The 72,089-nt window shown below is 43.1% G+C and overlaps 1 protein-coding gene across 4 annotated transcripts; it reads right to left on the reverse strand.

The window, feature by feature from the left end:
• Window positions 1-900: 900 nt before the first annotated feature.
• On the reverse strand, window positions 901-25,485 carry MEAK7 (MTOR associated protein, eak-7 homolog). Of its 4 annotated transcripts, none has more exons than XM_005292297.5 (8): window positions 25,214-25,485; window positions 17,232-17,422; window positions 10,162-10,392; window positions 9,233-9,377; window positions 8,070-8,510; window positions 5,277-5,395; window positions 3,913-4,092; window positions 901-2,913 (listed from the first exon to the last, which is right to left on the reverse strand). In XM_005292297.5, the coding sequence occupies exons 2-8, from the start codon at window positions 17,397-17,399 to the stop codon at window positions 2,791-2,793; spliced, it is 1,407 nt and encodes a 468-aa protein (XP_005292354.1). In that variant the 5' UTR covers window positions 17,400-17,422; window positions 25,214-25,485; the 3' UTR covers window positions 901-2,790. The 4 variants fall into 4 exon arrangements, 3 of the variants coding, with proteins under 3 accessions (XP_005292354.1, XP_065423353.1, XP_065423354.1); XM_065567281.1 differs by lacking the exon at window positions 25,214-25,485 and adding an exon at window positions 22,790-22,965; XM_065567282.1 differs by lacking the exon at window positions 25,214-25,485 and adding an exon at window positions 22,752-22,788.
• Between the last annotated feature and the right edge of the window lie 46,604 nt (window positions 25,486-72,089).

Genomic DNA, 72,089 nt, shown 5'->3' on the forward strand with positions numbered 1-72,089 from the left:
ACAAAAGCTATTGCTGAAACACTTCTTGGAACATCACGCCATCTATAAGTTTGCTCTCTTCGTTAAAGTTACACTTGCTGATGTATGAGGCGTTTTTTTTGAACTGCTAAAATATAAAGCAGTTTTCTTTCTCTTTGTTTAAACAGGGTGGAGAGGGCTGGGCTGGGCAAGGTTAGTGTGGCAGAATACAACTTTTGCAATACATAAGCATTCTGTCAGCAATTACAACATCCAAAGTTCCTTATTCACTTACCAGGAAGTGCCTTGTGTCAGCATCGTCTTGCTGGGCAAGTCTGTAAATAGATTCTCCTTCAGAACACTCACTCAGAGCACCACCCTGTTCCATTTCTCTCTCCCCCACCAACCACCTTCACCTTATATGATCTGATCTAAAGATAAAAAGGCCCAGTTCCTCAAAGGTTACAAATCACAGGACTTCAATGCAGTCAAATGCTACGCTGATTTACAGCAGGATGTTGCCCAACATGAATTTCCTGGACAATACCAGCCCTAGTTCCAACAAAGACAAGTCAGCTCTTCAGATATTAAGTTTTTGGTGAAGAGCAGTTTTCTGCAAATCACTTAACAAAATTAAATAAAACCAACCCACCACAATAGCTATTCTTTGGTGACAATAGCCTCCACTTGTTCCTGCTTACCATAAACTATGAACTGGCTCTGGTTTGCTTAAAAACTGCAAAAAAAAAAAAAAAAATCCCATAGATAACTTACCAAACTTCTTCTAAAAGATTCTAAAAATGCAGCAATCTCTGGGGTGGAACCCAGAAGCTATTTTAACAGCGCTCAGTCACACTACACAATCGTCTAGTACAGACAGAGAATAATAGCTAATTGAAATTGCTGGGGAAATTTCAGGAGGCAGGATGTAAAATAAAACTGTTACAGAAAGAACCAAATACATTTATTAATTGATCTTGTACAGCGGTTCTGTTACATATCATTTAAAATGATTATAAAAACATTCAGAGAAGAAAACAATTGTGTAAAAAGTTCAGTATAATTAACATGCTCAAAATTCTGTGTTGAGTAAAGACTCTGGACCCTAACTTGATCATTTAGATAAACACACAATATTAGCTTAGTCTTCCCAACCTATACTGATGAATAGGTACCACATATACGCTAACCATTATTATGGGTAGGGTACAAAATGCATAGATGATTACTAGGGTCTACAGCAGGAGGGATTTGTCCATGTTCCCTTTTCAACAATAATTTTATATATAGTAATCATGAATACCACCAACTTCTCACATTATAAAGTGAAGACATAAATACAAGCTAATTTGAATGTCCTACTTTGGCACCCAATGAAGAAGCATCAGATAGCTAAGGGTACACCAGAAAATACTTTCAGGGTGGCATTAGAGTTGATTGGACCCTGATCATATACACTGTTAAAGTATATTTTATGCACCATGCAGTGTCAACAGTGAACACCTAGACCCTTTATATGACAATGAATCCAGTGTAATACAAAGATGCTTTGATGTGATCTTCTGCTTTACTGGGAGAAAGATTCCTCAGTCATACATATCAATAAAGAGATCAGTACTGATTTTCAATTCCCCATGTCACTTGCTGGGGCGAAAATTCTAGTTCTCAGTAGAAGTGGGTTTGTTTGGCGAGTAAATTACATAGCTGGAGGGTTAGCAATACTCAAAGTACTGAAATACTGATAGCTATGAATGGATTCTAGTAGAAAAAAGCCCTGAATGTGACTGATTGATTGTAGTTACTCACCAGCACAGACGAGTGTTGTAAATAACAGAGAAGGAGCTAAACAGAGGTCAAAATATTTTTTTAAAAATTAGTGATCACTGATTTCATTGTAACAAAATCTGTAATAAGACATTAACTCTAACATTTGTATAGGTTTTTAGTTGTATGGCTCCTTATGACGTAATCGCGCACTCCAGTCTCAAGCGAGACTACCTCTGATGGCATTTTCCAAGAGAATTTCCATCGACATCAATGGGAGTTATGCCTGAGTAAGAACCACAGGACTGGACCCACTGATAGAAGTCTTTGTGGTTGAATCCCTGAATGGCTGTTTTACAAAGGGCCAAATTCTGTGCTGGCTTATTAATTAAGTGAAACTTCACTCAAATGAAGTCTAGCAAAAGTCAGTGCAGAAGTGGATGCAGTCTATCCAGAGTTCTATGTTTCTGTGTACAATCTATATACCATAATTTACTGAAAAGCGGAGCTTAGAAACAGATCCTAATTTGAAGCAGCTTTTACAGCAACAACGCAAATGAAGCACACCCTTTATAAAGACTGAACTGGACTGTTCTACAGATCCCATTTTAAAATGTTAACAACTTGTGCGCTACATAGACATTTAAATAATGAAGCCGATTTCATTGCATGCAAGGAATTATTTTCAGCTGAGATATCAAAAGCTTGTTTGACATCTTTGAAATTCTATATACAGAAAAAGTTAATACTCCATGTGACTAAGCAGCAATAATAATATTTGTACTTAATATCTGCATGCAGAGAGGAAAATGAACCTATTGCAAATGCTATTACATTTATTTCCAGCTACAACCAGGACTTAGACAGCTATCTGAATTCCCACTCTTCCAAAAGAAACCATCTGCAGTCATGACATCTTCCTGGACCTAACTATTACGCTAGTACTCTTTACCCTGTATTTTTGTTTCAGCTAATTATACAAGTGGAAACAGATGACAAAATATCCTGTCCAAGAAATATCAGCACTTGATGGGATCAGGCAGAACAATCCAAGTCACATGGGTCATCTTAGTTGTCACCATCATCTTCAGTCTGCTCTCGCAAACCATCGCTCTGACGACTTTTTCCAGACATTTCTAACAAGGCGTGAGCCTCGGGGTCTGTATCCAGGATGCTCTTCTTACCCTTTATCTTAAACAAAATCGAAAAGGCAATTTAAAATGTCATCACAAATGTCAACAAGGTCAAGTCACAAGTAAATTAAGCTTGAATATCCATAAGCTGCTTGTTCGGCTTTAAAGATTGTTATGATGATTTCCCAGGTGCATGTAAACGGAAAAGATTCACTAGGACATACCAACTACTTTGCGCCGCTCCAGTGACACAAGACAGCTGTAAGGTTGGCTTAGCAGGCCAGTTTACTGTTTATGGTTGCTTTGGGTCACAAACCAGACAGAATATACTGGTTAATCTGACCCAATATTTCAAGTGCAGACGTGAACTTTTAAGTGATTCAACTACAATTTGACAGTCTTCCTAAAAGACTAGTTCTGTTTCTATTTCCAGACGTGTGCGCACTGTATAGCCTCTGGGCATGTTTACAGAATGTGAAAAGAAAATATCAGCTGCGTAAAATAGACAATGTAACACACACACACACCTGAGGAAAATTTACTGTACAAAGACAGATTTCCCAACCTGGCCTCAGGAGCAGAGAAACTTTCATACAAGTTTATTTATGCATGTCTTAGGCAATAAGACCTTCCCCACTTGTTCTTATTGAAACCAAGCCCCACAGAGATTTCCTGCATCCCTGACTGAATTATGGCTCTCTTGATTCCCTTCTCTTTAACACCCGAAATAATCCCAACTCCCTCTTTGATATTTACATGCTTCAAATATATAGCATCATAGAGTTATTTTAAAGGATTACAATAGCACAGCCAATGTTTCATACAGACAGCTGCAGTAGTCGTGGTTTGCTCCATTTATGCCTCTTGTTCCAGTTGGCATATGTACTTTATGTGTTTTAAATTGCAGAAAGTATTTAGCTGCCATAGCAATGGGTGCTAGGACAAAAAAGTCAACATATTTAAAACATCGTAGAAATATGTTAAATATATTCTCTGTTGTATGTTTCTACACATGTAGGTTAATTTTGCCAGCTTTTGAAACACTGTATTCACTTACCACTGCGCTTTTTGGGAGATCTCCCACTGCCCACACCTCCATGGCATCTATTGTAAAGTTTTCATTAGCTGACAGCTGAGGACTGTTATAGGTGGTACAGCTAGGTTTCGCTCTGCTGTGTCCATTCCCATAGTTACTGTCTATCCAGAGCCCAAAGTAATCATGCTGTCCTCCCATGCCCTGTGAAATAAATCATCACATTAAATACTTATTAAACACACATAAACCAGAAACTAGGCCAAGGCTCAGGGGTAGACTGTAAGTTGCTAGTTTCAGTATTTATGGCCAAATTTCCAAAGCTGGTAAAATGGGGCATTTCAAATCAGCTTGTGTTTACATATCCAAATTGAACCTTTGTGTGTGCAAACTATCTGTACAATACCCACCTTGCAGGTCCTACAGGAGCATGACAATTCTGCAGCCACATCAGCTGTACCTTGCTTTGGAAATGTAACCCGCTATGTAGTCTAACAGCTACTGTTTGTTTGACAACATGCCCATTTTAACAAGGCGATACCCATTTTAGCCAAGACTTTCCCATTTAAAGCAACAAGTACAATTTGATGTGACTTTCTTTAAAGCAAGATTTCACTGGGATGCAGTGATTACTGAAGTAACTACTGAGGCAATGCTGACACATTCTGTCTTAAAACATTTGCCTGCTTGTTTAAAATAACTGAAATCCACCATGGTGCTGAGGACTCATGCAAAGTCCTCTCCACCTGTAAGACCCCGAACAGAGAACTTCCGGGGGTAGTCACACAGAGACAGACTGTACAACCCTTGTACATAGTTTTTGATGGGGGTTTCTTTATGCCAGCCATGCATAAACCAGCGTGGAGCGTGGCAGTGAGAAGAGATTAAGGATGAGTCATATGGATCTTCAATTACGCAGGTCTTGGGAATCTAACACCAAGTAAATGGTGTGGACATGTGCCACCAACTCTTCCAGCCAATAGGATGGAGTGGCAGCATCCGGAGGGCTGCATGCCAATGTTGAATGTTGTTCCCAACCTGAGGATGAATTCCACTCCTTAATTCCCCCAGAAACTTCACCTGTGCAAAGCCAAGTTACTTGGGTTAGAAATGCATGAAATGGATTTTACCCTAAACAGTTTACTGTTTAAATATGAACATCAGCTGTAAATAATCAGCTAAACTGGCATCTTTACTCTGAATGAAAACGTATTAAGGTGAGAAATCCTCACAGTAAAAGCGCTGAGCTAATACACAAGGAGAAAACTTCCTTTAAGAATCATAGCACATGAAATATGTCAGCTTAAAAAGGCAGAAACAAATACACAAGACACTTTCAAAGACCAGCCACGAATCTGATTTCCAAACTGTCATTTCTTAGTACTTACGAGTCCATTTGGCATAGTTTGCTGCCCATGATTCAAATACATGTAGTGGTCATTGTATCCAGTGTCCGTGTACACCGCGAGAGAGGGAGAAACGGAAAACAAAAAGCATCTGTTGTCACCTATAAATTGCAGCAGCGTAAAGTGTCGGAGACAAAACAATGGACAAAGTGTGACTTACTTATGAATAGGACAGGAAAGCAAGATCCCAAAAAGCAGCAGCAAAACGGTTCAGAAACAGCGCTGATATGTCAACAGTGCCAGTACTGATGCTTCGTCAAGACACATAGCCAGAGTCTGTTCTCTGTTATAGCTACACAGCACCACAGACATCAATGGGATTGCATGGCTATAAATGAGGGCAGAATCTAGGGATCCTGGGTATGTTTGATTACAATGTAAGGACCGGGCTACCCACAAAACATGCACGGGTTCACCTACATAGTTTTTAAATCCATTTAGTTGGAGCAGTGCAAACCCCTATGTGTGGACACTCTTGGTTCTATCTACAACTGGGATGTATCAATTCAGCTTGATCGACGTAAAAAACACTTTTAGTTAAGCATGATGCAAGTTTTGTATGTAGATTAGGCCTAAGGGTCTGATGCTTCAGCGCCTTGCACCTCTTATTTGCACCTGTATAAGCGAAGTGTAAAATGCCATCTAAGCAGCATGTAGCATATTACCTTTATCTTGCACAGGTGTGTTTACACACAGTACAAGACACTGGCAAATCAGGGCCTACATTTTCACAAATTAGGCCCCAATTCAGCAAAGTATGTGCTTAAGTACTTTGCCAAATCAAGACCTCAGCTAACATTTCCCCTTGAGTTTAAGAAACTCAGAACTAACAATGTGAAACAATATCTTGGATAATGCCCTACTGAACAGTTGGCAAGGGACCCAGACTGAAAGGTTAATTAAAACCATAACTTTTTACAAATGAGTAATATGGAGTAAAATGAGCAAATATGTAATTTAGGGAGTTATATTAATAAATGAGAATGTTCAGCAGGGTAAGCTATCTATTAAGTCAATGCAACAGAGTTTCTACTCTCACAAATCAATTTTCTCTGCAAAATTTCACAAGGATTTTTATCAAATCTCATTTTTCCTGTCTAATTTATCAGGTCAAGGAGTGCTTGATTCAATATCTACAAGTTAAAAAGTGTCCCCTGCAATAAGATGCCACCGGTTTCTGTAACCCGTCTGCCACAACTGTTTTCTAAGGGAGAACATGCGCCTGACGAAGTGGATATTCACCCACGAAAGTTTATGCTCCAATACATCTGTTAGTCTATAAGGTGCCACAGGACTCTCTGTTGCTGTTCTCTAAGAGCAAATGCTAAAGAACTGTTGCAAGAATTCTCACCAGAAAAAAACTGTGATAATGCGCGAGGCAAGCTGCATTTGAAAAGAAAATAACTTGGCCATTTAAAATTCTTCAAATCCTCTCCTCTCAAATTCCAACCAACCCAAAGGCACTCATTAACCCACATGATTAGCAACTGGCCTGGCAATATATTTTGTAAATTAACCTGCTGGAGTGAGAGAAACACAAAAATCATATTCAAATGTTACCTTGCATATATTTTTTCTTCAGTTACTACTTCAAAAGCTAAAGTCCCCTCTGCCCAAGTTTTGTAAAGGGAAAATAAAGGGTTCGGCTAGCATGAGTGAGAGCTTTTAGATCCAAGGGGAACCCCTTGTTGCTGTATTTTAAACAGGAACAGAAATATCCATCTAGTCATATACAGAAATATCCATCTGTTAGATGTAAGACCAATTCTGCTGAGCTTCAGCAATGGCATTCCGGTGACACAGAGCAGAATTTGGCTGTGTGTGTGTGTGTGTGTGTGTGTGTGTGTGTGTGTGTGTGTGTGTGTGTGTGTGTGTGTGTGTGTGTGTGTGTGTGTGGTATTTTTTACTATGTAAAGCAACAGCCAAACAAATGTAAGACCGCCATCTAGTGGACATTTATTTTAATCTATTACATAATGAAGTTTGGTGGGCCACATTCTTCTCTCATTTACACCAATGGAGCTCCATGGGTAGAACTGCAAAGATCATTTGTTCTAGGGTATTTATTCTGTGGTCAGTAAGTCCTGTGGGTTTAACAATTGTCAATGAATAACAGATACAAACTGTAAAGCAACCATCAGTATTGGGTCCGAGTTCACAATAAGGCAGAGGAACTTGCCAGGTTTTTACCAACATACCGAATGATAATTTCATTTTGAATGTAAGGAAGCATTTCCTACATTTTAGAGAAGCATAATATGTGTTATCCCAGTAAAATTCCTGAGTTCGGGAAGTGGATATAGAAAGGTATTCCTGCTAAACAACATGGAATGCAAAAGATACCGATGAGCCACACATCAACGACCAGTGTGGCTACATTCTGCTCTTGTAAGAGCATCAACCTAGCAGGTGAAGAGACATTTTCTAAGGGAATCAATAAATGAAAGAAAAAATGGTTTGATTAAACTGTGTTTTGTAAGGGTTCATCTACTGGATGTTGTCTTACCAATATTATGGGCAACTCTGTATATGAGAAAACAGAAAATAGGGAGTGGAGAAGAACTACAGGGTCAACAAATTATTCTTCCACTGAGACAGATAAGCTTTTGAAATTAAGTCAAAAGATAGCCACATGTTAAAATTTGGAAGAGAACAGATTCAACGGTCTTGCAAGAGTTCCTTCCCCTTCGCTCCCTTGATAAAGTCTTCATTAACACATGCCATGCTGCTACTCTAAGCCATGAGATTTTTGCAGAAAAATAAAGAAATTCTTACCTTGAAATTGTGGTTTAGCATCCCATGATTGTGATGCAAACCCACCAAAGATATATCCATCCGAGTCCTTTAAGACCAATATACAGGGACCCTTGTTTACGATTTGCCCACACAGCTGTGAAAAACTTTCTCCGTGAACCCGAGAAGAAAACAAAAGCCTCCACTTGAGCTGTAGCTCCGAGGGTAGCTGGGAGTTGATGTATATGATGGATGGGATGTCCAGAAAACTAACAAATCTTCTTCCTTTGATGCCCTTGCATTCTGGAACCAAATTGACTAGGTCTTCAGCGTGATCTGGGAGCGAATGCAGGACAAGGAGCCCCTGCCTGACAATAACACTGAGGAAAGTAGAGATCTGTGGAACTTGGAACACCCAGTTCTCAATGGTACTTTGATCACACATGGCATCCATCAGAGGCGGTCCCACGAGTTTCTTCCCATCTACATAATGAACAGGTTAACACAAGGTAGCTTGTACATTTCTCACAAGGAATCTGCAAAGCTGCTTATAGCATCCAAGTCTATATCTTCCCCTAAGTATATAATTACCTGCCTTCTAATTTTTTACAGTGGAAACACTTAGTCACATTTGTTCATTATTTGAATATTAAACTGCATATGGAAGGAGCTAATACTGTCCGCAAGATTCAGTAAACATATGCGTTGGAAAGGGGCATAGCGCTTGGTAACTTGGGACAGCCTCTAGCTGTGTTGGAAAGATGGTTGAGAAATATGATGTCTCAGTTATAACGGATCAGATGGCTTTTAAAAGATGAAAGATCTAATACCGTAGCATAGCAAAGCATGATCTTGTTCATCCAGCAGAAGCAAAGACTGCCATAAATGGATATAAATGCACCAAAATACCGATCAACTGAAAGCCAAGTAATTCTACAATGGTGACGAGGCCTAATGAGATAAAACACATAGCTATAAATCTGCATGACTACAAATTAGATTGAAATCCAAACTGCTCCTGGATTCCATCAGGAAGTGTAGGTGGATAATTAAAATCCCCAGATCTGAATTCAACCCTCTCGTTTTGGTTCTTGATCTGAATTTCTAACTCCGGGTCAGAGAGAGCAAATATCTTACAAGAACAGCTGACTCTGCAAGATTTGCACCATTTTGGCATAAATTATTTCAGTATTTTCACTGCTCACCTTCAAGTTTCAGTTCTGATAACAGCTGAGAAACCAGAGCCTTTACTCCACTGGCAGGATCTTGAGTCTCCTCCAGATTCCAGCCCTTCAGCAGATTCCTGTAGCTCAGTACGTGAACTACAGAGGTGATCAGATCCTCTGTGAACTTAAAGGGCATAACATTGCCATTACAACCTTAATTCCATATTTAAAAGAAAATCGCCAAGAAGACCACAGAGCACCCCACAAGGGCATTAATCGGTGCTTATCGCAGTGGTCTGGGTGATATGGACGTCATTGACGTATGTAAATGTTATGAATAACACCTGTCTGCTATAGTTAAATTTCATAAATAATCATAGTTCGCATTTGTTAAACACCCTTCCCCCAATGATCTCAAGTATAAACCTTAATTCTCAAACATCCTTCCATGGTATAGTAACTATTAAACAACTTTTACCGATGGGTAAACTGAGAAGAAACAGAGGGTCAGGCAGTGTAATTTACAATCTAGCCCACACTGGGGGTGAAGTGGAGCTACACTGCCCCCAGAGGAACTTGCGAGTGCTCGGGCTGCATCATCCCGTTTGTTTGTGAAGCTTGTTCTCCCTTTGGGCTACTCTACACCCCCTTTAGGTGTGTGAACCCTGCGTGTGCCTCGAGGGAGCAGTCTATATGCTCCTCCCAGTGCAGCCACTGACTCTTGAGACAGGTTGACGGGGGGCAGAGAGGAAAAAGCTTACGTACTTCCATCCCCACAGCACACCTGCACTACTGCCATACGCAATCTGGCCCTAAAATGATTTGCCCAAGGTCAGAGTGAGTGAGTGGCTGAGCTAGGAAAAGAGCCCAGGAGTCCTGAATCCCAGCCCGGGGCTCTAACCACTTCCTCCCCAAAACATTTAAGAAAACAAAAAACAAACTACACACAAATGATTTTTTTCCTTTACCTCTTGGATTTGTTTTCCCTTCACAGGCCCTTCGGTACTAGATATCATTCTCATTATTATGCTACTCTTCTCCTCTACGTTGCCTTTTAAAAGGGCTGACATAAAAATTATGAACTGCTCCTTAACAATCTGTTCACTTGACTCAGGTGACTTCCCAGTCAGGTCAATACTTTTCATTCCATTGTATAGCCTAGAGGTCATTTGCTCTGGTAATGCTTCCTGGACATGGGCCTGTCAGAGAAAGAAGAGTTAAGGACAGATTTTTTACTAGGAAGAACAAGACTTCTATACGCAGCTAAAACAGTCCAGCTGATCTGTGCTTAGGTGTACTGGTTAAGAACTGAATATCCCACTATCTAATATATATTAGAGTGAAACCTTCATGGAAGATCACTTCTCAAAGAGGCAGTCCCCATCTTCATCAACTACTTTATAGTATCCCCAAGGTTTCCAGCAGAATTTTGTAAGACCTTTAGTTATTTAGAAATTAATAGGCCAGGGGTTCAAAACAAACAGGAAGTACTTCTTCACACAACACACAGTCAACCCGTGGAACCTGTTGCCAGGGGATGTTGTGAAGGCCAAAGGTATAACCGTGCTAAAAAAAGAATTAGATAAGTTCATGGAGGATAGGTCCATCAATTGCTATTTAGCCAAGATGGTCAGGGATACAACCCCATGCTTTGGGAGTTCCTAAACCTCCAACTGCCAGAAGTTGGGACTGGAAGACAGGGGCTGGATCGCTCAAAAATGCCCTGTTCTGTTCATTCCCTCTGAAGCATCTGGCACAGGCCACTCCCAGAGACAGGATACTGGCCTGGATGGACCACTGGTCTGACCCAGTATGGCCGTTCTTATGTAAAAGACAGGGTCATTTTATAGTAACTATCTTAAGCTAAAACTTGTAAAAAGTTGAAAACATGCAAGTGAAGGATTTCCGTAAGAAAACACCATTTCAAAGATCTGTGGCTCAGTTAGTCAGACCAAAGTTTTGAATGTATTATGTCAATTTTTCTTTTTGGAAATATAGCTCACAAATGCATTTAAAGAAATAAGTAAGTGAAATTTCCCCCCGTCTAATTTTGCCTCTTAGAAACCAAATGCAGACAAGATAATTAACTCTGAAAAGTAACTAGAATGCATGTATAGTAACTACCTTTAGAAGGATTTTTACTCTGCAGAGCAATATTCATTCAATTCAATCATTGGGCCAAATCTAGTTCACCTTACTCATGTAAAGAGTCCACTGACTCTGGACAATAGAAATCAAAGGGACTGATCATGAGAGTAAAATGAGTAAGATTTGGATTACTGTCTAATTTCTATACAGCTTCATACAATATATCATAGACATAGAATATTAAAGGAGATCTCTGGCTCTTGACTTGAGAAGCTTTCACAGTATATAACTAAAATATACAAAATATATTCATACACTAAAACAGAATGTGATTACATAGCATAACACAGAGGTGAGCAAACTATGGCCCGCGGGTCGCTGGCAGCCTGCGGGATCTTTTTATCCAGCCCTTGAGCTCTGGCCGGGGGAGCGGGGCCAAGGGCTTGCTGCGCTCTGCCCGGCACTCCGGCCAGGGAAGCGGGGCCGGGGCCTTGCCACGCTCTGCCCAGCGCTACCAGCCCCCGCCTCAGTGATGAGCAGTTCATTTTGAGCACCATCTTCCGGGAAGATTCTTCTGGCACGCTAAACGCCACATTGCACAGGTATGACTTCACCACCCCTACACAGCAGCGTGCCAAATCCCCTCCCAGTTTCCTATGGCCCCACCCTCGAGAGCCTCGAGTGGAGGGAAACCGCCCAGGGGCCGCAGCTGCTCCCGTCCTAACTCGGGTGCCTCCGCATGTGGCACAGCTGCCTTGGTGTCACACTGCCAGCAGGGCCCCTAGGAGTCCCTGGTACCACCCCGTGGAGCCCCCCGCGCAACACCCCTCATAAGTCCTCTCGCCACACCGCGGTAACATCCCTTACTATATACAAACTTTTAATGAATACAACAGTGCAAACAGAACTCAAAGTACAACAGTAAGAAAATTTTTGGGGGGGAGGCTGGGGCATAAAGTTACAGGTGAATTTACACCTGCCTCTTCTTGTCCACATGGGTTCTGGGATAGAGCGCCATGGCTCAAAATTGTCAGGGGCACTGACGCCCGACAAATCCAGGCTAGAGAGAGGGCCCAGTTTTTTCACAGTGCCTGCCATCTTGTAAAACAGCAGTTTGAAATAAGGGCAGCAGTTAGGATTTTCTTTTCCCTTTCAAAAATGAGCACTGCTAAAAAGAAAAAAAAGAAAGAAAAGTGGACAGTGAGTGTCGGGTTTTCAACAAAGAATGGAACGCAAAATATTTTTTCACAAACGTGAAGTCGAAGGCTGTATGCCTGATGTCAGGAGAGCATTGCGGTATGTAAGGAGTACAATTTGAATCGCCATTTTTCAACGAAACATCCTAATGATGGCAGCAATTTAACAACTGAGGAAAGGGCAAGAAAAGCTGAGAAACTCACCACGAACTTAAAAACTCAGCAAAATATTTATGTGCGACGAGCTGCAGTTCAGGAAGCCACTACAAAGGCAAGTTATATTCTGGCGTTTAAAATAAAATAAGCCTTTTGCTGAAGGGGAGTTTTTGAAAGATGCATGGTTGATGTTGCTGGCATGCTGTGCCCAGAATACCAAAACATGTTTGAGAACATTAGTTTGTCACGAAGAACTGTTACTTGCCGTGTAGAAGTGATTAATGAACATTTGGCTTCTGAGTTGAACAAGAAAGCACAGGGCTTTACGTTGTTTCCGTTAGCTCTCGATGACAGCACTGACATTAAGGACACAGCAGTTACTGATTTTTGTCAGAGGAATTGAGGACAAATTTGAAATCACAGAGGAATTTTGGAATCAATGAAAGGCACAACTAAGGGATCGGATTTATACGAGAGGGTGTCTGGGTGCCTTGGACATCTGAAGCTCCCCTGGAGTAAACTGGCAAACATAACCACAGATGTATCACCAAATTTAACTGGGAAAAATGTAGGACTTTTCAAAAGAATTCAGGACAAAGTAAAAGAAGACGACCCTGATAAAGAGGTGATTTTTCTCTATTGTATTATACATCAGGAGGCCCTCTGCAAAAATGTCCTGGACATTGATCATGTTGTTTGCACAGTAGTGAAAATAGTGAACTACATAAGAGCAAGGGGACTTAATCATCAGCAATTCATTTCCCTTCTTGAAGACAATGACGCCGAACACCCTGACTTACTTTATCATACAAATGTCCACTGGCTTAGCCTAGGAAAGATATTGCAGCAAGTGTGGGAGCTCAGATTCACACTTTTCTGGAGATGCAGAGGAAAGAAAATGATTTCCCTGAATTAAAGAATTCAAACTGGGTGTACGACCTCGCTTTTGGTGTGGCTACCTTGGCACATTTAAATGAACTTAATGTAAACCTGCAAGGAAATAATGTGTTTGTACCCAAATTGTATTCTAGTGTGACAGCTTTCAAAGCTTAGTCTTGTTTTCAAAACAAATTCAGGATAAAGTGTTCGCTTACTTTCCAACAGTGAAATATTTGGGAGTGTCACCAGAGCAGAGAGAAAAGTACAGCAAAATTTTGAGTGACTTGCACAGAGAATTTTCTCATCGACTCTCTGACTTTGAGAAGATAGAGAAGACACTGGAGCTAGTGTCATGCCCACAGTCATTTGACTACAAGAAAGCCCCACAAGAATTACAACTGGAGCTCATTGATCTCCAGTGCGATTCCACTTTGAAGGAAAAGTACAATTCAGAAAAACTGGACGAGTTTTATGCCTCCTTGAGTGAAACAAAGCTCCCAAATATCCGCAAGGTGGCACAGAAAATCCTTGTTTTGTTCGGCTCCACCTATGTGTGAGAACAAACATTTTCCCTGCTGAATTACAACAAATCTCGCTACAGATCCCAGTTAACTGACCAGCATCTCAGCTCAGTATTGTGGATTTCCACAACGAGAATGACACCGGACTCTGATGCCATTTTAAAAAAGGGTGACCAGCTGCATTGTTCACATTAATCAAAGAGGGCGTGGAAAGGGGTTACGTTTAGTTTAATTATTGTAATACATTGTTATGATGGTATATTTATAATAGTAAGTCAAGTTTTATGTTTATTTCCACTAAAATGTATCTTTATTAATTAGAGGTTATTTGAATATCTCTGAATTGCTAATTTCATGAGCATTCATAGCCCGCCATACAATTTCCATACCCAGATGTGGCCCTCAGGCCAAAAAGTTTGCCCTCCCCTGGCATAACACCTACCGGAGAGTATGTAAAGCACTGCACATAATATGTTCAATACCTTCAGCCTAATTCATCTCTCATTTACACTGGTGTAAAACAGCAATAACTTCACCGCAGGCAATGTACTTACACTGGTGTAAAAGCGTCAGAGATCAGAATCAGGTCCCTTCAGTGCAGTGCCCTTCCTAGTCGTCCCTGTGAAATAAATGGCCACACTGCTGTGGACATCAATGAAAGCTGGACCACACGCTATATGTACAGCAAAGCCAATATGTAGGGCTCAATCCCACTCCCACTGACGCCAATGGTAAAACTCCCATTGATTTCAGCCGGAGCAGAACTGGAACCCACAGTCTTAGGGCAGGTATACACTAAGGCTTAAGTACACCCTCCCTCCCCCTCGCGACGCAAGTTACAGCAACCCAAGTGCTGTCCACACTGACACTATGCCAACGGGAAAGCGCTCTCCTGTTGGCGTAGAGCATCTTCACCAGACGCGCTACAGTGGTGCAGCTGCATTGGTGCGCCAGTGTAGAGCTTCTAGGGTAGACCCGCCCTTAGACATTATAGCCTATTATATCAAGAGAGGGACTGACACTTAGGGTACTGGTACGTTCAAGAGGTTTTCTAAAAGTGCCATAGGATCTTGAAGTGAGACAAGTAGCAGGAACTTATGCCATGTCTACACTATCGGTGCTAGAGTGTACAGCTGCAGGGCTGCCGTATACGCGTATACACTACACCTGATTGTACAGCTGCAGGGTTGCCGTATGCCACTCTCTAGCACCAATGGAAGGAGCTTTTCCATCGATATAGGTAATCCACTTCCCCGAGCAGTGGTAACTAGCTCGACAGAAGAATTTTTCCATTGACCTAGCTGTGTCTACACCAGGCGTTGGGGGGGCTTAATTACACCACTCAGGAGTATACATTTTTCCCATCCATGGGTGACGCATCTAGGTTGATGTAAATTTTAAGTGGAGTTCAGGGCTTAGCTAAACATCTTGCCTGAAGGCTGTCGCACCTTCACAGTGCAAAATTATTTGCTTCCCAGCTCCCTTCACCACCATTACTACTGCATTGTTTTGTCACACTGGTAGATATGACATTTATTAGATTTGAATTTTTTTCCAAAAGGATGCCTAATAAACATTTAAAATAAATGTACACCTTTGTTTGTATTTGGAATCCTTTTCTAGAATGGTATGAAGAGAACTAATTACATTAAATTACAAGGGCCATGGATCTCTTGAGAAGACACAAAATAGCAATGTCTGTTGTAACCTTCACCGTGTCCATTCATTATTATTATTTGTACTATGGTAACATCTAAAACTTTATTGTGCTAAGCAGTGTAAAAATGAAAAGTGAATAACAGTTGCTGTCCCGAACAGCTTTGGCACCGATTTTTAAAGGAAGCTAGGTGCTTTTGAAAAATCACACTTGGCATCTATCTACATTTTTAGGTGTTAAATACCTTTAAAAAACTGGCCCTTACAATCTAAGGGTAGATCTACACTTACGGCAGCATGTAGAGTACAGACACTGCATGCTCAGCTAGCATGAGTTTAAAGAGCAGTGTACAGTGCGAGGCACAGCTTAGGCGAGTAGAGTAGAAGCATGCCAGAACCTTAGGGTAGATACCCTACACGGCTCTCTTCATGCCCCAAGCAGTGCATGCCACATCTACACTGCTATTGTTAGCAATGTAGTGTTCCTCTGGCTCCCCTCTGCTATAGCCAATCCCCATCGCAGCGAAGATTCTGGCCACGGGAAGATACTCTGGCAGAGGAGAAGCAGTGGGAAGAGGCTCCAGGAGCTTCCCGCTGCTGGAGACTGTCCCAGCCACCTTCCCCCTGGCAGAGCCTTTCACTGCTGCATGTAGCTACACATTCCCTAAATGTCGCCGCCAGCGTGGACAAGGACTACACTGATAATATAGTCCAAAGGGTAGCTGGGAAAACAGAGGCATAGAGAGGGGATGTTCCTTGCCTAAGTTCACAGCGCAAGTTAGTGTCAGAGCTGGGAAGATAAACTAGGTCTCTTGGCTCCCAGTCCAGTATCCTAGTCACTAAACCGTATGCCCCTTTTCATTGAGCTCTTATTTAACGGATCCTATTCTGTAGTGTATATTAAAATACACTTTTAATATTACTTCAGTTTAGACATTTAACTGCTGTCACACTAAAGTTGTCAAATGCTACAAAAAAAATTTTCCTCCTTTTACTTGATTAGAAAATTAATGCAAAGTTAATCACAGAGTGTAATATATGTTAATTTGCTAAAACAGACAGCCTTGGCTTAATCACGCAAAATTAAATGTTCTCACTTCAGCACAAGGGTGAAGATTAGTGGCTGTGAGTGCAGTCAAGAATGACATAACCAAACATGATCTATTTATGTTACAACTTGCCAAGAAATTCTGTAAATTACAACACACCCATAAATTCTGGATAAGAAAAATATTCTCTCCATTTGTTGGCTTCTGCAAAACACATTCATATTGCTGCTAAGATACATCAGAATCAGACCTGTTGTTTATTCAGTTGGGTGCAACTAAAGAGATATTGAGTACAAATAAACCTCATTTATTAATAATCTTGAACTGTAAGAAAAAAATTAAATATATCCTTCCCCCTCAAAAAAAAAAATTTAATATGCAATTAAAATGCAATAACACCTAAAATTAACTACCCATGAATCTCTATTTCTTCTCTAGAAAACTATTCAATAAATTACATTACAGACATGTTAAGCATGACAGATTTTCTTGCCTTTAACATTGCCAGGGTTACAGCTTTTCTGGTAGCTTTTCCAATCTTTACTCCTCCGGATCTATCTGACCCAGATAAGGTATCAAATACTCCATCTATATCTGTCTTTTCCTCAGGAAGAAACCTTGAAAGGTGGTTCTCGTAGCAACTGCTTTCCACATTTCCCATTTTTTCAAAAAAGTGATGGAATCCTATGATGAAGAAGAAAGGAAAAAAGGATAAAAGCATGGGAAAAACAAGTAATTTGGGGGGGAAAATACCTCAATACTGAATAGAAAAAACTCACATATATGTGCAAGTTTTGTGAAGGGCGGGGGGGGGGGGACAATCAAATTAGTCATAAAATATCGCCATTAGGACTCTATGAAAGCAGAGATTCAACACACTTGAAGAAAAATGTGAACATTAAACATGATTTAAAAAAAACAATATGTAGTGTAAGTTGCACACTGAGCCCACCCTTTCTACCAATACAAACATAATTTAGGGCTTATCAAATGGAAAAAACAATATGATTTAATGATTAAATCAGCTTCAATGGAGTTAATGTAAAACTGTGAGTTGGAATACATCAGTAAATGCAAGAGAACAAGTTGGTTATGGAATCTTTATGACTGATTATGCTATTTCTTTCTGATGGGTTTATGGACTGAAGCCGACTTACCCCGCTGTAGGGACGGCGGCAAAATCGACCTCTGCGGCTTCCCGTCGACGGCGCTTACTTCCACCTCCGCTGGTAGAGTAAGAGCATCGATTCGGGGATCGATTGTCGCGTCCCAACGGGACACAATAAATCGATCCCAAGAGGTCGATTTCTACCCACCGATTCAGGCGGGTAGTGTAGACCCAGCCAGAATCTCATTTCCAAAAGGCACCAGACAGAGGGTCTGACCAGGAAGTGTGTCAGAGATCCACAGATGGTGGCTAGAGTCTACCCAGTGACCAGGAGGAGCTCAAAAGCACACAGGCCCAGCATGTGGGAACAAATACAGCAGCCAGGTGTGTATCCAGTAGGGGGAACTTTACCAGGGCTCTGACACCTATCAAGGGATTCATTTTCACCCTGCATGCCCATTAAAGCTAATGGTGTGTACATAAAAATATCAAGGTGGCAGACTCTGAAACATTCAGTCATCTAATCCCATCAACCTGAAATGACAAAAATAATGATTAAAAAACAAAAACAAAACAAAAAAAACCCCAGACCAAATGTTAGTCTACATCCCCTAGACCAGTTTCTGATCTCAGTTATTCAAGAATATACTTGGAGTGAATCTACTCATCTCGGAGCCTCCAGATTTACATCAGCGTCACCGAATTCAAAGCCTAGTCTAAATTTCATTAAAGATGTGTTTTATTCATTTTTAAGCATTTCATTAACCTTCTTTAAGACAAAATGAAATGTATGCAAGGATCAATAACCACACAGAAGTGCCTGCACCCAACACATCCCAGTACTATTCACTGATTTGTGTTAAAATGCTCAGCCACATCCTCTACTGGTGGTATAAATGTGTTTTTAAACCAACAGCAAAACATCAATTCTTTTTATCAAGCGAGGTCTCCTGATGGAAATACTAATTCATGACCAGCGTATGAAAACGATGAATTAGGTCAAGACATTACTACAGAGTGCAGGTCTCTTAAGACAGCCTAAGAGAAGGTATCAAGAGTGACAGAAATAGGACATCTTTGATGTAAAAGACCTAAAAATCTATTCCTCTTGGGGTATATACTGCAGACCGAATTCTCCATTCCCCTACAAGCTCTGGATGCTGCTCCGGAGGTGTAAAAGAATCATAAAAGGTACTGGATCTGCCCACTGGGAAAGAACTTTACATAGAGGTTTCCTTGGCTAACATATAGCCGACATAACCAGCTCTTTGCCATCTTCCTTCACAGCCACCATCATAAGCAACATGCTGGAAGTAGGGGGTTAATCTAAGGGCTGCTTTGCTCCAGCTACCCTCAGTTGCCTCAACAGCCACTAAGGGGCCACAGCCACTAAGGGGCACAGTCACGAGGCTGTCCTAAGTAGGTTGTGAGTGGGATGCCTCACAGTATAAAGAGAAACACAGTGGGTGAGGAAATATCTTCTCTTAGTCCACTACAAGATACTACCTTACCCACATTGGCTCTCCAATATCCTGGGACCAACATGGCTACAACAATCATGGTCTGGAGAGGTGAAAAGGCAGCTTAAAGCTACCTTTCCTGTACCTCCATTCTGTTTCTCTGTTGAGCATAGTTCAGCCAGGACACTCAATTGGGCTCTGCATATTTTACAAGATTTGCTAACGTCCATTTAGTTTTTAAAAAGGTATTGGGTATTCTATCTGGAAATCCTGGACGCCCCATCATCTCAGGCATTGGCACCCTGACAGCAGGATTGTCTGGCCATGTAGACTCCCTCCTCAGGCCCTACGCTACCAGCACTCCTAGCTATCTTCGAGACACCACTGACTTCCTGAGGAAACTACAATCCATTAGAGATCTTCCTGAAAACACCATCCTAGCCACTATGGATGTAGAAGCCCTCTACACCAATATTCCACACAAAGATGGACTACAAGCCGTCAGGAACAGTATCCCTGATAATGTCACAGCAAACCTGGTGGCTGAACTTTGTACCTTTTGTCCTCACCCATAACTATTTCACATTTGGGGACAATGTGTACCTTCAAATCAGCGGCACTGCTCTGGGTACCTGCATGGCCCCACAGTATGCCAACATTTTTATGGTTGACTTAGAACAACGCTTCCTCAGCTCTTGTCCCCTAACGCCCCTACTCTACTTGCGCTACATTGATGACATCTTCTTCATCTGGACCCATGGAAAAGAAGCCCTTGAGGAATTCCATCATGATTTCAACAATTTCCACCCCACCATCAACCTCAGTCTGGACCAGTCCACACAAGAGATCCACTTCCTGGACACTACAGTACTAATAAACGATGGCCACATAAACACCACCCTATACCAGAAACCTATTGACTGCTATACTTACCTACATGCCTCCAGCTTTCATCCAGACCACACCACTTGATCCATTGTCTACAGCCAAGCTCTACAATAGAATCGCATTTGCTCCAACCCCTCAGACAGAGACAAACACCTATAAGATCTCTATCAAGCATTCTTACAAATACAATACCCAACTGTTGAAGTGAAAAAACAGATTGACAGAGCCAGAAGAGTACCCAGAAGTCACCTACTACAGGACAGGGCCAACAAAGAAAGTAACAGAACGGCACTAGCCATCACCTTCAGCCCCCAACTAAAACCTCTCCAGCGCACCATCAAGGATCTACAACCTATCCTGAAGGACGATCCATCACTCTCACAGATGGGAGACAGGCCAGTCCTTGCTTACAGACAGCCCACAAACCTGAAGCAAATACTCACCAGCAACCACACAACAAAAACACTAACCCAGGAACCTATCCTTGCAACAAAGCCCACTGCCAACTCTGTCCACATATCTATTCAGGGGATACCATCATAGGACCTAATCACATCAGCAACATTATCAGAGGCTCGTTCACCTGCATATCTACCAATATGTGATATATGCCATCATGTGCCAGCAATGCCCCTCTGCTATGTACATTGGCCAAACCGGACAATCTCTACGTAAAAGAATAAATGGACACAAATCAGACATCAAGAATTATAACATTCAAAAACTAGTTGGAGAACACTTCAATCTCCCTGGCCACTTGATTACAGACCTAAAAGTCGCAATATTACAAAAAAAACCCTTCAAAAACAGAGTCCAACGAGAGACTGATGAATTGGAATTAATTTACAAATTGGATACCATTAAATTAGGCTTGAATAAAGACTGGGAATGGATGGGCCATTACACAAAGTAAAACTATTTCCCCATGCTTATTTCCCCCCCACCCCCACCCCACACACAGTTCCTCATATCTCCTTGTCAATTGCCGGAAATGGACCATTTTCATTACCACTACAAACAATTATTTTTCTCTCCTGCTGATAAAAGCTCACCTTAACTGATCACTCCCCTTATAGTGTGTATGGTAACACCCACTGTTTCATGTTCTCTCTGTGTATATATATATATATATTCATACTGTATTTTCCACTACATGCATCCGATGAAGTGGGCTGTAGCCCACGAAAGCTTATGCTCAAATAAATTTGTTAGTCTCTAAGGTGCCACAAGTACTCCTGTTCTTTAAGGCTGCCAACAAACCTTCTTCACCCATGCTAATTTAGATATGTTTTTTCAAAGTTTACAAACCCTTCTTGGCTTCTCTAGAATCAAAACTCACCCTCCCGGCTGCCACCACCACCCTTTTCACCCTTCTTATTGGAGAACTCTGCAATCTAAGAAGTCATCTATCTACAATGCGGTGGAATCAACAAACTACCAAAGCTTTACCTGTACATTCCCCCTCCCCAAGCTACCTTTCCATACAAACACACAAAGTTAAATATCAACAACTTCTAGCAGACAAGCCACAGGGAGATAGTAAAGGAAGGAAATTCAACTTGAGATGATTTCCCAGGCCTAATTTCTAGTGCTGCTGAATTCATTGTGAGGTGGTGTTAGCTAGATATTTGAGGCAAAATTGAAAATATGCTGTGACGGGATCCCCGGGGTGCAGCCTGGGATTGTGGGACCACTGTGCCCCCTTATCTCTCTCCAGCCTCGGCTGTCTCTCATAATGCCTTGCTCGTGACCAGCACCAAACCCCTCCAGGTGCTGTTAACACTCAGCACAACCACATGTGGAGACCCAACACCCAGCTAGATTGCATGAATGCTCCCAGAGCCACTCATGAATCACACAGAAAAAGAGCCAAATCTCCCCAGCTCCCAACACTGTACCTCAGGAATATACCATCTTGCACTGCTCAAGACGAGCAATGCAGATTTATTAATTGGTTCACCACTTCATCAATGGAAAGTGGATATACACAAGCCTTTGCAAAACCTGAGCAGATTTGCCACACACTTCATACAAAATCACTGGTAAAAATAAACAGTAAAACAAATGTATTGACTGCAAAAGAGAGATTTTAAGTGAAATTAAGCGATAGGCAAAAAGTCAGAGTTAGTTACCCAAAGAAATCAAATATAAGCACACAGTCTAAACCAGGGGTCGGCAACGTTTGGCACACGGCTCGTCAGGGTAAGCACCCTAGTGGGCCGGGCTAGTTTATTTACCTGCTGACGCGGCAGGTTCGGCCGATCGCGGCCCCCACTGGCCGCGGTTCACCGTCCCGGGCCAATGGGGGTGGCGGGAAGCCGCGGCCAGCACATCCCTCGCCCGCGCTGCTTCCCGCCGCCCCCATTGGCCCTGGAGGGCGAACCGCAGCCAGTGGGGCCCGCGATCGGCCGAACCTGCCGCGTCAGCAGGTAAATAAACTGGCCTGGCCCGCTAGGGTGCTTACCCTGGCGAGCAGCGTGCCAAACGTTGCCGTCCCCTGGTCTAAACTCTCAATCTAATTAGACTGGGCAACATCTAGATTAAGCAGTTTTCTCACCCCACTGGATATTGCAGTTCATTGTACACAGATTTTACCCTTGAAATCTGAGCCAGTCTCCTCAGTTGGAGTCTTCAGAGTGTCCTTGTTGCTTGCAGCATAGGTGGGTGAAGGAGAAAGGCCAAGCATGGGCCCCCTGTGTTTGGTTTTATACCCTCAGTCCATGCGCTTAGAAAACCCAAGTCCAGACATGTCTGGGTGGGCATTGCTTAGTCTCCAGGCAAGGTTGAGCAATTCCCCTGGTGTGGCCTCATGCACATGAGTCACTACATTGTAGCTCCCTTACTGGACAATGGTTGTTGATAGGTTGTTTGACACCCTGCCCCAGTGTTGGTTACTTTTCTTATTGTTGCCTCTGGGGAGCTAATATCTGGCTGATTCCCCAACTTACAGAATGTTTTAGTGACAACCATACAACACAATTCTCATAACTTCATATACATTAATGATATACATATATGTAGAGTTACCAGATAGCATCTGTGAAAAAACGGGACAGGGGATGGGAGATAATAGGCGTCTATATAAGAAAAAGTCCCAAAAAATGGGACTGTCCCTTTAAAAATTGGACATCTGGTCACCCTACATATATGGATACAGAAATGACTTTCAGCAGATCATAACCTTTCCCGATACATATAAGGTAAGGTAAGAGCACGATTATATAAAAATGAGGAATATGGGGGTTCCAGGACACTCCCCCATGGTACAGAATATCACAAACGCACACTAGAAAACAAATCCTGGCCCCACTCCTTCCATGGCTGCAGCAGAACTGATGAAGTTCTACTTTACGGAGAGCAGAAGAGCGGTAGGACCACACATGGGGGTTTGCATTCCCCATATGCTGTAGAACTGAATTCTGGATGGGCTCCCTGTACGCCACAGTGCAAGGGTTCATGTGGGAGGGGTAAAGAGACTCATGTCCATAAGAAGATGCTGGGTGGACAGGGGTGGGATGGACTGGAGATGGGCTGCTGCCCTGTGTGCTGGGGCAGTTCAGCCTGCACCCAAGCAAACTCAAGGCTTTTCAGAAAATCCAACAAACTGCAGGCTAGCAGCTGTTGGGACAAGGATCCTTAAGCAGATCCACTAGCCACTCCTGCCTGGGCTACTGAGCCTGGAGGAGGATTCCCTGCCCACCGCCCCCATCCCCTGCAGATCTCCCTGTGCACTGCCTGGTCACTCAAATTCTGAGCAAGGGCTGAGACTCGGCCCTATGGAAGCACTCAAGAATTTCAAACAGATTTACTGTCCTGTCCTAACAGCTGCTGGGCAGGGGCTTCCTGAAAGGTCTCACACTGAGGCCACCCTTGGGTGCAGGCTGCACAACCCCAGCCAAGGGCAGCACCTGCCACTGCCCAGCTAGCACCTTCCAATGGACATGAGTAGGCCTGGAAGAATCAGAATGTTATCGGGAAACGTTGATTTCACTGGGCAAACAGCCAATAAACATTCCCCTGGATGATGATCAAAATGAACAGATGGGCAAAGCCATCTGCTTTGAGAACGCTGCTTGGGAACGTCTTAGAGCTTTATGTAAGGATATTTATTTTATGTATTCTGACGTTGACAATGTGTGTTTTAATGGTTCAAAAGCTTTGACTTTGTGACTCTCAATACTGCTGTCATTAACGAGTTACGGCCTGTGCCCGCCCCCCATCTCACACCTGTGAACATTTGAAATCGATTAAAAAAAAAAATGCTTAAAAATAAGCATCACTGTTATAAAAAAAAAACAACAGTGATGTTTTGCCAGGTCTAAAGCATCACCTCCGAGCCCCAGGCCAATAATCCCTGCGCCCTAGCAACAGGAACATGAACCACTCCTCATTCATGCCATGAACTCTCCCCTCCTCATTAGCTAGTTAGGGTATTGCTAAGGCACGGGCCACCAATGCAGCCAGGGGCTAGCATCTAGGGCCCCCATCATGAATATGCTTTGTATTACTGGGCCAATCCCTGTGTTGTACCCTTATACTGCCAGGCCAGTCCATGTTTCATAGGCCCTGTACTGCCGGGCCAGTCCATGTTTCATAGGCCCTGTACTGCCGGGCCAGTCCATGTTTCATAGGCCCTGTACTGCGGAGTCAGCCCGTGTGTCATAGGCCCCGTACTGCGGAGTCAGCCCGTGTGTCATAGGCCCCGTACTGAGCCAATCTCAGTCATATTAATAATTAGCCCTGGTTCTACACGCCAACTAATTAATATGCACAGGTCGGCTTACGAATATACGTGAGCCATCCCTCGTTAATAGGCGCGCCCTCTACCCAGGGTCACGCTATGCAGCGTATCCCCTGATCCGCATTAACGGACACCAGATGTCATTAACGTTCATGACCGTTAGGAATAGTTACGAGGGCTCCTAATTCATAATATGATCCCGTCGTAATTATTATTCATGACCACGCCCCTTCATTAATATTCACAGACCCCCTCGTCCCCGATTCTCCTCCCCTCACCTGGCCGCGGCTGCGCTGGACCGCTCTCGGTCGCTCCCCGGCGTCTCTCCGCAGCGGCCGCCTCACTCCCGGTCCCGAACGGCAGCGAATGACGTGCTCGCCCCTCTGCCTAGACTGAGCGTGAGGGGGGCGGGCCCGAGGCCTGACAGATGGGTCGTTCCGCTAATAGGAGGGCGGCTCAGGGTAGGGTCCCAGTATCAGGCAACAACGAATCCTCCGTGGGGTGGGATTTGCGGCTTTGCGGGCTGAAGCGTGACGTCAGGCGGGTGGGCGGGTCGCTACGGCAGGGTTTATCCCAAGATGGCCGCTCCCGGCCACGCCCCTTTACGTCATCGCTAAAGTCCGCAGTGATTTGAGATGGGGGAGTCTGGTGCTGACTAGGAGAGGGAGGCCCACCACCCCCTGCCGGGCCAGCCATGTGTCATAGGCCCTCTACTGCCGGGCCAGCCATGTCTCATAGCCCTGTACTGCGGGGTCAAGCCGTGTGTCATAGGCCCTGTACTGCCGAGCCAGCCATGTCTCATAGCCCTGTACTGCAGAGTCAGCCCGTGTGTCATAGGCCCTGTACTGCCAGGCCAGCCATGTCTCATAGCCCTGTACTGCGGGGTCAGCCCGTGTGTCATAGGCCCTGTACTGCCAGGCCAGCCATGTGTCATAGCCCTGTACTGCGGAGTCAGCCCGTGTGTCATAGGCCCTGTACTGCCAGGCCAGCCATGTGTCATAGCCCTGTACTGCGGAGTCAGCCCGTGTGTCATAGGCCCTGTACTGCTGGGCCAGCCATGTGTCATAGCCCTGTACTGCGGGGTCAGCCCATGTGTCATAGCTTTGTATTACTAGGCCAGTCCCTGTGTTGTAGCCCTATACTGCCAGGACAACCCATGTTTCATAGGCCCTGTACTGCGGGGCCAGCCCATATGTGATAGGCCATGTACTGCGGAGTCAGCCCGCATGTCATAGCCCTGTACTGTGGGGACAGTTCCTGTGTCATAGCCCTATACTGCCGGGCCACCCCATGTCTCATAGTCATAGCCCCTGTACTGTGGAGTAAGCCCATGTCTCATAGCCCTGTACTGCCAGGCCAGTCTCTGTGTTGTAGCCCTGTACGGTGGGGCCAGCCCATGTGTCATGGGTTCTGTACTGCCGGGACCAGCCCATGTGTCATAGGCCCTGTACTGTGGAGCCATCCCATGTGTCATAGTCCCTGTACTGTGAGGCCAGACCATTTCTCATAGGCCCTGTACTGCAGGGCCAGCCCGTGTGTCATAGCCCTGTAATGTGGGGCCAGCTCATGTGTCTTAGCCCTGTATCATAGCCCTGTACTGCAGGGCCAGCCGGTTGTCATAGGCACTATAGTGCTGAGTCAGCCCATGTCTCATAGGCCCTCTACTGTGGGGTCAGCTCCTGTGCCATAGCCTTGTACTGCCGGGGCCAGCCTATCTCATAGGCCCTGTACTGTGGAACCAGCCTCTGTGTCATAAGCCTGTACTGCCAGGACCAGCCTGTGTGTCAAAGGCCCTGTGCTGCAAGACCAGCCTGTGTGTCATAGGCCCTATAGTGCCAGCCCAGCCACTGTGTCATAGACCCTGAACTGCGGGTCCCTTAGGGAGAATCCCATACTGCTCTAATGCTGGGACCAGCCTGTGTATCATGGGCAGAAGGAGCCAGCAGTACAGAGCCTAAGGTGGGGTCAGCCTATGCTACAGGCCGTGTGCTGCTGGCCTTTCAGAGAGAGTCTCCCTCTACAGTGCTGTGAGGGGTCTGCCCTGGGGCAGGAGGATGTAGGCTTTCTTTCCCGCTTGCCTCTGTTGTTGCCATGACATTCTGTATGTCCCCACTGTGCACCTCAGGGACAGCCATGACGTAGGTAGCCGTGGATTCGTGACAGTATCACTTGGATTTCAGCCTCTCCTTTACCGCATGATTTACATGATGAATAGCACAAGGAGAGGCTGCTGTGAATCAAGTTTTGTAAATAAGCTGTGTGTTGTCCTGAAGGTTAAGTTTACAGGGGCCTCAGATCCAATGATCATGTCTTCTGGCTTGAAAAGCTGAGTGTGGGTATGTAGAACACAGGGATAATAGACTTTAACAAGATTGGTGTAAAAATATGATGATGCATTTAAGGAAATTGGTTGGAGCTGCTGGGAAATCAAAAGTGGAAAACTAGGACGAATTTCAGATACTGTTCAGGAGCAGAGCACACAGTCAGGGCCAGACTTACAATAAGGCATATAAAGAAATTCTAGTGCAACCCATGATTTGGACACTAATATATACTCGCATATATCAGGACTTGCACACACATCAGTGTCTGCATGTAATCAAGTTGAATGCTTGCAAGAGGTCAGACTGTTTTAAAAGTTTGACCCAAAAGGTCAGTAACAGCTGGGTAAAAGGGGAAGTGAAATTTGTAGAGATGAAACAGGGAATATTTAAGAAACACAAGAACTGGGAAGTTCTAATAGGGACAGAATAATAAAATAAGATTGTGAACTGCAAAAAACCATCCCTTTTCAAAGAATGAATAAAAGAACCTCCTGAGCTATTTAAATTCAGGGCTGTTCATCTGGAAATAGGATAGGAAGTGGTAAATACATTTTTTGCTTTCCTCTGTACATAAGAAAAGACTGGAGTTCTGCCCAGGTCAGGTAAGAGGAAGGATAAAGAAAATGATATAAGATATAAAAAAAGAATAAGATTGGAAGTCCCCGGTCCTGGAAGAAACTTATGATCCTTCCTTATTTATGAAAAGTTTCAGAGTAGCAGCCGTGTTAGTCTGAAGAAGTGGGCTGTAGTCCACGAAAGCTTATGCTCTAATAAATTTGTTAGTCTCTAAGGTGCCACAAGTCCTCCTGTTCTTCTTTTTTCCTTATTTATGTTGATTCATAATTCTGGGGTCCTGGCTGACCCCCAAAGGATTAACCATGAATTGAGGATTAACCATTTCTTAAAGGTCTGCAGTTAGACTGCTATGGAGCACTGTTGCAGGAGGAGGGAGAATTTCTCCTCACTAGGAGGCAGAGTCAAGTTGTGACTTGACTGCAGTGATTGTTGACTGGCCTCACCTTGCAGTAGTGCCAACGTTATGCAGTTAACAGCCAGCAGGCAGTGATTCAGCAGGAAGCTTGCAAGAGCAGCTAACCAGGGCTCGGGGGTAGCTAGATGTGGGGGACTGTGGAAACAGCTTTTTTGCGAGACGTAGGAAGGGCTAACGACATAGCTGGGAGAGACTAGGGACAAGAAGGTGGGGTATGAGAGTACAGCAGAGTTTTCTTGGCATCTCCTTGAGGTTAAAACCCTTAGAGGAAAATATACAAAAAAACTCAGGTTCTAAGAGTTAAGCTGCAGTCCTGCTGTTGGAAAAATGATTAGTGTTATGCCGGTTTGCTGACTGCAAAATAAAGGCTATAAATAATGTGCTGAGAGTAGAAAGCAAGGTTACAGGGACAGTGCTGGGCATGGGGCATTCTTTGAATCTGAAATATAAACATTTACGAGACTATTATTACCTGACTAAGCTGAGGTTGATGCATAGTTGTTCACAGAACTTGCCATTTTCAAATCAATAATTGTTTCAAGGATTTCTTTTGACTTCAGGGAAAGTAAACTTCAACAGAGATATGCTGCTTAAATTGCCCTTATTTACCCCTGTCTAGTTCACTTTTTTGGTCTCCCATCAAACTTCAGTGCTGAGGCTTAGGCTTGAGAGGAAGATGAGCAACTTCCTTCAAAGCCATTGGCCCCATTTCATAAATCAGATGCTAGACAGGGGACTGGTTAGCAGCTTCATCATTTAACATTCAATAACAGTCATGATTCAGCCTCTTCTACACCCAACCATGTCACTTTTTCCACACAAAGCAAATTAGAGACAAATCTATTGTAATCTTCGAAGCAGATTCTTCATTACTTTTCTTTTTAAACCTTTAACGTGGAGTCTGAGTCCTGCAGAAATACTAGCGCTGAATGCATCCTGTTAAAACTGGAGGGTTTGACCTCAGGACTTGGACTCCGGAGACTGTGGGTTCTATTCCCAATTCTGCCACTGGCCTGTTGGGTGACTTTGGCAAGTCTCTCCATGCTGAGGATATTGACCTCCTTAGTAAAGTGCTTTGAGATCTACTTATAAAAAAGATTGCTTTCTCTTTGTATAATAACAATACCTCACTCTGGTATTAAATCAATAGAAATTTTTTTTTTTTTCATTACTGTCACTAATAGAGTTAAAAGTTATTTGATGGCACCATAATCCTTAGAGCAGGGATTGGCAACCTTTGGCACGCGGCTCGCCAGGGTAAGCCCCCTGGCGGGCCAGGCCGGTTTGTTTACCTGCCGCGTCCGCAGGTTCGGCCGATCGCTGCTCCCGCGGTTCACCATTCCAGGCCAATGGGGGCTGTGGGAAGCGGGGGCCAGCACATTCCTCGCCCGGGCTGCTTCCCGCCGCCCCCATTGGCCCGGGACGGCGAACCGCGGCCAGTGGGGGCCGCGATCAGCTGAACCTGCCACATCAGCAGGTAAATAAACTGGCCCGGCCCAACAGGGTGCTTACCCTAGCGAGCCACGTGCCAAATGTTGCCGACCCCTGGTCTAGGGGCTATTAGGGCAATAATAAGATTTCATGAGATGTTGGAGATGAGTCGAACTATACACTCATGCTTCAAGCGTGTTCCTGTTTACAGCATATTTTTAACAAGTCAAAAGAGGTAACTCAAATATGAACTTTTAAAATAAATGATTTTGTTTATAAACATTAGCTCAAGAGCAGAGCAGGTCTGTGCCTAACAAACACATGTAACATATTTATCCTTTCTTTCCTTCATTCTGTGCCTACATGTTTGTATATTTTGTTATGGCTTAATAGTGTAAATGACCTGTAGGCACCTGGTCATTTGTCTCTGCCATCAGCTGCTGAGGAGACTAACACTTACCTATTTCCTTCAGCTATCCAATGAACCATTATTTGAAAATCCTTAGTAGACTTAAAATTGCAATCCCGACCACTTGTAACTGCTGAAAATCCCATGGTACTTTTTCTAAAACACAAGGGTGTTATCTTATTCTAATGTGATTAATTACATTTTGCCTACCTTAAAGGAAATAATTCCTCTTGTCGCTTCAATGATGTACATAATTCTTTCCACTTCCATTGGTATTGTAAAAACTATGATGTAGTGTTAGGATGAAAAAGTATGTGTGCCAAACTGACATTACTGTAAGATAACATGAAAATAATAATGAAACTTTACTGAATAAATTTAAGCATTGTAAAAGGCATCATATATTGCTGTGACGAGTGCCCTAAAAATTAATAGAAAGTTGGTATAATAAAAGTAAAAACGTATAGAAGTTAGTGGCTTGTTTATAGAGTTTCCAAATTCCTTACACAAATTGGTCCTACATCCACAAGGTGGCAATAGTGTGCTTACAACAGAAAATTAGACAGTAAAAATTATTTTAAATTTACCCTGATTGTGACATCAGACTTGGCAGTGATAGGAACAATTACAAATTCACACTCAGTAGGATTATAACTGTAGGTGTGGAATAAGCAATAGAAGCAGATGGTGTCCAGAAATTAAGACTGTTGCATGCAAAAGAAAAATGCCTTTTTAATAAAGAAACACAAGAAGTTACTTAATAAAGAGAAATACATCAGTCCTAATTTTCAAATCTGTATGCCTTCATAGAGCCCACATCTGAGTGCTCAAATCTGTGCTCAGGTGCATAGATGCACATTTTATATGTCTTTAAGCAGAATTTTTCCCATGATCTCTAAAGACAACATGTAAAATGTAGGCCAGACTCCATCCTTGGTTTGACTCTCTCAGGAAGCTACATGAAATTTTTTTGAAATAAATGTACAGTATAATTAAAATACCTTTGATGCTAGATAACATGGGTGTTGTGTAGCTGACAAACCACCATTAGGTATTCCAGTGACAACTCTTCAAGCTAAAATTCTAACTAGATTTACAAAGAGATTTTTTTTTTGCTCAAATTTAGAAACATTTAGTGGCACTATATGGGGATGCTATAGGGTACTCATTTTTGCTATTGCAAAATACATTTTGGGGATTGAGTAGAGGATTGTTAAGATCCTGTTAATTCCAGACTTTCATGAGTTAAATTTTAACTTCCCCCTGAATCTGTATATGGATTTCCCATTAATGTAAATGAGAAAAAAATATGCAAATAGGATAAGGGAAGACCAAGCCTCTTAATCTGAATTAGGTTTTTCTTCCACCTTTAATTAGCCCTTGAAGGTCAATAACTCTGAATGTATGGTTTTACGCATTCTTGTTTTTCTGTTGCATTGATTTTCTTAACTTTTTTATGGATTAATCATATAAACTGGAGGTCAGGTACTCTAATCCTTCTGAGGTTTGTTTGGCCCAGGAGCTCCATGGGCGGGAGAAAAGGTGGCCTTTGCAAATCCCTAGTCCTATGGTCAATTTGGCTTCTAATTCAACTTAGAATGGCCAGTCTCAAGAGACCATTCCAGACCAGTAGACAGAGATTGCTAGAAAGCCCCTTTTCTTTAGTCACATCCCCTCTGCTACAGGCCTACAAAGAGGGTGACTTTGAGCCTCTGTTCACTGGCTTGCTGCCACTTAGATTTCCACCCAACACTTGGCGAATCTCCAGAGAGACAGGCGGTTAAGAAGCTTTATGGACCCTTTACAACATGAGCCCATACAAACAGCAAATACAGTAGCAGGGCTGAGAACCTGGTTAATAACTAGACCAGGGCTCGGCAACGTTTGGCACGTGGCTCGCCAGGGTAAGTACCCTGGCGGGCTGGGCCAGTTTATTTACCTGCTGACGCAGCAGGTTTGGCCGATCGTGGCCCCCACTGGCCGCGGTTCGCCGTCCCGGGCCAATGGGGGTGGCGGGAAGCCGTGGCCAGCACATCCCTCGGCTCGCGCCGCTTCCCGCCGCCCCCATTGGCCCGGGACGGCGAACCGCAGCGAGTGGGGGCCGCGATCGGCCGAACCTGCCGCGTCAGCAGATAAATAAACTAGCCTGGTCCGCTAGGGTGCTTACCCTGGTGAGCCACGTGCCGAACGTTGCCGACCCTTGAACTAGACCATCCCCCTTGCAAATGAAGGAGCATTCCCTTCAGAGTATTTTTTAGTGCTCTGTCCATTCTAGTTTAAATATCTCAAGTGATGGGGCCCAACTGAGAAATGGAGAGTACATATAAAATAGCCATTTAAGGAAACTGGAGCAAATGCTGGAAAATTAAGAAAGAAAGAAGTAAGAAAAAGAAAACCACAAAGCCCAGGAAGCATTTGTGGCCAGCACTGTAAGCTAGAGATAAATGTGTATTGGTTTGCAAAGCCAAAGTTTTTTACAAAACTGTAGTTAGTCACTGTAAACAAAACAGAATAAAGACCCAACCACCACCACCAAAAAACAAATGATAGAATATTCAAAGAGGTAGCTCAGGGTTTATTTTTTATTCCTTTACCAAGGCTACAGAAAACCTACATTTCAGGAATGAAAGACTTTGGTTGCAGCTGGATAACTATTCTAGATAATGCTTCATCAAAAGTAGTCAGTGTCTTGAAAAGGAAATCTCAGGTTTTAATTCCAGTGTAATAAATTGCTTCCAAAAGCTACTGTTAAGTGTCACTTAAGGCAGAGCCTTTTCTCAGACCGATAACTTAACCTAGAATTTAAATGATACATTTAGCAGTCTATGCATTTTTATCCAGCAGAATTAGCTACCTAAATTTTAATATTTCTTTGAAGCCAATTTTTTTTTTTGTCTTCTTGAGTCAGAGGCTATATCTGAATTGTTTCTTCGTCATCGGACTCACACTGGCCTAATATATATATCAAAGGGGTTATCACCCTCTGGGGCAATGAAACAGGATAGAGAACTTTTAATTTACCTTCATCATAGATCTCCTGCACCTTCCCTTGTGTCAGCATTGACATATGTATCTGGAGGCACACTAGCCCTCTCAGAGATTGCCGTCATTAGAGAGAGTCTGTGTCACCAAAGGCAGTGTCAGTTCAGTTGCATTTTCATCACCCTATCATCCCAAGTACCCCTGGATAGCCTGGAACCTCGATTTATCAGGCTGTAGTACAGTGCAGTTGCGGTCGGGTCATCAGGCTTTGGTTATGGAATTTACTTCCTAGCATTATTCAAAATAATCCATCTTTCTTATCATTTAAAACCAAATGGAAGAAATATGTGTCTGCTGCCTTTAGCTTCTGAATATTCATCATTTTAATTGTTGTATTGCAAAACTCTGTCTTGTGATAGGGCCAAATTCATCCCTTGAACACAGTGCAATTAAACCATGGATGAATTTGGTCCAGGTTGTCGCTAGAACTATCCTGGGTCAGACCAAAGGTCCATCTAGCTCAGGATCTTGTCTTCCGACAGTGGCAATGCCCACATGTTTCAGAGGGAATGAACAGAGCAGGCCCGTCGCCCATTTCCAGCTAGGTCTCATGAAACTGCACAGAGTCATTATATTATACCTGTAATTCGTGTCATTGAGTTCTGGCTCTTACCGTGACTTTATGTGGCTTTTCAGAATGCACATATATACTTACAGCATTGCTGGAGTGTTGTTAAAATGCTGAGTAATACAGAACTGCCACAGGCCCAGACCACTGATTCCCTGTGTAATCTGACCTTTTCATAGTAGAACGGCACCAGAGCCTTACCATAAAAGGTATAAATGATCTAAGCCTACATGCTGCTGCTGTCATGCATGTATCATTAAGCTCTGCATTTAGCCATCTCCTGTGGTTTTCTCTGTGATGTCCTCGATTTTTACCTGATTTGCTTTTCTTTTAAGGGATTGCCATATATGGCTAAAAAAAAGAGAGGCTTGCTGTGAATCAGAAGTGTGTCCTTAGGTAGTCACAAAGGAAGTTCTGGGTTTTGCAAGAGGCTTTGCACTCCTCTCTGCAAAATACTTTGCCTGCAGGCAGCCAACTCCCTTTTACAGAAGTAGAAAATACTTAATTTGCAACTAGTCTCAAAGAAAACCTGGACACTCTTGACATTATCTTGAGTTAAAGCGGGGGCGGGAGGATGCACGACTATGCAATAACTCAGAGCACTAGGTTTCTAGTGGAGTGAAAATCTCATGCCATAATCCATAAAGCAAGAAGTGTTTTGTCACCAAGTGTAGAAGTAGCAGCCTCTTACAGCAACAGCAACAAATTTCAATGCTAGTCTAGTGTACTAAAATGAAATTGTATTATATTGCATGTTATGTATCTACGGAGGCCATTCAAAACCACCGGCTGAATTCTGGCGAGTGCACATGTTGTAACCCACACACCTCCTGGGTGTGATGTTCTGTCTCATCTAGTGGCACCGAGATCAGAGAGAGAGATTAATGAGTTTGCTCTACAGCCTTAGCTAACAGGCAAAGTTGGCTTTTAGCTCATGTGGGGAGAGGCTCATGCACTAAGCTCCAGACGTCCCAGGTTCGATCCCGCCCACTGACGACTGGGGTCTGTCGGCGTTACAAGTGGTGGCTCATCCACGATTTCAACTGGGAGGTTTCTGAAGCTCGGGACGCGTTTCCTCAGCTAGGGGAATTATGTAACACACACACCTCCTCAGTGTGGTGTTCTGCCGCATCTAGTGGCACCAAGACCACTTAGAGAGATTAATGAGTTTGCTCTACAGCCTTAGCTAACAGCCAGTTGGCTTTTAACTCAGGCGGTGGAGGCTAATGCACTAAGCTCCAGAGGTCCCTGGTTCGATCCCGCCCGCCGACGGCAGGGTCTGTCAGTGTTGCGCACGAGAGAAAAACCCTGGGTAGCAGAGTATGTTTGTAAGTAGTTGTCCAGCATCACTCTGAATCTCCCTACCTCCAAACATCATGGAAAGTCTTTCATTAGAGGAGCCATGGAGGGGTTTTACAGGGCATGGCCAAGCAGTCAAAAAATGGACTTTATCTATTTAAATTCATAGGTTTCGTGACTTCTGTGCACATTCCCAGCAGATTTTTTTAAGACAATGCAGTACATTTGTATTTAACATTAGCAGAGATCTCAACGTGCAAATAAAGGCATGTTGGCTGTGCTCTTTTTTTAACTGCCATTATCCATTAAGAATAACCTTGGTTTTACCAAAAACAATGAGGAGTACTTGTGGCACCTTAGAGACTAACAGAGTACAAGTACTCCTTTTTGGTTTTACTGATACAGTCTAACACGGCTACCACTCTGAAACTTGATTTTACCAACACTTTGAAGAATGGGTGAAGGACAGGATTAAAAGAAATGAAACACAGTTTGATAGAACCAATGTGCTGTCCCATCAGCTGAAATGGTGAAAAATCCCCTGACAGGAGGAAGAAGTGATATTTGTGGTGCTTCCACTCTGAAGTAATCCAGAGAAATGGCTATTACTTTTTATTGGCTCCTCTTTATAAAACACTCTCATTAGATATTTTGTTTAACAAAACAAAAGCCGTGAACAAGGAGCAACTATAATATTTTCAAAAGCAAATTCTACATGAGGGTACAATATCATTTAAAATGCAGGCCCATTGCTATATACTATATGGAAACTACATCAGAGTGATATTTTGGCCCAGATGTTCAGTATTTCACAAAATATCCAAATGTTCACAAGTGTGTATCATTACCTGTGCCGCCAGTGCATGTGTGCACACAGTTGTGGTAATTGTTCATCCAAGTTGGATGCACAACCGTGCATTGAACTGGGGGAAATAGTTAATTTACTTGAAACTGAAGCAGGAATTTAGTTGGCAGAGATGTAATGTGGCCAGCACACAAGAATGAAGTCCCCAACTCCTCTGAAAAGTGCCAGGGCATTTTTAATGTCTGTAGGTTCTCAGATTCTCTCTTTTTACATATCATCCAAAAGTATAAATGTTGAAAGCGTGGAAGAGACAGTTATCAGAGTTTTTTGTCCTGCCTGATGGCTGTCTGGGCTGAATTATTCTAGCCTGATTTCACTTCACGCTGACTGCAGTCTGCCCCTCTTGCTTAAGTTAATGTGTCATGTTCTCAAACAGATGCTGCTGTGAAAAGGAAATGAGTGTTCCAACCACTCCTTTTTAAAGCGTGCTCATCACATTTTGTCACTTTCAGTTATAGAAAATTATTGTTAGGGAAGGAAATAAAGTTAAATGATGCATATTAGCTGTTGAGGAGAGATTCCCTTTAAAATGCATTTCCATTATATTTTATGCTTCTTTTTTTCAGTGTAGAAACCGTAAAGGTTTTTATTCTTTTGTAAGGGTCTCAGAGAATCTTTCATGGTGCAGTAACAACATTTGCATTTTGATAGCACCTTCTATCTGAGGATATTAAAGTAGTATTCAACTCTTAATTAAGGCTCACACCACCCTGTGAGGTGGTAGAAATTCTCATTTTACCTGGGGAAACAAAGACACAGAAGTTAAGTAACTTGCCCAAGTTTACAAGGAAAGTTTGTGAAAGGGTTGGTAACTGAAGCCTTATCTCTTGACTCCCAGTTTTGTGCTCTAACCACAAACTATTCTTCCTCCTGGTAGCAGAGGTAATAAAACTTGGTCTTGTGTGATGTTGCAAAAGCAATGTTTTCATTCTGTTTCAGATAAACCATAACGTTAGTCCACATTTACAATATTTACAGTTGTTATATACCATTGAAAAATCAATGGAGTTAATGCCAAATATAATTATGGCCCTAACTATGTTGTCTTGGGCAGGTAATTTAAGCTTCCGTCGTCTCAGTTGCTTACTTTCCTCTCAAGAATTTTGAGCGGATTAACTGGTGTTTGTTCAGCAATATGATGTTATAAAAGTGCTATGTAGCAGGGGTGGCCAACCTGAGCCTGAGAAGGAGCCAGAATTTACCAATGGACATTGCCAAAGAGCCACAGTAATACGTCAGCAGCCCCCCATCAGCTCCCCCATCCTGCTCCCAGCACCTCCCACCCATCGTCAGCCTCGCCGATCAGCGCCTTCCCCTCCTTCCCCGCACCTCCTGATCAGATGTTTTGTGGCATGCAGGAAGCTCTGGGGCAGGGATGGGGAGGAGTGAGAGCATGGTGGCTCGGGGAGGGGGCTAGAAGGGGTGGAGTGAGGGGCAGGCCTGTGGGAGAGCCAGGGGTTGAGCAGTGAGCACCCCCCGGCACATTGGAAAGTTGGCACCTGTAGCTCCAGTCTCGGAGTTGGTGCCTATACAAGGAGCCGCATATTAACTTCTGACGAGCCGCATGTGGCTCCGGAGCTACAGGTTGGCCACCCCTGCTATATAGTCTTACTTATTATAGTGGAAGTTCTGATCAAATAAATAATCATGACGTATTCTTGCAAGAATATTTAGGTACATAACAGCGGTGATGTTTACTTTATTTCACTATAAACCTTCTGTTTAAGCAGTCTCACATTCAGAAGCAGTATTTTAATACAGACTTTCTTGGCTTTTGCTATGGTTAATGCTATGCACCTGATCCTACAGACTGGCAAGGTTGGGCTCAGCCTAAGTCTATGGGAGGGGGCAAACATGACAAGCCACTGCTACAGCCCTCTGAACCCAGCATTGGCAAGCGTCTCTAGGCTGCTCTGGGTTATGCCACTTTTTGAGCCACCGGGGATCAGCTGGACACGATGGTGTCCTGACTAAGCTCTAATGCCTCCGTACTGGGTTGGGACACTGGAAGAATGGTGGTATTAGGAGCTATGGTGGTGGCCCTGTGCAGCCAGAGCAGTGCATACCAGCCTTAGGAAGGCTGAGTATCTGGTTAATCATTCATCGAATATACACTAACTACAGGCCGGGTAGTTCTCACACACATATAATCCCACTTTAGTCACACAGCTAAATGTATCCTTGGTGTAAGTCCATTGGAGACATTGAACTGTGAGCTTGGGGAGGCGAGCCCGCAGCTGGCCAGCCCCTTCTGCCTGGGGCCCTGCCCCTCTCGCCCCCCCTTCCTCCACCGGAGCCCAGAGGCTCCCTCCCAACCCCAGAGTGCCCCCACCCCAGAGCGCTGAGTGGGCAGGCAGCACGGCCCCCAGCCCAGGGCAGGTGGAGGGACCCAGGCTCCAATAGAATAAAAACCAGCAGGATCTTATTAAGAGGGATAAGGCAAAGATGCCACATTTATTGTAAATATACTGATAAAGCAAAAGATAAAAGTAAACAACGTTGTTTGACTACTTATTTCTTATACACACACACATACATATATATATATAGAGAGAGAGAGAGAGAGAGATTCATTCACACAATCATTCATTCAAGTTCTGTATAGGTGTTTTAGTTACCAGCCTAGAAGTTGCTCATGCCAAGTTACTGGCCAGGTATCTTGGCCATGAGGATGGAGCCGAGTCTGTGTTAGGTGCACCTGATGCTCCTGGAGGCTGGCAGCAGAACCAGAGACTCAAAGTCATCAGTCTTTAGAGTCCATTCTTATAGGAATTAGTTCCTATGTTAGTCTATGGGAGCTGTTTCATCCTGCTGTTGCTGACTCAATCAGCAGATGGCACATTCCTGTCCAAAGTGGCACATTCCTGGTGGCTCCACACTGTCCAAAGTTTGTGTTTCTCATCCTTCCAGGTGATGGGGTGGATCCCAGTTTACCCACAGGGGGTTGTCTGGTGGTCCTACTCGACACATTCTTCGGCCAATGGATACTCCTTTTCTAGGCTGGCACCTCCTTAACCATTCATGTATATCAAGCATTCATCAACATACATTTCATATCTTAACCATATTTTAATTTACTGTCTCCACCACTTTCGGGGTGTGTGCTAATTCATTTGAAACTCCCGGCCCTTTAATCACAGAGGGTGGGGGTCTGTCCTAAAAGTCAGTTAACTTGTTTGTAAGTTTTACATAGTAGTAAAGTATCTTTCACAGGATAGATATAATCAATGGTTTCTACAGACAGTAGCTTACAAGTTTTAACAGAAGACCCAAAAGATTTTTGTACTTGGTGAAACAATTTTAAAGTGTGGGGGACAAATTATGAGGGGGTCACTGTCACTTGGGGGAATCACTGTTAGTACCTTCTTTTATATCCCTACACCCACAACTGCCCATACAGCTCTCACCAACCCGGCTCCGGCCAGGAGGGTGGAGGGACCTCGGAGCTGCAGCCCGGCCATGATAAGAGCCAGGAGGGAAGCTGTAGGGAGCCATGGCAGACCCTCCAGCCCACCTCCCTGGCTGGGCTCCACGTTGGTCTGGCTGGGGGATGGGGTGGTGGCCAGGGCCTTCGGGGGGAAAAAGAGGGAAGGGGGCGGAGTCTGCCATGGCAAAAAGTGGGAGGGATATGGCCCCTTGCCTCCCCCCGGTTCCAGCACCACTGCCCCAGGACTTGGCCACATGGGAAAGAAGAGCTGTGAAAGGAAGCAGGATGGAGGGGGCCACTCAAGCAGTTTGGGTAGACTGTGCGTTCCCCTGTCTTTGATACCCACCACTCATGATGCAAATATGAAAATCATGACCCAATTCATCCCTAAAATAAATCGTTGTTGTTCAGTTAAAATCTTTCACTTATGCCTGGTCTGAATTTGACTTAATACCTTGAAAGCTCTGTTCATGCCACATTAATCATGTCCAAAGAAATTTACTCAGTTTATAGATGAAGAAAGATCTGTCCAAGAGTCAGAATATGAGTTCCTGCCAGGCACAGACAACCTTAGTTCTGGCCATTCCTAATTTTTGAGAGCTTGACTTAGCAACCTTAACACTCCTTTAATGTAGAGTTTTGGATACAATAGATATCTATAACTCATTTGTGATTTAAATGAATCCATAATGTCAGCTGTAAAGAAGACAGGGTCAACTGAGTATAAGAAATTATCTGCTGCAAACTTAGTATAAGTAGACATACATTTGATAAGACAATTCACCCTTTCACAAGGGTAACATTTCCCATTAAAATACTCTGATTGGGGCTTATAAATTATATATAAACACTATACAGTCAAATCGGCGTATATTTTCTGGATGTTTTTTGCTTATCACAAATCTGGTTTGATTCAAATATCCCAGTTACTACATTGCTTAATCAGTTTGCCTCATTATTTGCAAATATCTGTAACAGGCGTTCAGTGGGATCTGTAAGAAGGACAAAGCCGGGTAAGGCATTGGGAGGGGAGGGGGAGACTCTATCTTTATGTGAATATAAACAGTTTTAGCAAAATGAGGCTTGTTGGTCCTTGAAGGCTTTCTAGAATTTAGGGCAAAAATCTCATCAATGAGGTTTTCCCTAGTGGCCTACAATTCAGAACCTTATATATTTCCTCCAACAGTATTTCACTTCCAAAATCAGAGGATGCTCCTGCCCCCGATGGGAAAGGGAGGTCTAATTTTCTCAGAACACAGCCTAGATTTTGTCTATTTCAGTTTTTGGTATAGAAAGTGTCATGCACAGTAACATCATGGGCCAGATTTTTAAAACGGGGCATGCACATATCTAGTTTTGGTGTGCAATGATCATGATAGTGCCCGCATATGGCTAGTTAGCTGTCTGACTGAAATTGTGCACACAGCTCCAAAAATCTGGGCCTGTGTTAATAATGAAGAAGGCAATGTGGTGGAAAGGCAGTAAGGAGTATAACAATTATAGATGGTTGTATCCAGAAACAAGAAGGGTGTGAGTGGGAGGAGAGGGAATCTGGTGTAAAATTCCTGAACCCAGTCTCACCCTGGTTCACTTCTGTCACACACACACACACACACACACACACACACACACACACTCATTCTCCAAGCAGTGGGGGAAAAAACCCATACAAACATTTTAGACTTGTGGTTACAAGTAAAGGAAATCTTTCAGCAGGACAGCTGTGATCCTTGGCACAGTGTAGTATTTACATCCATCATGCAACAAGAAACTAGTGTTTTGCTGTATGTTGAATGAGGAACTCTTGGGCTTTGAAAACAAACTACAGTCCCAAATGACAGAAATGTGATCAGGTAAACCTGTAAATTGTAGAGTTTCCTGGCAACTAATACTGCAGACCTGAAATAGTCACTTGCTGTAATTTCTTTTCTATCTTCTATACTCCAAATTTTGCGTGCTTTTATATTCTCACGTTCAATGCCGTTTATTTTCCAGGGTACTTAATCTTTCTTTTCAACTACTTTACACATTTTTCCATATGAATAAACATGAAGTATATATGTCTATCAGAGACCCATGAATAGTTAGGGTATTTTGGCCACCTAACCTTTCATTGAACAAGTAGTTGCCAACATGTTGAGTGGTATTGTTACCCCCACTTTTGACTTGAGCAATTAGCCAAAAGTAGAGACTCTGTGGGTTGTTTCAGGAAAAATTTATTATAGAGTCAGGTATCTCTGATGCAATTCTCTTTAATTACAAAGAATGAATAAAGTCCTGTTTTCCTGGACACAGGAGGAATCAAAGAGAAGACAGTTTCTTTGCTCACAGTTCCAAGCCTCTTTCATCCAGCAGTCAGCCCCAAAAGCTCTCCATCTAGTTTTTTTCCCAAGGCCAGGCTCCCCATGCTTGTTCAGGATGGGTGCTTGACTTTCTGCTCCTTCCCTGTCTGTTTCTCTCTCTCTCTCTTTTATCAAAGCAATACCCAGCAAAAAACCCTTGAATGTGCCTTTGTTTTGATGGTGATGTGCTTGTGTTCTGGGTGGAGACTCCTACTGTTTCAGCTACCTAGTTCCATAAAGGAGCTAAATGTTGTTGTTTTTTATAACTATCTTAAATAAAAGGGTGATAGTTACATCCAACCCATAACAGTAGCCAAAGTATTACTTCCAAAAGTAAGAGGGATAGCGCAGTGGTTTGAGCATTGGCCTGCTAAACCCACGGTTGTGAGCTCAATCCTTGAGCGGCCATTTGGGGATTTAGTTGGGGATTGGTCCTGCTTTGAGCAGGGGGTTGGACTAGATGACCTTCTGAGGTCCCTAAGATTGATTCTACTTCTGGGAAGATCTGGGAGCATCCAATTGTCATTGACTGGCAAATACTGTGATCTCTACTCCAGAAGTTGAATCACTTTCTAGAGTATGAGAATAAAATGTTCAAAGATGCCATCTTCCCCTAGTTCAAAGTAAACAATGAAGAGATTAATTTGCTGATACTTCAGTTTCTTCAGTAACTTCAGCATTGCCACTTAGGAACATGTCTGATTTCAACCATATCACAGCGCTCACGCTCCTCTCTGGTCATTTCTCCTGGCTCTACTAATTCTGCTCCTGCTGAGAGGTGACATCTCTCTCCATAACTTAATCAGTAAAGAAATCTACCACCATGTTACTGGAGGGAAAAAAATAGGACTTCATCTGAAGCTTGGGAAAGCCTTATAGTACAGTTTCATAAACCAGCCTTAGTTATGCAGCAGATCTCAGCGTCTACTAGCGGCTTTCTAGAGCAGTAACCATGTGTACTCTCTTTATTTCCTGTTTTCAAGTACACTGACCTGCTCTATTAAGGTGAAAATGTCCTTATTACTGATGCTCTTGAACTTAAAACTTTGAATCCAAGTGTGACGGGGAGCACTCAGCTTTCGTGAGTGCCTCCTGTTAGTTGAGTGCAAGTCTGCACTCTTTCTTTCTCTCTCTCTCTCCTCCCAGCGTCCCTTGTTGGTTGTTAATCTCGTCAGGTGGGCCTTGAGTGGCTTGACTTTCCAGCCAGGTCACACACAGTCAATACGTGAATAAACAAACAAACCCCGTCCGGGGTAAAAGGTCCACCAGACCCTATCACTGTGCCCTTGTTGGTATCTGAAGCCCTGTTCTGGGTTCAGTTCTCAGACCCTTCTGGGCAAACATTAAGTCCGTGCTTGCCCTGGGATGGAGCAGTGACCCCAGGGCTTTCTCCCTAGAGACTCTTTGTCTTATCAGTTCTTCTCACCCCAGCTCTCCAGCCAGGTTCACTCCTTCAAATTCGTCCCCTTCCCGGGGTAACAGTTCAACAAATGGGTAGCCCTCTGCAGGGTCTTCAGCCTTGTCCCAGAGCCCTTTCAATTCCAGCTCTATGCTTTAGCTTCTACACAAAGCTTGTCCCCCTTCTCGGGGCTTTGGCCACTCTGCCATGGCTGGTGGGGGGACCTGTGCCTGTCCACTGCTCCAGGTCCCAACCGAGGGACCCTATAAATAGAAGCTACGTGCTGCTTCCTTTAACTCCGTTGCTGCTGATATTCCCTGGGCTGCTTCCCATGTAACCCCTTCCTCTTCATCCTTACCTCAGGACTGACATTCTCTGTCTTTTCCCTGCTTGAGCAGGGTCTCTTCCAGGTCTTTTCTCCTGGACAGCTTCACAGACTTCCAGTTCTTCCTCCTTCTGGTCCCAGCCAGCAACTGATCTGCTCTGGCCCTGCACCTCCTTTTACCTGAGCCTCCTTCACTCTGATTGGCCACATCCTTGCAGCCTCTCTAGACAGGCTTGGAGGACCCACCTTCACTGTTCCTTTCCTGGAGCAGGGTGTGGTAGGACCGTGAGGCCTCCAGCAGGAGACCTCATAAGGCCTGGCACACCGTCAGACTAAGCATTCCTTATCTTAAGGGTGTTGGAAGACCAGGACTGAGTTTTGCATCTTGGGCCCGCTATGTGTTCCATACACAATGGACAAAACATCCGCTTTCAATCTAGAGGGCATATATTTTAAATCAAGGAAGTAACAAAGAAAGGAGGACAACACATTTTTGTGATTATTTTTTTGTTGATTTTCATAAAGGAACGGACAATGAAAAGTACAAAAAGGTAAATGACTTACAGCATGTATATGTTTCCAAATACTGCATGCTTCAGGAGATCTCCAATACAATTAAGCAATTATGCAATTTTACAACTTGTCAAAGCTTCAAGGTCAAAAAGTACAAAATTAGACAATACCACATAGACAACATTTTACAGTGGGGGTACAATAATAAAATAGGAGAGACATATGTGAATAGGGAGAGGAGAGAAGGAGGGGACTGGGGGAAGGGGAAAGGGAAAGAAAAGGGCTTAGGTGGCCTTGAGGTCTGGTATTCTTTGACCCCTCTCAACACTTTTTATCCAAATGTATCTAGAATCGGGGTCCAAATTTCTTCAAATCATATAATTGCTCTCTACAGCCATAAGTTGTTCTTTCTGGCTACTAACTTAGACAGGGCTAAATACCATTGCTGTATTCTGGGCATAGGCCTACTCTTCCAAGGGGGACAAGAGTTAAACTCGTGCTTGGCTTCAGCAGCCAAACCTCAGCTGAAAATTACATCCTAAATTATTTGCCTACTAACCTGGGTTTAATTCCAATGACTTGGGTTCTTGAGGACTGCAGTGATCACCAACGCAAGAAGAGAACACATCTCTATGAGAGAGAATACCGTGTGTGTAATTTACTTGGTGACAGCAGCCATCTTGAACTAATATGGAGTGTGCCTTCCTGCAAAAATGGACTCACTTTGCAGTTAAGGGTGAAAGGCAATGTGGTTTAGTAGAATGGGCACTGAATTATGTCTCTGGAGACCTGGAGTCTATTCCTGTTCTACTACTGACTTGCTGTGTGACCTTGGGCAAGTCAGTTCCTCTCTTTCCCCTTTCACTCTTTGGGGAAGGGATTGTCTCCTAAGTGTTGTACAGTGCCTAGCAAAATGGGACCCTGATTTCAGTTGAGGCCTCTAAGCGCTACTGTAATATAAATAGCAACATCACAAGAAGCAGTTTGCAGCACACAGTTACATCCACCACTGAATCCATCGTTACCTTGTATTCAACCTAATAATATCCCTGTTCCCTTTTCTTGTGTGCATGTCAGAATCCTTCCATACTATTATGTATAATACACCTAAAAAGTGGAGTAGTCACGTAAAAGGAGACACCCCCTAATCCAGCAGAGTAAAGCATATCACCAAAAAACAGGACAAATAGTTTTTATCGGTGAGAGTGAGGTCACTTGCAATATTGTCCTTTACACAATACTTTATGATTGGAAGGAAGTATGATCAGGAAATATGATCTGTTTCTATGACAACCATTCTCTCTCTCTCTCTCTCTCTCAATGACATACACAAAAGTACCATTTACTCCATTGTATTACAGAAAATAATTGCTCACCTGGTGCCCTACACTACATTTTGGTGAGTGACTGGGTTCAAATGTTTGACCATCCCAGAAGTGCATTTTCCACTCAAGGATATATGTTTAACTGGGATGTTCATAGGGATGGAAGGGATGTTTCTCAATGCACATCTCTGATTTATGAGTACATCTGTGTAGGCCTTCAAGACTATTCTGGTTTCTATGACAACATTCTTGATTTTGAGATTAATATTGCCTCATCTATGTCACAATGCTTGGGGAATCAGAATAATTGTCTTAAAGGAAAGTATGCAAAGATAAACCTATACAAGTTGACAAATCTTTTGGAACATGCTTGAGTCACACGCGAAGTCCCTGACCCTTCAAACACATTCTTCAGTCTTGGGATTTTTTATGTGCAGAAAGTCAAGCATCTGTTTAAGTGCAGGACAGGGACCATTGATATTATATATTATTGTAAATACCGCTCAGTGACACACTTCCAAAATTATACTGCACAGCTACAGCTACACAGGACAAAAAACCAAGCAGGTAGGAGCCAGCCAGTCCTTACAGATCTCATATCTAGCCATACACTGCACAGCATTCACAGACTTTGAGGTAGGATCTCATTGCTCTTTGCATGTTTTGGAATGGATCCCGTTTTCAGACATGAGTTTTTAGGAGCTCAGAAATTCAGCTGCAAAGTAGTGTGACCAGATGTCAAACCCAGTTAGGTATCACCACAAGGAATTGAAAATACTCAGCTACTGAGTGATGTGATTTACATAAATGAAGTTAATACATTAAATAATTAGATTAAATAGACGTTTGCAAATATCAAAACCACTGTAGATGTAGTATTATAATTTTACCTTTGATTTTTTTTTTAAATGTGCCCAGTTTGATTAAAGAGTCAGTAATATGACAATCTTATTTCTTCCTAGTTTTTCTCACTCTGAATTGATAAGGAAGTTTCTTTCATGTGGTTTACTTTTGCTCAGGGATTTTGATCGAAAGGAAAGAGACACAGAAAATGGCTGCCTCACAGAGGTCATGATAATCTGCTTGGCAGCTGGCTTCCTTTCCCTGCGGAGGCGAATTGACCAGCAGTAGACATGTACCATAACATGCTTTCAAAATCACGGGTGCTGCTAAAGGTACAGTGGTTGGCACTAGAGAGGAGAGAGTGGTGCTGTGTCTCTTCTCTTTTATACCAATGTAATTATTTTGTCTAACGTGGAGTTCCTCCCGATTTACACCAGGGTAGAGTAGTGGAGAATCAGCCCCAGTCCCTTTAACAGCCGACCAATAGGTTTATATTTCCAGGCTGTGTGGGAAGAGGTCATTGTATGATGCATAGTCTAGTATATGGAGCATCAAAATTCTACAAATTAGAAATGGAAAGACTTGTCAGGCCGTTTAGTCCATCCGCCAAGATGGTTCCAAGTGTTTAGGTTATTTAAACACTGGAGCATCCATTACTCTTTTGGGGATGCTACTTCCTAGTCCTGTATAGTATTGTTTCTGAAACTAAAAAAAGACGTTCTCATAACTGTGCTACTGTGGCCCATGTAGAGAGGGAGCTAAACCTTAACTTGTTTTACGGATAACCTGAGAGTCCTGTTGTGATCATTGGGCCTACAGATTTGCTGAGCTCAACGGTGAAAAGTAATTGACAGTTCATAAGATGTCACAATAACCTACAATAACAAATATTGAAGGGAAAAGGTGCAAAGCGGAGACAGAAAGATTGAATTAGTCTAAACAAAAAGGCCTACGAATATAAAAGGCCTGTGTTAAAATCATGCCTGGTAAACAAAAAGAGTGTGGGATTGGCAATCAATGAACCAAAATTGGTGTGTAGGCCTTATTGGTGAACAAAATAATGAGATGATGGACTATTTTGTCCATCACTCCCTTTTGAGGTCCTCAAAAAGCCTTTGGCAGATGGACAAATACAAACACTGACTGCCTGAAAGACAAGAGAAGGGGAAGACGCAAGCTTCACCATGATGACTGTCACCCCCACCATCTCCGGGAGCTCGGGATCAAGAATGACATCATTGTTCCTGAGAGATGTCCTGACCGAACTGGGCAGAGAAAGGGGTGCAGTGGGCACCCCCATCTCCACCAGCTCTGGCTAAATTCCAAACATCTGGGATGTGAGACTTTGTCTCCTCTCCCCCTGTGTGATCTTTTCCTTCCCTACCTTATTTCTTCCTTCTCCTAATTCTCTCCTTTTTTCCTTCTATTTAATAACAGTCTGGCTTAGCTGGCCAAACCTGCATATTTTGCAGCACTGCTGTAAGCCTGTGATCAGAAAGGCAGCTAAATACAGTGCCCTAAACAGCCTGATGCTGCTGTCAAGTTTGCCAGATCTTGCAGTGGCTGATAAAACCGTGGGCTGTGCCTGTGTTTTTCCAGCAACAAGGTTGCAAGTGAGAGTCAACACCAGAGAAAGAAGCAGCATTTTCTGTCTTTCTTGTTCTTTTCTCCCCCATTTGTGTGTGTTTGTCTTCTAGGAAACAGGATCGGACTTTAACAACAACAGCAACAATGACAACTCCTGACCATCTTAACTAGCTTGTTCTCTTTTCCCCAAAAGGGAAGTTATTCGCCTCTTTACTACTATCTAAGAGTCTGTCAAACAAGGGGAGGTTCCTTCTAAAAAGTCTCTTCAGCTAATGAGGAAGGAAATAAGGGGTGTTGTTAAAATGAAAACCTCCTTTAATGCTTTACATTTCAAAAACTTTAACTTCCCTGCACACACACACCTCCTGTGTCGACCAGTGCCTGGTGTGGGTCACAGCTGAGAATGCCAAATGCAGGACAGACTGATAAAGATAGAGCAGACGCACCCCAAACTGGTGGTTATTCTAACATTAGATTAATCAGACCAGTAACAACTGGTTAACAACAACCACACTGGTTAACAAGAAGCCAAAATACAGTCCCCTTAGGCAATCCAACCCTTATCACCACCCAGACATCTGGCCTTTATGATGAGAGGTTACTGAAAAGCAGATTCATTATGTAAAAGTTCTTCCAATCCCAAAGGATCAGCCACTTTTCCAGGTCAATATATAACTCAGATCTTACCCCAAAACCACACTTGTAGCCAATCCTTTAGTAACTAAAAACTAAAGGATTAATTATATGAAAAGAAGAGAATATTAAATGGTTAAGGAATCATATTTCAATTGATTTTCACAGTTTGCAGGTCAGGACAATAACAGTGATGTTAAATCTGCTAGCTTGTAATAATTCTCTCTGGTTTACCCAAGCAGGTTGGGTGGGTCATTCAGTCCCTTGTTCAGTCCCTTAGAAAACCACAATCCAGAGATGAGAAGCAGGAATGAAGACAAAGCAGTGATGTCACAGCTTGCAATTTATAGCTCAGCTCCTGTGCATGGAAAGTTATGGCCAATATGGAGTCCAGGGTCACGAGCATGGAAAGTTACTGGTAAAAGATGGAGTCTTAGATCACATGTCCTCATATCATGTCCTCACATGCTTTGCTGAATCATAGAGGTATTCATTAAGTACCTGCTCCTTGAGGAGTTTTCGGGAAGGTCTGTGGTATAGTTCAGTGCTTCTCAAAGGCAGTCCGCCGCTTGTTCAGGGAAAGCCCCTGGCGGTCCAGGCTGGTTTGTTTACCTGCCGCATCCGCAAGTTCGGCCGATTGCGGCTCCCACTGGCCGCGGTTTGCCACTCCAGGCCAATGGGGGCAGCGGGAAGGGCGGCCAGCACATCCCTCAGCCCATGCCGCTTCCCGCAGCCTCCATTGGCATGGAGTGGCGAACCGCGGCCAGTGGGAGCCACGATCGGCCGAACCTTCGGACACGACAGGTAAACAAACCGGCCCGGACCACCAGGGGCTTTCCCTGAACAAGCGGCGGACCGGCTTTGAGAAGCACTGGTATAGTTGATTGTCCTTAATGGACCATCAAGCAGGCTGGCTTGCCTTGATGCAAATCTGTCTAGGGAGGTGTTACCCAGGAACACAACACATGTTTGAGATACAAATACATATAAAATATTCATAACTTCAGATACAAAGATGATACATGTGTGTAAACAGGATTGTCATACTTGGCAATTCCATTCCATTGATACCATACTTTGTATCAGATGTAGTGCACTTGTGCAACAGTGGTAGCAACAATGATACAAATGGTCATCTTCCTTTTCATGCAGCATCACACCCTGTATCTTTAATAAAAGGTTAAAAGGATTTTCAGCTGTGTGTTTGCCATGCTACTAAGCAGGCTGAGGTCTCTGAATGCCAAACCCCAGTCCTTGTCTAAAACTTTAATTTGGGACATTTACAGGGTCATGTTAACACTTTTGACTCTTTGGGACCATTTATTCCAACTAAATCAGTGGTTCTTAACCTTTGCTGCAGCCTGCACCCCTTTGGTTCTCAAAATATGTTCTCGCACCCCTTATCAAAAATCATTGAAGTAGGTCAGTTCTTTAAACTAGATATATTTTTGTTTGTATATTACAGTAATCGTTAAAAATGTATAATTTAAATAAATACATAGGTTTCATGTACAAAGTAGTTGTATTTATGTGAGTGTGCTTAATTTGTATTTTCGATGATTTACCTTCTAAAAAAATCTGGCGTGTCTCGCACCCCCAGAAAGGGCATCTCGCACCCCCAGGGGGTGTGTGCACCCCAGGTTAAGAACCACTGATCTAAATTAATACAGTTGTCCCCAACACAGAATACTTTGTCTATAAACTATAAACCAACCTATAGTGTTCCTCATGGCTGGATTAAATTGCTTATTACACGTAAGGGTCATTTAAAGCCAAGCACGATTACGAGTGAATCAATATCAGACACAACACAAAAAGCAATGGAGGCAATTGCCTTAAATAACCATGCATGTTTTTTTCCCCTTTGTTATGACTAAAACATGATGATCTGTCTGCAGTAGCAGCAAGTCGCTCAGTGGGAATGAAGTCACAGCTGTACAATCTCTAGCCAACCAGCCGAGTGGAAACAATGGAAAGCAATTTGTGCGGCATGCTCTACCAAGTTATTGTGATCAAATGGCTTTAAAAAAGTGACCCTTCCCTGAAATTATACCAAGCCCATGGCATGAGGATAAGTTTTAGGAAAAATCCTACATCCTGTAAAAAGCTGATTATAAAAGCACCATGAGAAGTTTTGCTTTGTTTAAATCAAGGGGAGAAAAAAAAATAAAAGACACAGAAGGTTCATTGAACCTAATGCAGCTTTGCAGTTGGAGTTTGAATGTTCAGTTTTTTAGATAATTTGATTTTTTTAAACACAACCCTAGCAAGAAAAAAGAAGAACAGGAGTACTTGTGGCACCTTAGAGACTAACAAATTTATTAGAGCATAAGCTTTCATGGACTACAGCCCACTTCTTCGGATGCATATAGAATGGAACATATATTGAGGAGATATATATACACACATACAGAGAGCATAAACAGGTGGGAGTTGTCTTACCAACCTCGTAAGAAAGTTTTCATGCAGTTTTGTAGCCTGTAGAAATGGAAAAGATATAATTTCAAAACGCTTCTTGTTACGGTTTCCTGTATCTCACTGAGATGGGCGTATCTCACGCTGAGAGAGTGGTATGGATGGACTGAGTGCAAGCTTTCTAAGCTTTTCTTGTTTCTTTTCTAGCTGGAAATTATTGGAAATGATTGTCTGTTTGCTATTTTCCAGTTCCCAAAGGATAGTTTTAAGAGACTAATAGGACGTAATGAGGAGTTAGTCACTTTTAAACTAATAATTATGAAGGAATAGAACCATGCGGTGATTGGATGCTTACAACAAGGTACTGCAATGCTGCCTTCAGTAAAACATTTCTCGTGACATGGGATAGATTTATGAGCTGTCCTTTGTTTTCTCAGTGGGAGTGCTGATTCTACAGATTGTAAAATACCAAATTTTCTTCCAAACAGTAAGATTCTGTCTTGGTACATAAAAGGCCACATAAATAGGATGCCTGGGTAGAAACTACAAGGATGGAACTCTGCAGTCCTTCCATGTTTCTGTGACAGGCACTTTTGTGACAGAGGACAACTTTAATCTGAAAAAGAATAGGCATGTAATCAAAGAATGACTGAGATTCGAAAGGACTAAGTACTCTACATCACCTGGCCCAGCCCCCTACCTTTTTGCAGGCCTCTGATATACCATCTGCTACTATTGTTGGTCAACCAGTAAACTGTCCTGTTTCAGAATCAGAAATCAGGTCTATTCTCTAGTTGATCACACAGTTATTTTTATTCTAATATTTACATTGGATGTTACTCATTTTCATTCAAATCCATTATTTCTACACCTAATGAGGACAGTTCCTCCCCCTCTAAATTGTAGCACTCCTTATATACCAACATTATTTTCCTTATACCTTCAGTTCTTCTCATTTCCCTTAATCCTTCTTGCTAGTGCATTCCCTCCCAATCCTTTTTCATCTTGATTATCATCCATCAAGTGTTAACAGTACTGCCCCATTGATACTTAAATGTCAGTGAAGCCCTGGGAAATGTCACATAATGAAGGACGACATTATAGGTTATGTTCACAAAACTCTGATCACTGTAAGATCTGCTTGATAGGCTACATAGTTATGAGGGCCCCCCTCAATGGAAATAGAAATCCTACTAAGAGAAATAGAGATTTCCATTAAGGTTTTTTGGTGCTGAAACTTAATACTGAATTCTGCAGGGTCACATGTGAATGCAGAACCCGTGATAAATTGGTCATTTGGAACCATCAGCTGGTCTCATCTATTATTCATATTAACACATGGTGGAAGTGATTTGTAGATTTCATTCACTGGAAGTGCTGATGTGTTGAAAGGTAATTTAAAGAGCACATGATTATCAATTTGAAAAATAGATACAATATATAAATCGAGAGGGGTAAGTTACCAAGAACAAAGGTTCAAGAGACAGCTTAGGCCTGGGTGGAGGAATAGCACGACATTCTGTTTTATACTCATGTCCACAATCTTAATGTTAAATTAAAAAGGAAAAGCCTAAAGAAGTGCATGAGCTTCTCATGAGTGCTAAAGTAATTTGCTGTATTCAGTGCTGTGATGAATAGTAAATATGCATTTAACTAGTGCTGGCTACAGCAAAGTCTTAAAAATGCTCACAATACTTGGTGGGAGGTATGGTAAAGAGGGTATGATCTAGGCACGTTCATAGGGCACTACATTCCACAGAGGACTAAATGATACAACACTCATCCATCCATCTAGTTAGCTCCCCTGTGTGATTATATAAGTATATGATTAAGGAAAAATTATAGCTCTTGAGGCTGTGGAAGGCTCATCATACTGTGGGATATAAAGGGAAACCACCAAAACAAGTGAACAATAGTTGAAGGAGGCATTTTGTACAGTCTACATAAGGGCCCAGTGACGATAGGGAATGTACTGGGCACCTAGCTGCTGTTGAAAAGGTGTAGTACATTTCTTCTCCACAACTGCCCTCTCGAGATGGGGGAATGGGGTCTGGCTACTCTCCAGCTCTTTTAAATGCACCCTATTGGAGGTGTACAGCACTGCCAGTAGCATTGTGATGACAACCCCATGAGCTCACATTGTTCCAGCACTCACAAAATGGCTGCCTCTTGCAGAAGCGTGCTGGGAGGGGATGGAGCTCTGTGATAAGGTACATCAACCCCACGAAGAGACAGCCAGGGCTAAGGAGCTGCTGTGGACCCACTCAGCCTCACCCCGCTACACCTGCACTCGCTGTCTAGTAATGAGGGAGCAGTTAAAAAGGGAAGAGGAGAGGTCAGGAGCTGGCTGACCAGGGAGGAGGACAGATCTGCTAGCCTTTGCTTACTGGGGAAAGGACCAGCCAAAACCTCTGCAGAGACTGCTGACTGCTAGAGCCCTCCAGAGGAAGGCAGGTCTGGCACAGGACTACTGAGTTTATTTTCTCCATGGGATTATTTCTTTGCTTTGCTACCTAAAGACTACTGTGCTGTCTGGGACAGGCCTGTGGGGCCTAAAAGATTGTTGCAAGGAAAGCCTGCCCAGGAGTGGGTGTGGCAAACTGCATCAATAAACTCTCGGAACCACGGCAACCTCCTTGATTCTGTCTTCTCATTTGTCTAGGACCCTGAACAATGCAATCACATGCTCTGTGCACCCTCTACTCACCATCTCCCTAAAGGGGCTTATTGAAGACTGCACTGACGGGCTTTGAGGACAATAGCAGTAAAATGTTGCTTTTGTGTAAAAATAGTTCCTGAGGCAGACTTTGTGGTCTGTTGCGTAAAGCTCTTGCTAGCAGCTGCTTTCCTTCCACTACCCAGTGGCACCTTTCCCTCCTGGCCACCACAGACACCACTGATTAGGCCCGATGAGGTACATTTTGCATTCAAATACCACTTACAGCAGCTCTGTGTCTTCCATAATCCTCCACCCAATTTATTTAATGCCAATCAAACACATTTGAGCCCATTGGATTGCAGGAAAAAACATCCCGAAGGTTTACAAGTAAACACAAACATATTGAAGGAAAGAATGAAACAGGAAATAGCTTTTCAGTGGTTGGTCTGGATTACTGATACTTCCTTCTGTCTGATTTTCTGTCTTTCCCACAATCTTCTTAGCGCACGCGCAACGTGACTTAGGTGGCACATGACCAGGATTCAGCACCGAATTTGGTCCACTAGTTGGATCATTAGCTTCCCCAGCCCAGGCCTGGTACTGACAATGCAAAATACTAAATAGCTCAGTTGCATACATTCCAGCATCTAAGGGGTGTACTTAGTCCACATTGTGAACATCACCTTGAATGATCGGTCCATCAGCCCTCACAGAGAGAGCACTGATCACAACATGTCGTTCGTATTATTCTAGCCAGTCCTTCAACCACCCGCTGGCTAGGCTGTCAGTGGCAGTCCACATTGTATCTCCTATTATATACACAATCACAAGGAAACATACATGTAACTTTTATAGAAATAGCATTTTATCTTTACAGTGGCTTATGGTACTTAAGCCGTCGAATGGGACTTCAAAAGGAAAGGCAACAGAAATTCTGACAGAAGCGTTATCTGATATAGAGAGATGTGCTCCTGCAATTTTAGTCTCCCAAATTTAGGGTGCTGCTGCTGAAAATACTTTGACGAATCCCTGTCCATCTGGAATTTCTGTTTCCATAATCCATTACAGATTGCCAATTAATTGTATATGTAATTCTCTGTAATAAGTGTAGATAATAGGCTATATTCATTCCTACTGTAATTCCACTGATTACATCATAATATCAAATAATGTGTTTGCACCTAGAGGTCCCAAGCAGGTATTGAAGCCCATTTTGCTAGCTACTGTACACGTAATAGACAGTCCCTAACCCCAAAACTTTACAATGCTAAGGCCCTGATCAAGCAACGCACTTAATCACTTACTTAACTTCTGTTGAAATAAATGAACCTATGCCAGCTCACATAGCCTGACCTCAATAAAAATGGGAAATGTGCTTTTACATTATGGCAGCTCCGCTCTAAATCCTATTTCAAGGTGGAGAAGAGATTGCAAGTTGCCAACATCACCCAGTTCAGGTCAAAATGAGGCTGATGCAGCACAGTCAGGAATCTGTCAGCAATACGATGGCTGCAATATTTAGACATTTGTGTGCGCAAGGAGATCTTCTGTTTAGTTCATTGCTATTTTATGGGGAATCTATTTTATGGGGAATCTTTGTCACCCAATTTGTATTTCGATTAAACTTCCTGCTCAATAAGCCAGTTATTTATTGAGAAAATTTGTATTTTAGTTTATTTGAATTAATCATATTTGTCCCTGCTCCAATGAACATAATGAAAGTGATGACCTTTTCCAACGTCAAGGCTTCCAGTTGCTTTAATGTTTTACTGCAGTAATTCGGGGGAGGGGGAAGAGGGGGGGAGCTGCAATAAATAGCTATTGATCTTCTTAAGAATTGAAAGGAAAAACATCTGTATTTCTAAATTCAATTCAAATTGATACATTTTCCTCAGCTGTTGACAATTCTCTGTATCTTGACATTTTATTCTCATTTGGGGCATGTTAAATTGCTCCCACACACTTAGGATACCTTTAGGAAAATGGTGTCACTTTTTACTTAATGTATTTGTCTAGCTTCTTCAGTTTCGGGAGTGTTATTAAAAACTACAGGGAGCCAACTTATGATGGTGTAAATCCAGAATTACATCAGTGAAGTCAGTGTTATAGTGTAACTCAGAGTCATATTGGCCCTGTGACTGAGTTTTAACCTTACTAGACTCCTGGAAAAGGTTTGAGATTATTTTTAAATGTTTGTTCTCCATGTGCCATCTCCTGGACATCCTTGAGGTAGCTTCACAGAATGGGGGAAAGGACCTTTATTAGCGCAAAAATTGCAACATTGTCGCCTTTTGAACGTCTGATGAAAGATGTTATGCCTTCTTTTAAGAGGGAAGACTTTCAGAAAGTAGGAGGCTAGTTATTTGGAAAGGGAAGTTTGTTGCTGTAAATGAAATAAATTCCTTCTTTGCTTCCTTCCTTCTTTCGATTGAGCTTGTTGTGTGAGTGATTAGGCAAAAATACCACCATAAACGGCAAAGTGCATGACAAGCTGGATCAGAAGGCAAAGGCTGCACCTTTCTGGCCTCTCATGTATTATGCATTTGAAACTCATGATAATTTCATAAGGTTCTAGTCTCCAACAATAGCCTCTCCATGACCCTAAGCCTCTGTGGCTTCCTAGCTGCAGGAACAGAGATAAATTAAGCATTCCTCTCCATCCCCACTTTGAGCTCAGGAGTAAGCCTATCCTGGTCCTCATAAGTACCAGTCCTGCCTTTGCTAATGACATCCTCAAGACCCTTCATTTATTGTCCCTGGTAGCATGAAGTAGTTGCCTCTGGTGAGAGAGCCACCAGGTTCTAAGCCTATCACAAGCAATCATCAAAAGACTAGTCTACACCGGCAACGTTAAAGCGCTGCCAAACGTGGTTTGTGTAGTCACGGCGCAGCTCTGGGAGAGCTCTCCCAGTGCTCTAAAAAAACCACCTCCACGAGGGGTGTAGCTCCCAGTGCTGGGAGTGCGGCTCCCAGTGCTGGTGCACTGTCTACATTGGCGCTTTACAGCGCTGAAACTTGCTGCACTCAGGGGGGTGTTTTTTCGCACCCCTGAGCAAGAAAGGTGCAGCGCTGTAAAGTGCCGGTGTAGACAAGCCCAAAGAGAAGCTCTTTTTATTATCTTAGTGCAATTTGGCTTTTCTAATCAACACCTATAATGAGCTCAGTGCATCACATCTTGCTTTTCAGAAGTTAGTTCACATATGAGCTGGTGTGTTTGCCCCTTACTTATGGGGTTTCAGTTGTAAGGATCAGAGCAGAAATTATTTCTTGGCTATTTTCATAGGCCCCCAAAGACCAAAAGTGGCAATTTTGGTGCCACTTATCCACAGTCAAAGAGTGTAACAGCTTGTGGAAATGCTAACCAGAACCAAATCATCTGGATTGGAATTCACTCCTGTAATGCGAGATGACGATATAGCTTCTCTGCATATGTCTGATTTCAGAAAGTCCGTTGTTCCTCATACCTATTGTGAAAGTGAAATGAATTATATTAAAGAAATAGAATGAATTAAAGAATGCTGTATGTACCTTTAAGTAGAAATGAGAAATGCTGCAATCCATGTGGCAGGAAAGCAGACATTAACTGCTTAATGAATTGCCCCACTTAAGGGCAATTGGTGAAGCATTAACCTTAGATCAATAAAAGTTAATAAGGAAGCAGGATATGCATATTGTGCCCCATGCAAATTTTACAATTTTGCTCTCTCTGTCCCTTTGTTTAGTTCGCACCCTTTTATCTGTATAAATAAGAATCTTGCATGGGGGCTCACATTATCTGAATGTATTAGCAGAGTGCTGTGCTAATAAAACAGAGTGGTCTGACAAACTAGGAGTCCTGAGTCTAACTTTGACACTATCTGTGGAAGTCCCTCAGACATAATAATCAACAGGAAAAGTACTTCTCCTCAATCCTTGTAACAAAATTCCACTCAAGAGGCTTGCGTCTCACACAATGTCTCTGACAGATTGGAAGGATTGTTCATAGCTAGAAAAAGCAGCTTGTGAATAAAAAAAAAAAGGATTTTCTCTAACTGTAGCATAACAATAAAATATCTGTCTAAATATGGTGACGCGGCAGAAGATTGCCATTCTCACTTTGAGGTGCAAAATATGTTGGTATCATTTCACTGATGACCTACTACCATAGGACAATATGTACACTTTATAGAAATACTGCTATAAAATGCCTATACATCAATAACAAGTACATGGATAAGATGCTGGAGGTATTTTTTTATTGTTATAACCTGGGGTTAATCAATCTACTCTCCCTGGCTATGTTTCTTCTGTGCAGCACCTCACTCTTCTTTATCTTTGTCTTTTGTCCTTCTTCTCTGATCTTGATCTCCTTATTCCTCACTAGCTTCTCAGTTTTGTCTTAGACATGATGGTTCAGATCCTAAGCTTAAGCAAATGGATGAAGGTCTACTGAATATGTGGACCTATGTTCCCCAAACTACATAACCAGCTGTTTTCATTTCTGACGTGACTTTCTAGAAATGTATTTTTCTGATGTCACTTTCATCATATGGTGCCTGGCTGAGAGGTAACAAGAATTGGCAATTCCCTTTTATGTATTTATATCAATTATTTACTTACTGAACAATACCCACCCTTGTAAAGCTATCACAGCGTATTCAAGACACTTCATTTAAAGTGGTTTCATTTTACTGTAATTGCCAAATCATGTGAACAAATGCTAAACAATTGCCTGTGCAACAATAGAGATGAAATAAAGATAGCCACTAATTAATCCCATCTAAGTTGTAATTAATTTTGACTGAGTTGACCAGGACAATATCCCTAAGACCTGCAGACTTGTGGCTTCCATGAAGAGGACTGATCACCAGCTGCTGCTCTGTGACTTTTAAAGCAGATGGAGCCACTTTCGATTACAGCTTAAAACAAAATGATGCGGGTGAGAGGAGGAAGTGATTGATTGCTTTCACATAGGCCCTGGGGTAAAATCACTATAAAGGATTGTCTGAAACTGGCGTACAGACAAACTAGTGTGTGGCAAAGTCTTAAAATGACTGAGAATTGAAATATTTAATTGTTATGTGCTTTTAAATTAATCAGATTGCATAGACAATTGGGAACCATTTTTATACAGTGATGGTAAAATGTATTCCTGTGCCATGCCAGAAGTTTTATAGCAAGTATTCCTTATCAGCTTCAGGTGGGTGGCAGTGTTAAGTGTTGCAGAGCATGGTATATAAGCCATACCTTCATCATCGTCAATGATTCATAGCCACCAAAGATGGAAAAGACCTATTCGGTCATAATCTACATTCTATGTATCAGTGCAGAATTGTTCTTTCCATACAGTAGACTTTGGTGAATAATTCATAACAAATCTATTCAACAAATTCTTCCACTTTTCCTATTTGCAGACAAACTGCAAAATTCTCAGATGCATTTGTTGTGAGAAATTATTCATAAATCTTCCAGCAAACAATTCTCAGCATGCAGACTCATTGAGAATGCTGGCTATTTGAAATTCATGATGTGCTCATTAGTTACATAAATAACATGGTATTGTTGGCTAGTCACTCAATCGGGAAACTAAAAAAAACAGGACGAGTTTTGTATTGTGGGGTTGAGTGTGAAATGTGCAATTCAAGCTTGAATGGCTTTCTGGGACTAATTGGTTAGAATATTTGCAGAAAGTAAGCACAAAAGAAGCATAAAACCTTCTTAAAGTATTTTTTTTAAAAGAAATAACTATTAATGATAAAAATGTTTGGGTATTTGCCCAGATGTATTATATACTATGCATGGAGGGGCTGGTCTAATTTTAAATTACTCATATGTTGGCAGCTCCATCATTTATCTTAGACAGACCATAGCATTATCTTCAATCTTCTCAGTAAGAAAGTTTCCTTAATAGTCACTCTAAATTTTCTTTTTCTCAATTTCGTTTTGTTATTCCTTGTTATAACCTCTTTCTCCACCTCCAATTACTCCTGTCCTTGCTGTTTGACACCTTAAATCATTCCTTTCCCTGCTTAGTGGTTTATACTCTTCTAATACTTAACAACCTGATCCTACAGTCCTTTTGCAGGCAAAATTCCTACTGAAGCCAAAGAAAAAGGCTAAATTTTTTTAACCTAAGCTTTATACAAAGGTATCTGACTTTGTATACGGTGAGTGTGCCAAGTTAACCTGTCCCTTATGCACAATACACAGCACAAGTCGAAATCTGTTTTTATGTGCTGTTTATTTAGTCTGAAGAAAGATAAATACTTAAATGTGTCTATTTCAGGAAGAGCATCAAACCACTGGAGGCAGCATGGTCATCTGTTTGTGTTACTCTGACTATACTGTTGTTTTATTGCAAACCCTTTTGTGGTGCTTTTGTTCTTTCAGAAAGACAATGTGACAATTAGCAATCCGCCCCTCCTCCTCCCCCCCCCCAGTTTACAATCTAATAGACAAGACACAAAAGGTGGGATAGAATAAGCATTACCACACCTTGCAGATGGGGAAATCGGGCACAGAAGTTGAAATCCGGGAGCCATTGAAGTCAATGGAAATTTTGCTATGGATTTTCCCTAGAGAGATTAAGTGACTTGCCAAGGGTCACGGAAGAAATTTGAGCAGAGCAATTGAATCCAGATCTCCTGAATTCCTCTCCAGTGCCTTAACAGCTAGATTATCCTTTGCCATTTATCTTACCCTTCACAGATTCTTAGGTCCAAAAGGACCATTATAATCATCTAGTCTGACCTCCTGCATGACACAGGCCACAAAATTTCACCCCATAATTCTTGAAACAAGGTCCAAGGATCATCTGCCTGGTATACACTTTCCTATATCTGACCAGTCCTTCTGCTTTAGTCTCACTCTGATGTCCTTAAACCAGGAGATGTACTTTTTTATAGGTATTTAAGAGATCTGGGGAAAATATATTGGACCTAAATTAAGTTTCATGTGAATGTTGCATAATGAATTTAGGTTAATCTGGACCAAAAATATTCCAAGATGATGCTGAAGTCAGAGACAGTAATTGAGTCCCCTGTCATTCTGAATAGCCGAAGAAGCCAATGAAGAAATGGACGTCATGGCTGCTGTAGAACTACAATATTTAGTGACAAGACGCCAACTGATTTCAGGCCTTCTGAGATTCAGGAAGGAATCAGATTTCGACATCAACATACTCTATTAATGTTTGATCCCCTTTTAAGGAAAGTGGAAATGGTTGCTACCGTCTCTTTCTGTGACTTGTTTGTCTGATTCACTCTAAGACCTTTTCAGCAGTTTGGTGCCTTCATTAATTCCAGTTTTATGGACTCTAAAGCATTAGAACTGCAACGCTCTTGTTGGATCCAGCAATTTTCAGTCAGCTAAGAAATCATGCAAAAACTATCAAGATGCCAGCTAAAAATTGAGAAAAAAAAGGATCAAGTTATTTTATTGACTAGTATCTTTCTCCAGTACACTGGTATGAGCATATCCAGTATTCACTTCACCTGAGAGTTTTAAATTAATCATGTTTCCTTCTGTGAGACAAGGTGGGTATGATCGTATGTTTTATTGGACCAGCTTCTGTTACTGAGAGAGACAAGCTGTCTTTCTCACCAACAGAAGTTGGGCCAATAAAAGATATGACCTCACCCACCTTGTCTCGCTAATATCCTGGGCCCGACATGGCTACAACAACACTGCATACAACATGTTTCTCTCTGTCCACCCTGTACTTTTCTTTTCAAAGGGGGTTAGGGTGACCAAACAGCAAATGTGAAAAATCGGGACATGGGGTGGGAGGTAATAGGAGCCTATATAAGAAAAAGACCCAAAAATCGGGACTGTCCCTATAAAATCGGGTCATCTGGTCACCCTAAAGGGGGTTCTGGATTATCAACATTTCATGTGGGATGTACTAACATTTTCCAGAAACAGACCCCAACCTACTGATCTATAATACCACAGATTGAGGGAATTCCTCTGTTTTGACAGCTCTGAGTTGTCTGCTTCAAGTTTGTTCTGTCATGTTGTTAAATTAGCCATCATCCCTAATTATCAACTCAAGGGCTGCATGAGAGCAGCAGAACTCCCTCTCTGCACCGCAGCCAACTTTTCAGTGCAAGCAGGCACTGTCCTTTTCTGGGATTTCTAAGATCTTTCCTGCTTACATTTTTAAGGTGGAAGATTGCACGGGGATGGGAGGAGGAAGGGGGGAGAAGCCTCTGAAATATCTACCTGCTAGCTAACTTTGGAACTTTAACAATCCAAAGTAATTATGCATCAGGCCGTGACACACAAAGCTTATTGGGGAGGTTTTGATTTTTAAGATGTCCTGTACCTTTCACACATCAAGAGAATACAGGATCAGAGTGCTCAGTGCACGTATTTCACTCAGTGGCATGTTCGTGGTCTTGGCTGCGTTATTAGAAAATGAACAGGAAAAGCCACCCCAGTGATTTGAAAAGCACATAAATATGTCAAGGCTTAACATGAACTGGGTCAACAGGGTGACAAACCCAGGCAAGAAGAAGCAGAGTTCGGAGGTGGGTCTTAGAGGGATCAGTTGCTGGGAAAGTGCAAGCCATGTACAAAGAAGTGATTTCCGCTTGGCGAAAAGAGAGTGCATATAAACCAGCCGTGCCTGCCTTACTTTTCTGTAACCTGCCCACTCTTGTCAGGATGTAATGCTACATGTATTGGTACAATGCAATTGTGGGTTGCTGGGGCACATGTGCTGGGAACATGGTATTTCCTCTTGGAAATAAATCTCATGCATTTATTGTGGTTTTACTTTTGAGTTTCAGTCGCCTTTGGTTGGGCAGTTTTCCATCAAGCACTTAGAGAATATCAGATCAGATTCTGCTGCTTTGGGGGGATCTGACTTATCCCATTCTCAGCTGGCCTGTTAGTAGACTCACGCAATGCAGACCATCTCACCTTGGTTTAAGTTCTGATGCCACTATCTAGCATTGAAACACTGACCCACTCCCTCAAAGCAAGCATTGCATTGTAAATGTATTTAAACAAGCTGTCCTGTGAAGGAATGAAATCCCATTATTGGTCAATGATAAACACCCAGCAATTCTTTGAGACCAATTTCTGCCCAGAGTACGTGGTTTAAGGTATGTACTTTATCAGATAGGAATCTCTCTCATCTCATCCTCAATACAATTGCCTGAGCCTGTTGGTTCATGCAAGTCTACCATTTGTAAGGTGTCATGTGATATGATGAACCTCTTCTCTGTTTGTTACATACAATAGAAGGTGGCAAAATGGTAGACAAAGACGTCATGACTCATGCTGCAAAGTTTCACACATCCCTCCTTCCTAACAGAGCTAGGAAACATTCACTGCAAATGCAAAGGGCTTGATTCAAATCTTTGTTCACACCAGGGTAACACCTTGATTTCATCCGAAGAAGTGGGCTGTAGTCCACGAAAGCTTATGCTCTAATAAATTTGTTAGTCTCTAAGGTGCCACAAGTCCTCCTGTTCTTCTTTTTGCGGATACAGACTAACACGGCTGCTACTCTGAAACCTTGATTTCAGTGAATTTACTCATGATTTACATCAGCACAAGAGAGATCAAAATCTGTTCCAGAGACTTGTTATAATGCCACAGTGTCAGAGATCAGGAATGCTGTAAGGTGTGGGTCCCAGCACACATAGGCACCACATCTTTTATTAATAGAGTCCTCTATTCTACATTAACTTATGGCTAATGATCCACCAGCAATACTGTTGGGAACCTCACAAAATTCAGGATTTCTAAGTCATTCCTGTTTGATCAGAAATGTAACCCACCTCCCCCTTGATCAAAGCATTCTGAAAGGTAGGCATCAGAGAGAGCTTTTAAAGGAAGGTGTTTTTAAACAGGATGGCACGGGCTTCCTCTTTCTGGTTTATCTATGCAGGGCCTGATACAGCCATGCTCATGCTGGGTATTATGTTACTATATAACTGTAAGAGTCCCACTGATTTATCAGGGAGGTTAATGTGTAGTAAGGTACTAATCAACGTAAGACTCTAGCCCTATATTTGAGCTTCTCTAAGACAACTGGTCGTCTCACACTGATAAAAAGCAAATCTTGCTTGTTGCTTGCTAATTTATACTTTAGGGTTCTGCAGAAGCTCAGGAATTCAATTGAATATTCTCTGTATACAAGGGATTTTGCTGAGACTCAAGTGAAAACAAACAAGAGAAGAAAAACATTCCTCTCTTCCCCGGGCTCCCTAGAATCTCCCACTTTGAGATGCCCTGTGCTTTAAGAAGTCATAATTAAGAGCTCTCATGCTCTCTACCTTGATATCAGCAAAGCCAGATGAAAAATAGAATTCCCCCCCCCACACACACACACTTCTTAATTTTTAATCATCTACGTTTAAACCCCAGCAAAAATGACAACAGAACAGTGTTTTTTCTTCTCCCCCCCAATGCCGTACAGGGGATGAAAGTAGATTTGATTGGTTACTTTGGAGAACAATTCCCCCCCCCCCCCCCCCGTGACTGTGACCTGAGATCAGAATTGGCCCTAAGGATAATGAAAGAAAGCAAGTCTAATACTTTAGTCTCCAAGAGTGCAAAGAGCTCCTTTTAGGATTGGGGCCTTAGCTCTTATATAGACTTCACAGCGCTTCACAAAGGAAAGTATTAGCACCCCTCCATACACCCAGCTTTTTTTCAGAAACGGGCAAGGCAATTTGCCCAAAGTGTCACAGCAAACCAGGAGCAGAGCTGGCGAGACCCATATCTTCCCACCTCTTGGTTTAGTGACTACCCACTGTACCCCACAGCCTCCCTCTAGTTGAATTTGAACTGTAACTCAAAAAACAGCTATAAATGAAAATGAATTTTAAAACCAAGTGGGTGATTAGGAAAATGCGTGACAATTTTTCAATTCTCTGTTAGAAATATTAAATGCTAAGAATGACCCTGTTGTTGTTCCTTCTCTAGGCTATATAACAAATCTTGACCAGTTTGTAAGTTAGCCTCCTCCTCTGATGTATAGCTCAGAGGTACAGCAAAAGAGATTTTGACCATAGCCTAGTAAGGAATTTTCAGACTGCTTCCGGTAAGACTAGAAAAGGAACTTAACCTCATCTTGACAGAGAAAGTCAAAAAAGGGAACTAGACACCCACACCCTATTTCCATACATTTCCTTTATTCAGATCTACTCTGCCCTGCACAACAGTCATTTCAGTTTTACTGAGTTCCCTCTTGACACATGAAATGACACTGACAAAATTATTCAAATAGCCTCTGAAACCTAAGGCATTTTATGGTGTCTTAGTTTTGTTAGCTCCAAGCAGGTTCCTCAAATATAAGAAGCTTACTTAACCCAGGGTTTAAAGCTATTTTTAACCTGCATGAAATGTGCATAGAGAGAAAGCAACTGGAGGAACAGGATGGTGTTTTTTATTCCTGGGTCTATTTTATATTCAGGAGTTCCTGAGAGAGAGGGAGAAATTCTTCAGAAAAATGCAAACCTGTTAACATACTAGGGACTCAGAAAAAGCCCCCTCTCCATACACACTTTGGTCCAGGTCTTTAGCTCGTATAAATCCCACAAGCCAAGGCATGCGTTGGGCCAGAAGCTTAGCTGCTGTAAATCACCATAACTCCGTTCACTTCAGTGATGCTACACAAATTTACACTAACTGAGGTTCTGGTCCTTTGTCTCTTCAATCATATTATTGGGAGTCCCATCAAATACACTTGGAGCATTTGCCATTTCCCAGAACCATCCTGAGAGATGTCTCAGGATCACCTCACTGCTGGGGTGATAAAAAATGCCATTACTCTTCGGATACATCCAAGCACAGGCGCTTTTAGAACCCAAACCCTTGGTACAAGATCAGTGCTTAAAATGACGTCAATCTATTGCACCGAAGTTAACAGGCCCCTTTATGTTTCAGTCTCCAAAACAAAAGATAAGATAGAACAAAACAGAAGTGTTCCTTTAATGCCAGCTCCTAGGACTGGGCTTTGGGGGATTAAAAATGACCCAGCAAACTCTGCAAGCTGTACAGAGCAGCAGTGTTCGGTACGAAAAGACAGCTTCATTCCACCTTAACTGGAGAAGCGTGGCTGTTGCCATTGTGAGTTTTTAATCACTCCAATTACAGTGCTACTCCCACCCTGACAGCTGGCATCCACTAAAGGTTCTTAGCGGGGCTCGCATGAGGGGTGGGTTTGTCTCTTTCTCGGGGGAGTCAATGACCACAGCACCGAACGCAATCCCAGTGCAAAACCCAGCAATTTGCTCAGCTGGAGAGTCTGCTGCTTTCACACAGCATATGTCTAATGCAGTGCTAAGTCTAACGGTCACAATCACTGACCTTCCAGAGTGTCTGGCAACACTCTGCAAGCTGAATCCGGGGGTTATTAAAAAGCCATTATACCAGGGTTAACATTAAACAAGAGCTGGGCTAAAAGAGAGGTGCTTTTTGTAATTTGGGATCGAGAAACGTTTGGCTTCAGAGTCTAAGTTTAGGCCAACCTTGTGGTGACGGAAGAGAGCTCACAAGAGAATACACAGGAGTCTATAGGAGAAAAGTGTGATCTGAGATCTGTACTAAAGAATGTTTTTGTCTCTGGGGGAACGTTCCAGTGATCAGACTCTGAACAATGCTTCCTTGCAGCTTTTATAGAGCAGCCACGTAACGCAAATGGTTCGAGAAGAAGGAGCACCTGTGGGAGACAGCGTCTTTCCCATTCTCGCCATAACAACAACCCCAACTATTTAGACAGCCGAGCACTTTACAAACAGCAAGTCAAAATCTGCGGCCGCTTACACCAGGGTCTTCAAGTGGGTTTTCACCAAGAGCAAATTCTGGAATCCTCATTCAAGCAAAAATGTCATTGGCTTCAGTGGATGATTTGCCTGAGTAAGGACTGCAGGATTTGACCCTCTGCAAGTAATGCCCATTGCTGATGGGACAGAGAGATTATGTGAGTAGCCCATGGCCATAGAGGGAGTCTGTGTCACAGAGGGGATTAGAACTCAGGAGTCCTGGCTTCCACTTTTGATCATGTTTTTGATCACTTTTGAGCTTATGCTCAAATAAATTTGTTAGTCTCTAAAGTGCCACAAATACTCCTGTTACTTTTGATCATGTCTCTCTTTGGAAACCTCAGAAACCTGCTCCTAGGAAATAGTCCCTAAATCATACAGCTTTTGGACCCTCATCATGCAAGTCCATGCCACCCACAAGCAGATTTTCTAGAACAAGGATAAAAGGGCATATCTGAAGTAAAAAAAAAAATATGAGCTACATTCTGTGACCCACTCTTGAAAGTAGCTAGATCTCAGACAGCAACAACAGCGAAGAGTGCCCAGCCAGCATAGAGAGAACTCTCTTCTGGATCCCCGCTTCAGTCCTCAGCATGCATTCCAATTCTTGCTGTCTGGTGGACAGCCCTAGGGCCGCTTTGTTCTGATCCACACCTGGTCCAGGACTAGTAAAGAACCATCCCCAAGATCAGGGAGCTATGGTCAGTTCCTTTGCAGGCCCTTGTTCTACCCCTGATAGCTGAAAACCTAGTCCTATATTTTTTCAATATGCAATCCCTAGTCCTTATCACTGAAGTGGAACTTCAGCAGCACTTCAGAGCCTGGAACGGTCTGGAGCATTTGTAAGGTTTCAGTGGAGGTGCAGTCAGGTTGGCATCAACCTTCAGGCAAACAACTGAAACTCCTAGAGCCAGGAAATGTCAGTGAAACACAAATACCCCAGAGAGAAACGTGTCATGATGACTGTGATTACACATCCACCTCCAGGGCTCTTGGTTGCCGTGCTGTAAAGGTTTCTCTCTGTAAATCGTAGAATAAAAGTTGCTATGGGATACTTTTGCTCTTTATAGCAACAAGAACTACAGGCTTCCTTTGTATTTGACCTCAGAGAACGCATCTGCAGGATAACATAGATCAGTCTTTACAAACTCTGGGATGGTGAGCATGGATGGTGAGCGCCTCCTGCGAGCTGCTCAGCGCCCTCAGATTCTACTGACGTGAACAGGAGTTGAGGGCACTCAGCGTGTAACAGATTTGGCCCTCTGGCAACTGTTCGTTACTAAAGGTTTCAGATTTTTAGTATTTCACTCATCCAGGGGCCAATCCTGCTCCTGGTAAAACTTCTTTTGATTTCAATGGGTGCAGGATTGGTCCCCAAGTTTGTTGTATTTATCAATTTTGAGGAGGCCATTTTGATAGAGCCTTTGAAGCATCTTCTCTCAGGACCCCATTCTGCTAGGGGCTGAATGACTTCAGTTCCCTCTGATTTGGGGTAACGAAATGCTCAGCATGTCTCATCATGAACAGGGCCTGAAGTAGGATTCCCCGTTAAAAAGGCTTCACTAGCACTAATGATTGACAAAGCAGCAAGCCTTTCACAGTTAACATTACTGTAGAGTCATCTGCTTAGAGATGTCACAAACTCACTAACTGGTCCCTAAATCCCATGGTGAGGGGTGTGCTAAGGAAACATAGACACCGGACTGATCTCATGCTCTGACACATTGTATGTTACTTTTAATATCAACCCGCATTCAAAAATCCTAAGTGATTGCCATGGCAACCCCAATCGCCAACTGTAAAGGATTCATATACAAGCCCAGACAATGAACACAAATATGTTCACAATTTGTTTAATTCCCCCCCCCCCCACCTTATTTATTTCCCCCCTTGATGGAAATAGCTTCAGAACAGATGGGCCAGAAATAGCCTTCATGCGAGTGTTTTGTTTCCTGCTCCTAGGGAGTGTCATTCCCATTGAATCAAATTATCAGAGTCACTCAGAGTATCAGGTGTTTTCCCACCTATTGATCAACAGACTTTTCCCACTGAGATCAACTTTTGTGCTACACAGAGCTCTTCCTCGGGTCACCTCGGGAAGCTTGACTCTCTCAACAAAAGAAGTCGGTCCAATAAAAGATATTACCTCATGGTGGTGTAGCCAGGATGGGACACTTGGGTGGGCCCCGACTTAGAGTGGGTGGGCAATGACAGGCGGGTGGGAGTAGGAGCGATCAGGGCTGCCTCTCCCCCCACTCCAACCCTTTGGGGGGGCAACAGACGCTCAGGCCAGGGGGCCCGGAAAAACTGGGAGGCCCTGTAAAAATGTGTGCCCTCTCCTCCACACCCAACGCTTGGGGCTTGCCCCACTCCGCCCGGCGCTCCAACTGGGGAGTGGGTCGGGGGCTTGCCCCACTCCACATGTCTGGTGTTCCCTCCAGGGAGCGGGGGCTTCCCCCGCTCCACCCACCTGGCGCTCCCACCGGGGAGCAGAGTCGGGGGCTGGGGCACAGGGCTTGCCACTTTGCCCTGCTCCAGGCGGGAAGTAGGGTTGGGGCTTGCCCCGCTCCAGACAGGGAGTGGGGTGATGGGCTTGCAAGCCCCCGCGCTCTGACCCTGCTCCCTGGCTGGCCGCCGGGCAGACTGAGTGGGGCAAGGGCTGGGGCGGGAGCAGAGCTCGGACTGGGGTAGTGGGCCTGGATGATAAATGGGTGGGCCACGGCCCACTCAGGCCCACTCATGGCTACCCTCCTGTTACCTCACCCACCTGGTCTCTCAGACAATGGAATAGTTGGCTCGGGTGGGGTCTATCATTGCTGAGGCCACGCAAATGCCTGGAGTGTTAGGCTGCTCCTTGATTCCTGTCAACGACCTCTCTGGGAGTTTGGAGGGGGCCAGAATCTTAGGAAACTTCCATCCCACACTGACCTTTTGCCATATGAACCTCACCACAGATCATAAAGCCCATGCCGGAGTCGCAGTTCACACAAGATTATATGTAATGCCGTCATCTCCCCTCAGGAGATGGGGACCGAGGAGAGGAGCCAACCCATTGAAGGAAACCTTTCACTACCTCATTATTTCGGGCCCACAACGCCTATCCAATTAACACTGGATACACATAGCTCTGTCTCTCCTGAGACACATCCTGAGTCTTTCCTCACCTCTTCTCACAGCCCTGAGTGCTCTTCAGGGCTACCTGCTCCCTCCAAACTGGAAACTGAAAGGTACATCAGTCCTACACGTTCCCTCCCATTCCACCACAAATTCCACTGGTGTATGCCACTTCTTAGCAATCATGAATTTCTACTGCTTCTGCCTCTGAAAATAGCTCCCTCCATTGCTCTGATCATGTTGACTTGTCAGCAGCTGAACGGCTACTTCATTCAGCCTGTTGTTACCTGCCAGAGGTTTGGGGTTAGATCTGATATAAGTTGATGTAACGCTATCAATGTCAATGGAATTACACTGATTTACGTCAGCTGAGGATCTGGCCATTGGATGAAATTGAACCTCATCTGGGTACAGCTGGGAATTTACACGAATGGGTGTGGTGGGTAGAAATTATGAAACAATCTATTTGCACATGTGCAGCCTTCTGCTGAAAGGGGAACCAGCTGTACTGGTGGGGTGGGGTTGTCTTGATCATATCAGCTGAAACAGCAAATAGAGAAGTTCAGTCAAAAAGTCTCTCCTGACTCTGTCTAGAAGACATTCCTTGGTTTGTTTTCAGACTCTCCTGGCTGTGACTATCTTACTTGCTTGATATAATAGAAAGGGAGAATTTAAAAAAAAATGAAGAAGTTGAAAATTAGCACAGCAGAAAATCAATAGGAGTAGTTTGAGGAACAGCTCATAGTATTTTCTCCTGGAAACAGTAGGTTAATTAAGGCAACCTGTGAAGTTGTCCTGTGACAGTCTGAGCAATCTCTACATAATAAAATGTAAGACCATTCGTGGTCTTGCTGCACTAATACTGATCTTTTAGATAGCAACAGAGAGTCCTGTGGCACCTTTAAGACTAACAGAGGTATTGGAGCATAAGCTTTCGTGGGTGAATGCCCACTTCGTCGGATGCTTATGCTCCAATACATCTGTTAGTCTTAAAGGTGCCACAGGACTCTGTTGTTTTTTACAGACCCAGACTAACACGGCTACCCCTCTGATACTTGATCTTTTAGATGTTAGTTCAATTACTCTTATTGGCAGCAAGAGGGATTTCTTTCTTCTTATTGTTGTAGAAGGCCCGATCAATACTATTCTCTAGTATAGGTGAACTCTGTTGGCTATGGAAGGAGCACAATGGAATGCAGAACTTGCTACAAAAATCAGTAATTAGAACTTATATTTTGATGGCACTTATCCCATTCACCATCTCCAAGGTGGAACACAGCAACTGTGTATCAGTTCCCAGCAACACTGTGTAATAATGTCAGGCATGCTCTGAAGAAGAAAACTGCATTCATTTGAAACTGCGAGGGGGAAAAGTCGGGTAGGCAGGATATTATCCCGATTGCGGTTTGTTCAGGACACAGGGACTGGTATCAGTATTGTTATGGAAAGTCCTAAGAAATTGCTAGAGCATGATTTTCAATTATGAGAGCCACATGCAAATTCTGGGCACAAGTGAGTGTCTAATTTGTGAATGCATTTACCCTGACTGTTCGGATGGGATATTTGCATATGCAAGCACCCAGTTAGACTCCTGACTGTAATTAGCCTTTGCAAATACCCAGTTTGCTAGCACAGTAGCAGTACTTAACCCACACACAAGGTCCATGATTGTTGGGCTTCTGTACTTTCGAAATCCAGACCCTTCCACGCCACAAATAGTGAGGGCATTGCTTTTATGTCTCAGCCAAAATTCAGGAGCCAAAGCATCAATGGTTCAGCACTACTTTGGAGGTGAACACCACTCTCTTGAACAGCAACAGAGGGTCCTGTGGCACCTTTAAGACTAACAGATGTATTGGAGCATAAGCTTTCGTGGGTGAATGCCCACTTCGTCGGACGCATGAACACTTGAACAGCACTTCCCAGGGCACCAGCCAAGGGTACCAATGGGGTTCAACCTCGGCTGTGAGATCTATGAACGCTCAGTCCAACATGTGGTGGATGCAGGCTAAACTACATCCCTGTTGATAGTGCTCTAGACCCAGGGAGAGGATGGGTAAGGAATGGTGTCCCTAGACTCTCTTTGTCAGAGGGTGGAGATGGATGGCAGGAGAGAGATCACTTGATCATTACATGTTAGGTTCACTCCCTTCTGGGACACCTGGCATTGGTCACTGTCAGTAGACAGGATACTGGGCTGGATGGACCTTTGGTCTGACACAGTATGGCCATTCTTATGTTCTTATGACTAGAATTAGGAGCCTCTCCACTCCTCAGTTCTGGGAAGGGCAGACAGCAGCTGGGTCTGCCAGCAAGGACATCAGAGAGACCGAGAGAGGTCTTTAGATTCTCAGTACAGGACAGGTGAAGGGAGCTTGTTCTCCCTCTCTCTGTTTCTCAGGGCTAACTCCAGCCCCAGGGCAACTTAGAGCTGCTGCCAGCCAGCTAACGATGATTAAACTGTGGCCGGGCTTGTGCAGTGACACAGGGGGTATAACGGGGAAGGGGAAATAAGCTCCACAAAGCCATTACATGCCCCTGGCCACCATGCAGGGGGGTGGGAGGAAGTCGGAATAGGGGAGAAAGTAGGTGGCGGAAACTTGACTGTGGTCCTCAACACACCTGGTAACGTAGCTATGCTGGTGCAATGGGAAGCATACACTTTGCCTGGCACAGACTCAGTTCAGTTTACTGTTTCCCCTCCTGTCTGACTCTGAGTCACAATTTCCTACCTAGGCTTCCTCTTGTTCAGGACCCATTGTGTGGTCACCATGATCTATCCCGTTAAAGAAAGAAAGAAAGAAAATAATAATAATAACAATTAATAAAATGTTCTGAGAAATGGCTGGCAAACCCACCTCTGACACTGAGAAGACAAAGGT

This window comes from Chrysemys picta, chromosome 14 (genome assembly GCF_011386835.1).
Source record: "Chrysemys picta bellii isolate R12L10 chromosome 14, ASM1138683v2, whole genome shotgun sequence".
In the NCBI taxonomy this organism is placed as follows: Eukaryota; Metazoa; Chordata; order Testudines; family Emydidae; genus Chrysemys; species Chrysemys picta.

Excerpts from the sequence above, each read along its gene's own strand:
- MEAK7 (XM_065567281.1), bottom strand. The coding sequence starts at position 22,880 with ATGCTTGGCCTTTCTCCTTCACCCACCTATGCTGCAAGCAACAAGGAC. Across the intron at positions 17,423-22,789 it reads GACTGGCTCAGATTTCAAGG|GATTCCATCACTTTTTTGAA; the intron begins GTAAAATCTGTG and ends TCTTCATCATAG. Across the intron at positions 10,393-17,231 it reads TAACCCTGGCAATGTTAAAG|GCCCATGTCCAGGAAGCATT; the intron begins GCAAGAAAATCT and ends TTTCTCTGACAG.